Here is a 72089-nt window from a genome sequence, read left to right as displayed (position 1 = left end):
TTAAATTTGTTTAGTTTTACATGTTTTCGCCAGTTTGGAGAGGATCCATGTTCTCCTTTCCCCTCTTCAGCTCCTTTTCATTCTGATCCATCCATACACATAATCAAAGGCATCAAGACTATTTCTTACCTCGCCCCAACTCCAATTCTGCAAAGATCTGACCTTAATCCCTGCACCCAAAATTGTTCTTTCCCGTTTCTCCAACCAAAACCCAAAAAATCTAAATCAAACTTTCCTATCTCTTTACTAGCCTAAAATCAGTATTAATTTTGAGTCATCTCAGCCCCTTTGAAAACCTTTTGCCGAGATAGACCCGGAGAGAGACCTCTCCTGTCCTCGTAGGGCTAGCTACGAGGTTGAGCGTGGTTTGATGTGGCCTCGAGTTTTGCCTTCCTCAGCCTGAGGCAGATTTGAGCGCTAACAGTCACATCATGACCCAATGAAAAAAAATAGACTTCCAGCCTATAAAAAGACCATCTAAGCACTCTATGTGTTCATTTCACTTTCATTAAGCATCTCTCCATCATCAAATTTCATTCCAGCTACCAAAGCATCGAAATTTCTCATCCAATTCAGTGATTTCACCCCTTCATTGTGCTTCTGGCAGAACGTTGCACTTTTTAAGTGGGAGGAAAATCATCCATTACAAGGGTTTTCTACAGCATCTACAGAATATATCATATCATTAGAAAGTAAGTGGATTGTCATCACTCCTCCTTTGATCAATTTTCTCACAAAAAGTCAGTGAAATACCCTCTCCTAGGGTTTCGTTATGCTTTTGATTTCTTGGTCAGTTTCCTTCATTGCAGGGTTAAAACTCTGTCATTTTTTGCTCAAGAACTCTCCCCTACACTCCATCTACCTCCCCTTATCTTTTCCCATGGCTATTCCCCTCATCTATCTAATTTTCCCATAAACCCTAACATATGCTACACTTCTTGACAGTTTCCTAGGGTAGGACTATATGTTGAAGCTTTCTACCCCTTCCCCTCACTCATTCCAAAAAATTTCACTTCCCTACACTCCCTAACACCTATCCCTACCCCCCAAAATTTCCCCAAAAATTTACATCACCCCTAACCCCTTCATTCCCTTCCCTAAACAAAACAGTCCCAAATCCCTTGTTTTCCAAAATAAAACACTTTCCTTCCTCCTTGTCAGTTAGGGTTTTACAATTCTCACTGAAACCTCATGTTATCACAAAATCAGTACTAAGGGCTGCAACCAAGTAAGATTTTATGTAACTCTTTCAACCAGACTTTAGACTAGGAATTAGCCTTCCTAGTCAGAGAGGGCTCTCTCACAGACTTTTGATAGAAATCAATTACAACAACAGATGGCTAACTCTTCACACATTCATGAAAACAAAGCTGGTTGAACACATATCAAATTGGTCTTCATTGGGCTATGGAGTCTTACACATTTAATAAACAAAAGCACAGTCATTTCATGGAAGTCAAGGCTCTTTGCATTAGATGTTCAAACATATCTCACACAAACCACAGCTTGCCAAACATACAGGAAGTCAGAGCATTAGAAATGAATTCTGAGTGATTATGTTATAACAAGGCTGTAAAAGAACATATAAGAGAAAACACCACCATCATATTTGAACAAAATAATCCATTGAGAATCTTGAGAAGAAACAACCACTGTTTTACTATTACTGTAACAAGTCTTTACATTGGCCCAAATAACTCTGTTTTTGTATAAAATGTCCAACCTTTTTTACATCAGAGTCATTTCTATATATAGGAAAACCAAAATACCACTACTTGAGACTCCTCAACAAGCATGAAGGGAGCTCGAAATCCTATCATTAATTGCCTTATCCATATCTAAACAAACTAATTAATTACAAAGGTATTGCGCTGTGAAAACATAGAGTCCCATTCCCATTGAAACTCTAAGTCTATCTCCTCGTGTGCATTGATGCTTTCTTGAAATTTGACACCTGTATCACTTCAGTAATAGCCAAGACATGCTGGAGGAACATTCACTGAATGAGCAGCTTCGGATACTTGATATGTGGATGACTCATCAACTGATGAGGATCTGTGTCCTATGTTCACGGTCTCTGCCTCCCATTAGTCCTCATGCATTAAAAGACTATGCTCCAAGCCATTTAATTCTTCTAATAACCACGCATAATTCAATATGCCTTATGATCTGGACACTTTGTGAACTGAACAGGTGTACCACTCAAAATTTCGGTAACCCTACCAGAACCCTAATATTTCGGCTATAAAGTAACTTTAGGAAGACTTTAACCAAAGACAAAAATTTCACCTTTTCCTTACATACTCACACCTGTCACCTTTTGAATGCTTAGATAGCCTTGTATAATCTCCATGCTGGCCTCGAGTCATCCCTTTTAAGATTTGCTGACCTCAGCATCAATTTCATTTTTTTCACATAAACAGTCATCTACAGCAGTTTCGTAGCGCGCTACGAAACTGCTGTAGGTAATCAAAACAAAGCATATGACCTTTAAAGCACTGATGACTTAACTCCGTGATTTCTTCAGCTATTTTGTACAGGTGTAAGGGCTCCAAAAAGTTTCGAAATGATGACAGCCAAAATTTATCAAAACTTGAAAAGCAAATTTCCCCTTGGATTAATCAGCTAGTTTACCTAGCTTCTTCTTCAAAATGCTAATTTCTTCCTTCAAAACCTTGTTTTCTGCTCTTAAGCTTGTATTCATCTGTTTCATGATTTTTGCCTGCTTCAGAGCTGGCACCGTCCACACATATGCATCAGACACTGAGTCAGTTTGGCTCATTAGACTTGTTCTGCCTTTTATCACAGCCCTTTTATAATTTGCATATCTCACTGCCCTTTCCTTAGAAACATTTTTAATCTGAGGCACTTCTTCGTGTGTTGTTCCTGCTTGTTGCTTGATAGCAATGACATTTCCACTTTGGCTGATGATGACCCTACTACCCTTGTCTTTGCTTCTGGCTGCATGAACTGTTCTGGTCAAAACCTCAAGTACATCTGTACTAGGCACTTCTAAAGGTGCCTTCTCTTTCTGCGCTTTCTCCATTTCTTTCATTTGTCTTCTTGTAACTGGCCTACGTGGCTTGAAAGCATATTCTTTACTAGGCTCCTCAAATTTCAACCTTTTTGAAGCTCTTGGTTTTTTAGAACTTTCGGGTGAAGATTGAGTGAGGTCAATATGCATTGGCTGCACTGGGTGATCTTGCTCAAACTCTATTGGTTCAATCTGTATTGGCTGATCTTGCTCAAGTTCAATAGCTTCAAGTAAGTCATTTAAACTGCCTTTTGAAATAGGGCTTTCTTCCACAGTAATTGACTTACCTTTCTCCTTGTTTAGTTGACCTCTGGTTTTCACCCTTGAAATCTTTTCAACTTCACTTGATTTAGCTTCATCCTTCTTTTTCTGGATCTTCTGCTTTGATGACTGAGGTGTCTCCTTAGATGATGACTTAGGAGTTTTCTTTGCTGATAATTTAGATGTCTCCTTAGATGATGGCTTAGGAGTTTCCTTCGCTGATGATTTAGGTGTCTCTTTTGCTGCCACAGACTTCTCTGATTTCCTTAACTTGGTTTTAGGCTTCTTTTGGTCAGTCACCTCTTTTCTAAGCTCAGCCAGAGTGGGTTCTTCACTCCTTTCTTCCCTTTCCCTCACAGGCAATGGAGTGAGGCCTGTTTTGCTTGGGAAGCCGGCCATAAACACAAATGAATCCCAATCTCTGCCAATCTTTTGTAAAGCATCCAACACCAGCAACTTTACTAAACCATGATGAAACAGGGATGTTTCACAACCATCTTTCTTTAACTGGATTTTATCACACATTTTACTAATGCTTCTGAACAAATAGAAAGGTATGTCTATTGAAACCTTACCTGTGAAATGCAACAAAAGTTTGAAGTGGTAGGATTAAACTTTATTGTACCTTCCCTCGCATGTCAGGTATTTCTGGATGCATGTGAGGAGCATAGCATAATGTTCTTTTATGTAACTCCTTGGCACCGCTTTGGTGAGGTCCTCATTTACATAAGGTTCCTTCAAAAACTCTTTACAGGGACTCATGTCGAACTTAAAGTTTTTGAACCATTCTTGACCACCCCTCGGAATTTCAGTGACAGTGGAAATAGCTTCAGGAGACACAGGAAACTCTAACATTGACACCTTTGAATTCAGTCCAGTAAAATTCAATGCGAAAGCCTTCGTTACCTCTGCATGTCCTCCCTTCAATTTCTCGCAGAACCTCCAGCAACCAGCATTTCGAAAGGCTCTTGCTACACCTTCATCCCCGAGAGTAACATCTAACCCCTCCGGCTCTGTCCTCAAACACTTACCGGATCGATGTTCCCTCTTTTCCATCTTGCTTCGGATATTTTCGCACAGGAAACTAATGGCAGCTACAGCGCGAAAACAATCTCGACTTTGGAGTGCAGGCTCGCTTGCAATAATCTCTTTAAATAAGAACTTGGGCTTCTCATACAGCAAACATGTTTACACATTATGAAAACACATTATGACATAACCATACCTCGTTAAAATCCCTTAAGCTGACATTCATATGCATGACTCTGGACCTTATGGCGGAATGATGATTTATCATGACCTGGAGAGGACATCAACTGACAAACATGAACGGACCTATGACTCACCCCTCCCAGATTTGACATTGCAAGAGAAAATGCTACAAAAACCCCGAAACCCCGATTTCGTAGCGCGGACAGTTCAAATTTAACAAAACGCGCTACGAAATGGCTGATAAACAGTACGCTGCGAAAAGACGGAAACATCATTGCGCAGCTAAATTGACCAAACAAACATGCGCTGCGAAACTACGCAAAGTACTAATGACATGACATGCCTTAACTAACAATGATGGAGGGTATCTAACGATTTTTTTCTTACATGAACTTACATCAATACCTTTTGAAATTCAAATTTCAAAGTGACACACACATATAAACCTATTCACAAAACTGAAAACCTTTATATGAAACTTGTGGACAACATTACATACATGAACTATGGTTCTAAGTGATAACACCTCACACATTGACAAGAAAAAGTACAATAGGTATGAGCCCACTAAAGTCCAAGAAATCATGGCCTCACCTTTCATCAAGAAATATTTCCAAGATGTGGGTTGCCTAGGTTTCTGTGAGAAGATCCAAGAAATAGGTTCTCATGCCAAGTTGACAAGCCTCTTTTCCACCAACCTCAGGAGGGATAAGGCCAACATAGCAGGGGTTGAATTCACCTTTTCAGCAGATTTTATAGCCTCAGCCACAGGAATCCCTAACCATGGCGAAATCTAGTTTAAGGGGATGGATTTGGAGATTGAGAATTACAAGGTTTTCTTAAAGTCACACTACAAAAATGCTCCAACACACATCTTTCCTTTCAAACAGTTGCTTGACAGGTATGCTCCATTGATGAAGATGATCATGAAGTACTTTACCTGTGAGGGTAGGTTTTCAAGGCTATACCAGTATCACATAAGACTACTCATGCATTTCACCACCATCAACCCTATTAACCTACCTCATTACCTATATAGAAGCCTAATCAAGATGACAGAGAAGGTACAAAGAAAAGGGAAATATCACCAAGAAAACCTATTTCATCATGGCTTGGTCAAAATTATTGTTTTGCATCAGTTTTCATAGGTCAACTTATCTTGGGAGGCATTCATGCAGTTAACTTCTCTTTTGCCTGCTACTAGTCAACCTAGCAGTCAAAGTTCACCATTGGAAGATCACCAAGACCTCAAGAAGTTGGCTCTACAAGAAAACTAGTGACAAGGACACCTAGGGAAGAGGTGAAAAAAACATATAGCAAAGGTAAGAGGCTTGTGTTTTCTCCTGACAGTGTAGAAAGAGTTCAACCTCCTATTGTTGGACAAGAAGCATCAGGACATCATCATGATGCACCTTTGCATGAAGAAGAATAGGTACATTTTGATACTCACATGGAAGACCTAGAAGGGCATGATAAAGACAAGTTGCCTGAACAAATCATCTAAGAGAAAGAGGTAGAAATCATAGATCTTAAGTATGACTTGGCCTAAGCAAACTTCATGATTACATTCTCACAGTAGGAGAACATAAAACTTAAGGTAAATTTGTTTTTGCTTTCTAAACCTAGGGTTGATTTGGTGGAAGATGATGATAAAGGTAAGAGTGTGATAGATGTTGAGAAGCTTGAAGATAATGAGCCTCAGATCAAGCCAAGGAGGCCAAAGACTAGAGTAATGAAAAGAAAGAAAGCACTAGGGAGTGAGCCATCTCTTCCACTAGGTCAGCAAGACATTAAAGACACCATTGTAGCTGAGATTGAGAAAGACATAGAGTTGTGGCTTGGTAGGGTTGATGAGAACCTGGAGAAGCTCTTGAGGAAGAAAAACAAAGCCACAAATCGTCAGAGACAGATGGCCATGCACTACTACACCATGAACTAGATCAACAAGATTAGGGTTAGAAATTTAAAGAAAAAAACTAAAGAAAACCCTAATCAAGCTAAGGAAGAGGGACGACCTTGATTTGCATGTTGATGCATAGTTGATTGTCTAATATATCACTCACAAGCTTAAAGGAGCAAGATAGATGCAATTTTGAGGAAATTTGGGAAATTTTTGAGGTTTTGTGCATTTTTGTAATTTTTAGCAATTTCATATTGCCAAAAGCGCAATGAGCTCATGCTGTGCTTATTCCCAGGGGCATTAAATGATGAATGAATTATATGGTTGGAGATATATTCACTTTTACATGTTAGATATACCACTGTTTTGCCATGTCAGCTTTCAGATTGAGAAAAGAATTCAAAAAACATGCCAAGAAAACATGTTTATGCCTCATTTTTGACCCCCTCGCTATGCTTCTAGAGAAGTCTTGGGAAAATCAACTTTTGGAAGCCTTCGAGAAGTATTTTGCAGGCTTCAAGGTTCATTAACCTAGAAGACATCCTAAGATATCTCTAGCATCTTTCAAATCAACAATTGGATTAGGGAAAGTCCCTCAAAAGGCCTTCACAAGCAGCATGATGCGCTTCTGTATCTCACGCTACGCTTCTGAGAAATTTCGTTGCGCTTTTGCCAGGAAGTCAAATTTCGATGTTTAATGGGTCAAAATAATTTTCACTTGAGGACTCTTGTCTTCTTAGATTTTTTTATGATGTAATTGAATGTCATAGTGATATTTAATATCATTTTCATGTAAACTTTGTGGTCATAAATTCTTGTAAAGTCAAAGTAAATCAGTTAAGTTTAAACATGGAGTTAGTTTCTAACCTCCCTAGTTCTAGGTTTGGTTAGAGAGATTGATGTAAACAGTTCCCCTATCATGATGGATTCGACCCATGAGAGGGGGAAATGTAGTTTTTGTTCTATATGTAGCTTGATCTAAGTGATAGAGAGGGTTGGATGTTTGAGAATCATAGCTTGGAGCTAGTGTACACTCTTATTCAGTAATATAACTGGCAATTACAGCTATTATCTTGGGATTCTTGTGGTATGCTTTATTGACAATGTTTTTCTCTTTTTATCATCAAATTGAATATATGTTTTTCCTTACTACCATACCTATGCTTTCTTGTGATCATCTTATAGGTGTTTAAGAAGAATTCATAAGTTATATGCTCTATTTTGATGAGATTTTCATGCTAGTGTTCTATTTCTTCTAATGAGTGAATTCATGGTTACATGCTCATTCTGATCCTCTACCTTTTCATCCCTACACCATAATGACAACCTACTTATGTCACTGAGCATGCCTACCTTGCCCCATTATATCTCTGCAATTGATCATTTGAAACCCTAGGCTAGTTCCTAGATCTATGAGCTTCATCCAGCAAACCCTAAAATCAAACCCTAGTGTTACACAGTAATTTGTCACCATTGGTCACCGTCCCTGTTACCCCTTTCCCGTACTTTGGAGGACTCATTCCGGGACCTGTGAGCAGTGACATAACTTAAAAACACTTGCATTATGTTCCCCTAAGTATGGACTTCATGTGCCCTGAAGACACCTCCTGCAAAATATCCCTGAAAAGTGCCCTTTTTCCATTAGCGCGGGTCCACAATGTACTACCCGTGCCAATGAACGAGATCCTCAAAAGAAGGTGCGACCATTGGCGCTCTGTCTTAGAATAACACCCACGCCAACCAAGTTTGGAAAAGATTTTTAACAAACGCGCGCCCAGATGTTTTTTCCCTTCAAGTCATGAAGTCTTTTGAGGATAAAGCTCATCTTCTAGATGTCGAGAGTCATCATCTATCCCTTACATCTATCCACAGCGGCTTTTTGGAGATAATGCCAATCCATAATGGGTGTCTTGATGCATTGTATCTTCCTCCCCTTCTCCATCTATAAAAGTTTGTCCTCATGCATTTGACAAGCTAGTTTTTGAGTAGTGGTGATAGTGCTAGTAGTGATAATGCTTGTCTTGAGTGATAGTAAGAGTCTTGGAGCATAGGGAGGTTATGCTGCCAGAAGTCTGAGAGAGAAAGGTCTATTGCAAGACATATATAGCTGCTCGCCTAGCCAGAGGAGAGATTCAACGTCAGAACTTTGGTTGTATTTTTCTCTGTTGATTATTCATTAATAAACGACTATCATTATGGTTCCGATCTTATTGTTCATGTTTGATCTATATCTTTTCTGACTGATATATAGTTGTATTTAGTGGATTTTATGCTTGTATTCATTTCGTTCTTTGCATGTGCAGGTATCCATTCGCGGAGATCGTGAGGATCGTGACCTGCCGGAGCAAGGGAACGGGAGTATCAACTCTTCTACGACACTAGCGTTGGACTCCAGGTTGGTTCTCATAATCCACTTTCAATTTGCAACTAGGAACTTGCATGGTAGCGTTAATTTATTGTTGCTAGACCCATTTTGGGCTAGTGGGATCGCCTCTGTCCGCAGAGGGGATTTACCTCTCCAACACCTAGTGAGCTTAATATCTAGCCTAACATTTGATTTCCTCTCCAGTCACTTCATTGGTTGTGAGATTCTTGAGAGATCCCTCTCTGATTTGGTAGGGCTAGCTACCAGATCCAAAGTTGGTTTGAGGTTACCTTCATCGGCCTCCTTTCTTAGCCTTGGGACACTGAGGAGTGCTAACATTTTTGGCGACCATACTGGGGAATGAAGTGTCAAATCTTCCCCAGATTTTTTCTCACGAGTTCATCGAGATCTAGGCCTGTGGGTGACAAGTTCTAGCTTTTAAGAAGGTTGATTCAGTAATTGAGCCAAAGTGCAGATTGAGGAAAAAATTGGCTCCTAAAATATATACAAGGTCAAATCCTGATCCCAACCCTCCAGCAATAGTTGACAATCCTGAAAATCTCTTGAGAAAGATGAAGTCTCAGCTTCCAAAATTTGAAACAAGTACATCTCCATTGTTAAGAACTACATCTTTACCTACACAATTGGTTTCTCTTGAAGACTTGTATTTTGATATTTACTTTGACTATCATTATTCAAGTCCAAGCTTGAGTCCTCCCTTTCAGAGACACTTTTTGACCCTGTTAATTTTGAGTCATATGTGCAATCTTCTGAGGCTTCATCTGCTAAGCTTGATAGTAATATTTGGTCAGAATTTCATAAACTCCATAATTTAGTTTATCAGCTCATAATAACATCTGAAAAAGCTTATACCCTATATCAACAAGAGGCTTTCCCCATTGTTTCATCACACCCCCTTACACAGCTACCCCCTCATCTTCCACCACCAAACCATCATCTCCTCTAAAACCATCTTCTTCTAAAACAACTCCTCCATCAATACCCCTTGTTGTAACTATCATACTACATTCTGCAACCTTTATGGTGAGATTTTGTCCTTTGGTTTTGCCTGGGCAACTTGTTGCATTGCCTCAAAATTATGGTCAAAGATTTCCTTTGTTTGACAGCACAACCAAGATCACAACAACGAAACATATTGATAAGATAGTTGATTTCATTGACTTCAAAGAAATGCGCCTCATAGCTCAAAGTTTTTTAGGTGAAGTGAAAAAATGGTTTCATGCTTTGAGATATGCTTCAATAGCCAATCCCCAACAGTTGATAGACCTATTCTTGGCAAGATGGGAAGAGAAAAAGAGCCCCCTCCAAATTCTAGGTGAATACAATTCTTTGAAAAGAGATCCAAATGAATCTGTGCAAGACTTTACTGTCAGATTCAATAAGGTCTACAATGTTATCCCAGACAACATCAAACCTCCTCCTGACTTGGCATTGATTCACTATCCTGATGCTTTGACCCTGACATGGGCTATCAGCTGAGAGAGAGGAATCCTACAACTCTTGAAGAAATGCAGAGGAATGTCATGAGTGTTGAAGCAAACTTGTTGATTAAGAAATCTAAGATGAAAATAGAAAAGAAGGTCACAATCAAAGAGGAGCCCTCTACTTCATCGGATGGTAAGCTTGACACTTTAATCAAAACCATGGAGAAAATGATGGATAAGATGACAATATCAGAAAATCAAGTCAGGAATCCTAATTACCGAGTTCAACAACAGCAACCTCAATTTAGAATCAAACAAAGAGAGTAGAGGGGTCAATATCAGCAAGCACAGCAGCAAATTCGCACTCCACTCCAACAAAATTATGCATAGGGACTTGATGAAGAAGAAGAGCTTCCAGGAGAGAATCATTTTTTTGAACAGGATCAACAACCTATTTTCCTCACAAAAGAGGATGAGTTTTCCGAGGAACCATATGTACCTGATGACCAGAGATTTGTTCTTTCAAATGATGATGTGTTGGCAGTCCAAACAGAATATTATCAAAGGGGTTACCAAAATGCTCTTAGCCAAGTGCAAAGGCAATATAATTTGAGGAATAGAAGTGTGTAGCTTACTTCAAATCCAAAGAAGCCAACTTCTCAAAAATATACTCATACCAAAGAATCAACCTCTACAAATCAGAACAAAGAAAAGGAGCCTATTGCCACTAGTCAGGGAAAGAACAATGAAGAAACACAAACTGGAGGATAGAGAAAGGAGATTCCCGCTAAAGAATAGCCAAAAAAGAAGGATATGACTTCCAAAGAGGTAGAAAAACATCCTAACTCATTTAGTCTTGAGAATGATATTTCTAAACTGAAAGTTTCCATTCCTTTGACCGAATTAGTTAAGAATGATCAGTATAAATTCCATATAGCCAAAATGTTAAAGGTCGATCAAATGTCAGACATGGTGAATGTTAGTGATGACCACCTTGAAATTTTGTTTGGCCCTATCGTAGATGGAAATTTAGAAGATAGTGAAGTCCCACCATTTTACCTCAGTCTTAGGATCCATGATTTCATCCTTCACAATGCCATGTTAGATTCCAAAGCTTCTCACAATCTCATGCCCAAAGCCATCATGGACAAGTTAGGACTGGATATTACCCAATCATATCATGACCTTTACTCCTTTGACTCGGGAAGAGTTAAGTGTCTTGGTCTCATTAAAGACTTGGTAGTATCTTTAGACTAGATTCTGGCAAAGAATGTTCTGATGGATGTGGTTGTTGCTGACATTCCTCCAAGGTATGGAATGCTACTCTCCTGGTCATGGGGAGAAAAACTCAAAGGCACTTTGCAGCTTGATTTATCTGATGCTACTATATTAGTGTTCATTCAACTTAGGAAATTATACCGGGAAACCAAGATGAAATATATGATTACTAGAAAAGAGAAGTCGAACAATCACCCTATACATGTTGTACATACTGATTTAGAATCTTTTATTTTGTACAATGATAATAGTTTTGTTGATTTAGAAAGTTAGATTGAGGAAGTTTTGGAAATTTCAGAAGTTTCAGGTATTTTTTTAGCAGTTCCACTTGCAGAAAATCAAGAACATGGATTAAATGGTTTGCAGCCTAATACATCAGTTGAAAGGACAATTAATTCAGTGAAGGAGACAGAGTATGTTGAGACAACAGATCATCTTCAAACAGAAAATAAAAATCAGTCTTCCAAATTTCAACTTCCTGATGAGGAAGATGCTCTTTGGACCATGGATTTTGATGGAGCCATGGGAAAGGAAGGAGCTAGAATTGGAATTTGGATTCTTACTCCAATGAATCATTTAGGTAAAATTCCTCGTAATGTCAGAGTATGTTCATACAAACTAGCTTTTGATTGTTCTAATAATGAAGCAGAATATGAGGCCTTGATTACCGGTCTTAAGATTCTTAAGAAGCTAGGTGCAAAAATGATTTCAGTTTATGGTGACTCCAAATTGGTAATCAAACAAGTAAAGGGGGAATACCAAGCCAAAAATCCTAGGATGCGAGCATATCGCAATGTTGTGTTAGATATCCTCAAAACTTTTCCTAAGTATACATTGTCTCTGATTCCAAGAAACTAGAATTTCATGGTTGATTCTCTTGCCACCATTGCAAGCATGTTTAAAATCCCAATACATTCCAATAAGAAATTTGAAATTAATGTTAAACATCATCCTGTTGTCCCTGATAATCTCCAGTATTGGCAAGTGTTTCAAGATGATAAGAAAATCAATAATTTTCTACAAATGGAGGAAGAATTCGCCACCTCTTACATTGATGATGTATTTTATGAAGATGATCAAGAGATCCAAGCTACAGAATTGGAAATATTACAGCGGAAGGAAAATTCCATTCCAAGAGTTCTTATACCCTTAGAATAGCTCTTCGACCGTGATGATGTAGCACAGAAGCCGACAATGGTCCCTACTGAAACAGGAGTTGAAGACATCAATATTGGCACAGTTGAGAAGCCAAAGATGGTGAAGTTTTCAAAATCCTTAACCCCAGAAATGAAATGTAAATATGTAGCACTTTTGGCTGAGTTTTTTGATGTGTTTGCATGGGAGTATTCAGATTTGAAGGTTTATGATAAAAATATAATTCAACATACTATTCCTATCAAGCCCAATAAAAATCCTTTTCGCCAAAATCTTAGAAGGATCAATCTAAAGTTGTTGCCATCTATAGAGAAAGAGGTAAACATATTGTATAAAGATGGTATCATTGTTCCTCTTTTCTTTTCTGAGTGGATGTCAAATCTGGTTCCAGTCAGGAAAAAGACAGGTGAAATTTGTTTATGCATAGATTTCTGAAATCTAAACAAAGTGTCCTTGAAATACAATTACCCTCTCCCAAAGATGGATCACATTCTGCAAAGGGTAGTGGGTTCTTATAGAATGTCTTTACTTAATGGCTATTCGGGGTATAATCAAATCTTGGTCCATCCTCATGACCAAGCGAAGATAGCACTCACTACACCTTGGGGTACTTTCATATATGCCAAGATGCCTTTTGGGCTAAAAAATGTAGGTGCTACATTTCAACGAGCAATGGATATCACTTTTTTTGGATTGCAGGTTTCTGTGGAGAGGTTTTTGAGAGATTGTATTCGGATAATCCACAGTATTCATCATTCTCTTTTTGTCGACGTTTCGAGCCTAGAGCAAGACTCATCATCAGGACTTTGATTGTTTTTTCGAGATTTCGTATCTCTTTCCAAGTATCCCCTCCGTACAGGGTAACGATTTTGGATTGCAGGTTTCTGTGGAGAGGTATTTGAGAGATTGTATTCGGATAATCCACAGTATTCATCATTTTCTTCCTTGTTTTTTCGAGATTTCGTATCTCTTTCCAAGTATCCCCTCCGTACAGGGTAACGATTTTGGATTGCAGGTTTCTGTGGAGAGGTATTTGAGAGATTGTATTCGGATAATCCACAGTATTCATCATTCTCTTTTTGTCGACGTTTCGAGCCTAGAGCAAGACTCATCATCAGGACTTTGATTGTTTTTTCGAGATTTTGTATCTCTTTCCAAGTATCCCCTCCGTACAGGGTAACGATTTGCAGGTTTCTGTGGAGAGGTTTTTGAGAGATTGTATTCGGATAATCCACAGTATTCATCATTCTCTTTTTGTCGACGTTTCGAGCCTAGAGCAAGACTCATCATCAGGACTTTGATTGTTTTTTCGAGATTTCGTATCTCTTTCCAAGTATCCCCTCCGTACAGGGTAACGATTTGCAGGTTTCTGTGGAGAGGTTTTTGAGAGATTGTATTCGGATAATCCACAGTATTCATCATTCTCTTTTTGTCGACGTTTCGAGCCTAGAGCAAGACTCATCATCAGGACTTTGATTGTTTTTTCGAGATTTCGTATCTCTTTCCAAGTATCCCCTCCGTACAGTGTAACGATTTGCAGGTTTCTGTGGAGAGGTTTTTGAGAGATTGTATTCGGATAATCCACAGTATTCATCATTCTCTTTTTGTCGACGTTTCGAGCCTAGAGCAAGACTCATCATCAGGACTTTGATTGTTTTTTCGAGATTTCGTTTCTCTTTCCAAGTATCCCCTCCGTACAGGGTAACGATTTGCAGGTTTCTGTGGAGAGGTTTTTGAGAGATTGTATTCGGATAATCCACAGTATTCATCATTCTCTTTTTGTCGACGTTTCGAGCCTAGAGCATTCACTTTCGCTAATGAAAAAGATGTGTTTTTGGTTATTTGCCTTGATGATATCATAGTTTTCTCCCAAATGGATGAAGAGATTTTTCATCATTTAAGGATAGTCTTCCAAAGGTGCAGTAAATTCAACATATCGCTTAATCCAAATAAGAGTTTGGTTTCCATGGAAGAGGGAAAACTACTTAGTCATATCATATCAAAAGATGGCATCCACATAGATCCCACAAGAATCGAGGCAATCCAACAATTGGATTACCCAGGAAACAAGAATGAAATTTAATCTTTTAACGATAAGATCAACTTCTTCAGAAGGTTTATTCCTAACCTTGTTAAGCATCTAAGAGAAATAACTAACATGCTGAAAAGAGATAGCAAGATAAACTGGATTGAGGATGCAAGGAAATATTTCAACCAAGTCAAAACTGCATTATCTTGTGCTCCTATCTTAATCAACCCTAATTACACAATGGATTTTATCATTTTTTCATTTGCTTCTGAGCACACATTGGTTGTTATCCTAATGCAGAAAAAAGACCAAAAAACAGAGCAACGAATTACATTTTTCAGCAGAACCATAAGGGGTGTGGCATTGAGGTATAATATCATTGAGAAATAGGCTTTGGCCCTAGTAAAGGATTTGAACGATTTCCAGGTGTACATTCTCCATTTGCATATTGTTGCCTATGTTCTGAATGTTGCAGTCAAGGATGTTTTGAAGTAGAATGATCCTAAAGGTAGGCGAGGTAAATGGATTGCTGCAATGTTGGAGTATGACCTCAAAATTAAACCTACAAAGATGGTCAAAGGGAAAGGTTTAGCGAAGCTTATGGCAAAGTCCAATTTACATGTTTTGGAAATTAGTCTCATTGCTGCAATGTTTGAAGAAGAAGTGGTTGATTCATCTACTCAGGTATCACATATTTTTACCTCATCTCCTTGGTATTCAGATATTGTTTATGTGCTTCAGCATTTGAATTCTCCACTGGGTGTGTCGAAAAGCAAGGCTAGATCATTGAGGTTAAAAGCTCTAAAATATTGTATTTTGGACAATGTTTTATTCTGGAAGGATCTGGGGGGGGTTTTGTTGAATTTTCTAGTTGAAAGTGAAGCAAAAGAAGTAATGAATGAATTTCACAAGGGTGATTGTGGCGGTCACCTTTATTGGAAGACTACAACAAACAAGATCTTGAGAGTTGGGTATTATTGGCCAAGTTTATTTTTTGATGTTTACAAAACTGTAATGAGTTGTCATGAGTGTCAAATCTTTCAGGGAAAGAGAAAGTTGTTACTGCTACCCTTGCAGCCCATTTATGTCCAAGCACCTTTTCAGCAGTGGGGTCTTGATTTCATTGGCGAGATTCACCCTTCATCTTTAGCTCAGCACAAGTGGATTTTAACAACAACTGACTATTTCATGAAGTGGATCGAGGCCATCCCCACTAGACAAGCTACGGATGCGGTAATAATTCAATTTCTTGAGTCTAATATTTTGTCCCAATTTGGTTGTCCACAGAAAATTATCATTGATAATGCAACAACCTTTAAGTCGAAGAAGATGATTGATTTTTGTTACAAGTGTCACATCAAACTCAGGTATTCAATGGAATATTACCCACAAGGTAATGGGCTGGCCGAATCATCAAATAAATCATTGGTAAATATCATAAAGAAGTTACTGGAAGAAAACAAGAAGAATTGGCACAAAATTTTGATTAATGCTCTATGGGCAGACAGAGTGAGCACTAAGAAGTCCATAGGCATGTAACATTTTCAGCTGGTATATGGAGTGGACATCATTTTTCTGACTTCTCTTATTGTCTCGGTGATGAAGATTTTGTAGGAAGTTGACAGTGAACCTAATGATATTCAGCAGAGAATCAATCAGATGATTCATTTGCAGTAGTCTAGAGAGGAAGTACTTCAAAATACTTCAAAGCTTTAGGAAAATATCACGAATATCTATCACAGAAAAACCAAAGTAGATGATTTCAGTTTGGGAGATGTTGTTCTCTGATGGGATGCTCGGAATGAGGAGAAAGGTAAAGCATGGAAAGTTTGACAACTTATGGAAAGGACCATACAAAATTTCAGCTTTCAAAGGGAAGAATATCTATTTGTTAGAAGAACTTGATGGACAAGAACTAACAGGAGGACCAGTCAATGGTTGATTCCTCGAGCATTACCTCACTTGATTTCTTCATAAATTTCTCATTTCCATTACAGTACATAACCATTTATTTTGCTGCCAAAGTGTGAAGGGAGTTGTCATGAAATTTTAAAGCTTGAGGAGAAGGCCATAAGTCTTTTCTGATCATATGATGTTTTGAAAGTTGAGTCAGTTTCAGTTTGTCCTATATTTTGTCAGTTAATCATTTCAGTGTCGAATTTTTAGTCTGTTTTACTTTTTTTTTACTCCATTTCCCAATGGATGAGGCTACCTGGTCTACAGTGTTCTTGACACCTCCTAAAGGAGCTGCCATCCCTAGTTGAAGCCAATGTTAGTGTTTGTCAGTCACCAGTGATCAAATGTACTCTTTCAAAGTTGTTGATAGGGTCCTAGGTCAAATTTTTGTAGTTTCAAATGAGTTTTCAAATAAAATTTTGATCATTGGTTAGTATGTCTAGGTATATTACTGCTCCCATCATTTCATGGTCACAAAATGCCATCTTATTCATGCCATCACTCCTTGTGATAGGTGAACCTTCCTCATCCCATACGTCTAGCCTCCTTTTCCAAAGAGGTTGGAAATGAAATTAAAACAACCTGAGTTTGATCTTGTATATGAACTAAGAAATGTGTGCATTAAGATCTTGTTGCTGTAAGCAATTAAGGATATCCCAATTTATGCCAAAACAGTGAGGGAGCTATGTATCAAGTAACCAAGAAGACAAAAGAGAGAACTCTCTACAATTCAAGTAGGTGGAAAGCTTTCAAGTTTAATGTCTACCAGATTTGTTACTGAAAAATATTCAGACCCGGGAATCCCTGTGGTTACCACCTTTATCAAAGGATATCCCATAAAGAACAGTTTAATTGATTTAGGTGCAACCATTAATGTGATGACTATGGAGACTTTATCTCATATAGGATCCTTTGACTTATTACCTACTCCCACCATGTTAGAACTAACAGACAGGTCTAAGGTAAAGCCAGAGGGGGTATTGGAAGACATTATCATCTCATTAGATTCTTGGAAGTACCCTGCAGAATTTTATGTTCTTCAACCCAAAACCAACTTGGGAGGGCATCCTTTGATCTTGGGGAGGTCACGGTTACCCACGACAGATGCCGACATAGGGTGTAGGTCTGGAAATATGACCATCACTCATGGAGCTGAAACAAATAACATTAATTTGTATCCCCCTGCTCAACCCCTCTTGAGATAAAAAAATACACATTGGTTGAAGAAGAGGAGCATGATTCAAAATGCACCTAACCAGTTTTGACAATAGCCCAAGCCATCAGCCTTAAAGAAAATTCAGAAGAAAATTTGCTAAATTGTTGTATTTCTAATCCTGATTTTCTGCACCAATTAGAAGGGAAGTCTAGTCATAATTTGGATATCATTGTTGATCTGCAGGATTTTCATGAACATAGTACAACAACCAAATTACTTTCAGCCCTCTTATCTACATTTCCTGCATATTCCTTGACTGAATGGGGGATTAAGGTAGTTGAATTTTTTCCTGAAAAATCTTTAAACATTAATTCTGCCTTAACCCCTGAACAAGAAAAATAGTTAATTCAAGCATTGAAAAAATTTTCAGACACATTTGCTTGGGAATATAGAGATATGAGAGGCATTCACCTAGACACATGCATTCGTCGTATCTATATGGAAGAAAATGTTAGGCCTGTGAGACAACCACAAAGGAGGATGAACCCTGCTTTAAGGGAAATTGTGAAAGATGAATTACAGAAATTGTTAAATGTAGGGTTCATTTATCCTATCTCAGATAGCCAGTGGGTATCTCCACTGGTTATTGTCCCCAAAAGAATGTTAAATGGCAAGTGTGTGTAGATTATAGGGAACTGAACAAATCTACATTAAAAGATCACTTTCCCTTGCCTTTTATAGATCAAGTGTTGGACACTTTAGCAGGGAAAAATCATTTTTCCTTCGTAGATGGGTTCAACGGATACAATCAGATTATGATAGCTCCAGAGGACCAGGAGAAGACAACATTCACATGTCCCTGGGGTACCTATGCATATAGGGTATTACCATTTTGCCTATGCAATGCACCAACCACATTCCAGCGGGTGGTCCTTGGTATTTTCTCTAACCTTTTGCATGATTGCGTAGAGGTCTATATGGATGATTTTACAGTAATGGGTGATACTTTTGAAGAGGCTTTACATAATCTTGAGAAAGTTTTGCAGAGATGTAGAGAAACTAATCTTTCATTAAGTAATGAAAAATGTTTTATGATTATGACTGAAGGTATTGTTTTGGGTCATCATGTTTCTGCTACAGGAATTAAAGTTGATCCGACAAAGATTGAAGTTATTGTAAAGCTGCCCCCACCAACTAGTCAAAAGGGAGTTTGAAGTTTCCTTGGACATGCAGGCTACTATAGAAGGTTTTTTGAAAATTTTACAAAGGTAGCCTCTCCATTGTTAAAATTATTGACTAAAGAATTTGAATTTCATTGGAATAATGAGTGTCAAGCTGCATTGGCTACACTCAAGGAAAAGCTTTCTTCAAAACTTGTCTTGAGAGGCCCAAATTGGAAATTACCCTTTCATATTTCCACTGATGCCTCTGATTCAACCATAGGAGCAGTATTGGGTCAAAAGGAGGATCTTGTAACCCATGTTATTTATTATGTTAGTAAAAATTTAACTCCTACAGAACTGAATTACACAGTAACTGAAAAAGAATTCCTTGTTGTAATTTATGTTATTAATAAGTTTAGACATTACATCATGAGCTATGAAGTTTTTATACACACTGATCATTCTGCCATTCGATATCTCATGAACAAACCAGTCACTAATGGCAGGATTACTAGGTGGCTTTTGTTGCTGCAGGAATTTGACATCACAGTATTGGATAGACCAGGAAAAGAAAATCAGGTAGTTGATTTCTTATCTAGGCTCAACCATGCAGGTGAGGACGTTCCTGTTAATGATAGCTTTCTTGATGAAAATTTGTTTGCTATTTCTATCAAAACACCTTGGTTTGCAGACATGGCCAACTACCTTGCTATAGGAAAGTTGCCCCCTTACTTTTCATCTAATCATAAAAAGAGAATTATTAAGAAAAGTGTTGATTACTCTTGGATTAGGGGAGATCTCTTTTTCACTGGACCTGATTTGATTATTCGCAGGTGTGTCAGGGAAGATGAGATCTATGACATCTTGAGAGCCTGTCACGATGAACCTTGTGGAGGACACTTTGTAGACAAGCGGGCATCCTATAAGATCCTCCACTCAGGTTACTATTGGCCAAGTCTTTTTAAAGATGCAAAACAGTATGTCCTGAAGTGTGATAGCTGCCAGACAATGGGGTGGCTTGTACAATCAGATGAGATGCCTTTGTAGCCACAGGTTCTCATAGAACCTTTTGAGAGGTCAGCTCTTGATTTTGTAGGTCCCATCAATCCTATGTCTAAAGGTAAGATATATATTTTAGTTTGTACTGATTATGTTACTAAGTGGGTGGAGGCAAGAGCACTACCTAGAGAAACGGAAAAAGCAGTGGTAGATTTTCTTTTCTCTGATATTTTTGTAAGATTTGGGGTGCCTAGGGAGATAGTTACTGATCAAGGTACTCAATTTGTGTCAAAGCTTATGCAAGGAATTGTGCAGAAATATCAGATTACTAATCGAAAGTCCACCCCTTATCATCCATAGGCCAATGGGTAGGTGGAATCAACAAATAAGGTGTTTGAGACAATCCTTCCCAAGACAGTGCAATTACATAAGAAGGATTGGTCTGACCGACTTCCTGAAGCATTGTGGGTTTACAGGATCACATGGAGAAATACCACTAGCTTCTCTCCATATGAATTGGTGTATGGAAAGAAATTTTTATTTTCCATTGAATTTCAGATCAAAACTTTCAAAATGGCAGCAGATTTTGGTATAGACCTTGATGAAGCTCAGCTATAGAGAATCTTGCAGCTCAATGAGTTGGATGAGATTAGGCAAGATGCTTTTCAGTATATTGACTTGATCCAAAAACAACGGGCTAAATGGCACAACAGATATATTAAAAATAAGCAATTAAAAGAGGGAGACTAGGCTTTGTTATACGATTCAAAATTTAAGAACTTTAAAGGGAAATTCAACACACAGTGGCTAGGCCCCTATGAAATTGAGAAAGTTTTTTATAGTGGATTTGTTCGAGTTAAAACCATTGATGATGGGAATGTTACCTTCTTGGTGAATGGGCACAGACTCAAGCTATATCAAAAACCCCAATCTAAGGAGGAATTTGTGGAAGAAATTGTGAAGAAAAAAGAGTTGGAAATGGTGGGAGAAGGAGTCATTCCTTCCACTATCTCTTCCTGATTTCTTGTTGATACAAAGAGATCACTTTGTTCCTCCTTGTGCTCAATAAACCATGAGAGGAATGTCTATTGGGTACAGTTTTATTCCTTTTTCTAGGCCCAATGGACTAGTTACAGAAAAGGAGCCCCCTTGGAGTCTTCTTTTCCAAGTATTTCAAACTCTCTAAAATTGAAATTTGGTGAGCATGGACTGCCCTAGGCTCGTTAAAACTACAGGTCAGTAGATCCTCTGGGATCCTCTCAATAAATTTTTTTTTTTAGTTAATTTTTGGATTGCTCGTGTTGGACTGATGTGGGATTTCTTAAGGCCCTCCTTCCAACAATCTTGGCCCATCGACATCAGCAAATTATCTGGGTGTAAGATCAGAGTCTTATGATGCCTTGAAGCTTGTATGCCCTAATGACAAGCTATCTCGCCAACAACAATGGGGAATCACTATGTCTCCTTGACTGTTGGATCCTACAGGGGGTTTGACAACAGCTCATAAATTCACACCCGATAGGATGCATCAGGGTACCTTGGTCCTCACTCTCATTAATGGTGATGGGCCTCGCATTGGTTAACAGTTGACCTTAATGGCTGGTAATCCAATGAGATCATTGCACATTCGACATCAACACGTTCACTCATGTGCAATGAACTGTACATAAACAAGGGAGAAATGGTTTTTTTCCTGTAGAAGAATTTCTTGCAGAATGTTTAGCAATCACGGTTCCATTTCCTACAGCAACATCCTGGGTTTCCTAAAGAACAAAAGTCATAGACAATACATTAGTTTAAATTATTTGATAAAGTACTCACATTTTTATTATTCGTCGAGGTCATGAATTGTGAGATTATATATCCGATTTAATTTTTAAGTGGGTTGTCATTTCAAAAATCAAGAAAACGTCATCCAAGGACTGGATCGGTTGGAAGGTAAGCTTGGTAATGTACAACTAGTGACAGGACACTTGCGGTAAGAGGTAATTGATGCTTTAAAAAAATAAATAAATAAAATAAATAAATAAATAAATTGTATGATTTAATCTATGGTAACCCTTGCAGCAAAATGCGGTCGTAAATATTTGCATCATAAATTAAGCTCCATGCTCGATCATCATGACTCTGACATGACCGGTGGTTGTACTCTCGATATCCTTCCACAGGTCGGATCATGATGATAATCATGATCATGGCCTGTTTCTCAAAAACTTCGTGTTCTCCGATATTTCCAATTTAACCCTCCCTTGTCAACCAATCCTACAAATCTTAGCACAATGCTTATGTAAGTTGCGTTCATCCTGTCGCTCTCGTCCTTCATTATGTCAAAACTACGTGCCCTTGTTCAATTTGAGTCGCAAGGCCTTGTACTGTTGGAAGCTGACCCTCGCAATAAAGCAAGACTAGAGAAAGCAAGGTGGTTACCATTGTTTCAAAAATTTAGCGGCCACAATTCAAACGTTACGAAGTCCTTCACCGTGAATTTGAATGGTGAAAAAACACAAGTCGGGAACATCCAATACAGATTAACAGAGGTTTTGGTGGTTCGGGCATGCAGGATTCCACAAGAGTGGGAATGTTGGTTTAAGAATCAACGTTTCAATAAGGGTATGTGCACGTCCTTTCTCCGGAAGGAGCATTCAAACCCTGACTGGAGCAAAGGGATTTACAGGAATTCATGAGAAGTAAGTATTGACACCTGTTATTTTTCCTACAAAAGTATATAACATGCGAAGGTCACTTTGGGCTCGTGTTTTTATTTCACATTCGGCTTCTCGCACATTTTCAAGATAAGCCTTTGAATTTGCCATATTATTTGAAGATGTCCCTGATGAAAATGTCGACAACTAATAAGGAAAGGGAAGCCCATTTAGAGGAAAACCTCTATCACCATGGGCTGGTAAAAATCATCATAATGGATATTTTGAAGCGTAAGAAGAAGACGTGGAAGAATTTTCTGGCCGAGAATTATTTCGCGGAGGACGAAGACTCTAACCCTTCAGAGCCCAAGGAGGAAATGCTAGTAGAAAAACCAAGGAAGAAGCCACGGACCCATGGGTCACAGACAAAGGAGGACGAAAAAGATGAAGAAGTGGTGGTGACTGGGGAGACTACAGGTAAAAATCCTAAGTTGAAGGGCACTTCCACCCCCGCTAAGAGATTCACAAGGAGCCAGGCTATCAAGCTGGCCATAAAGGACACTACAGAAGGGGGGTTACAGCTTGAGAAATATGATAAAAATAAAGAAAAGCTTCATGGCACGCCTAAAGGAAAAGAGAAGGTAGAGTCAGCTGAATTCATTGGTGGAGAAGTAATGTCCTTCCAGGATCCCCTGTTGCATGAAAATGGAAATGAAATAGCAGAACAATAGCAGGAGGACCTTAGTATGCCCCAATCTTTCCAAGGGAATCATGAAGGGGGAGTAACTCCACAAAAAAAGCAGACTCTACAAGAATTGGAGGAGATTGTCACTTACCTCATTGTTTCAGAACAAGCTTTGAGGAAGGAGAACAAGGCACTGAAAGAAAACAGCCTACACATGCAGAAAGAACATGAGGAATGACATCAAAAGGCAACCCGAATCATGAAGAAGAAGCAAGCTTAGATTGATCATCTGAAGAAGAAAAATGAGTTATACAGGGGTCAGATTCAAGCAGAATCCAGTGGGAACCAATTGGATCAGTTGGTTGCAGTAGCTGCAGCCCAGGACAAGGACTGATTTCCTTTTTTTGGAGGGTGCAACATTTTTGCTTGCATAAGGGACATGCAAGAAGCTAGGTGTGGGGGAGATGTTGAGACCCAGTTTTGCCTAATTTTGACAGCTTTCCTAGACTTTACCTCTCCCATTTTGAACTCTCCTTGACCCCTAATTGTGCTTATTTCGGTTATATCATCTAGGTTTTGGCCAAAAGGGTGTTATATGCTTGAGGTATGCAAATTAACATAAAAAGTGTCATTTTACCTTAATCTTAAGTATTCCTTAAGCTATTTGTTTCCTTATTGAATTATCATGCCAACTAATATAGAAACCTTATGTAGATTTGCTTTGGTTCGAAACAGTCCTGCAATTTCCTATAGACTACTCGTGCAGTCACATTTCCTGCAGACGCGGATTTCCTGCAACCGCCCAAATTTCCTGCAACAAAATCGGCGGTTAGCTATGTTCCACTCACTTCCAAATCAAATGAGAACATGGGTTTTGTGGGGAATTTGTCATACATGGATGTTATCCTATTGGTTGTTTCAAATCCACCATCAAAACTACCCAGATTTGCAGACCTCTTCTCGTTGGCCGCATGAGGAGAAACAAGTTTTGTCTAATCCATGCTTCTAATCATGGATTAGACTCGGCAAGAGCTAATTTTGATAGTCTGTACCAGTATTGATAGCTAATATCTCAGTTTAGTAGTTTTCCTCATTCGAGCCAAATATGGGCTTTCAAACTTGTATAAATTCAATTATGTTTCATATTGTGAGGGGTTTGGTTGGGTTTGTTGATAACACATATCAAATTGCACTCGACTATGATATCTTCATATTAATATAATAATTTATGTTCTGTCTATTCTACTGAGCAAGCCCTTTTAATCTTGAAGGGGTTGTGAGTGAGGGAGGGCACCCTTTGCTCGCAACTCCCTTAATTGTAGTGTGTGTGCGTTTTAATTTCCTTTATGCAGTAATAATTTGTTTACACAGCTAATGTACTGTTTTTGACATTTCAGTAGCAATGTTCTATTGATTATGAGAAAAGTTTTTCGGCGTAAATCATATGATAGTACATTTGTCGATGTGTTTTGAACCAACAAGTGTGGTTCATTGTCATGATAAGTTGAAGAACCAAATCATGGCTGCATATTAAATAGGGAGAGCAGATCATCCAACGGCTAGGCTTGATTGAAAAAAAGGCTATATTGAAAAAACGGCTATATTAGGTCATACTTGATAAACGGCTAAGATTGACCACGAACGGCTAGATTTGACTATTCAAGTTGTTTAATTATATAATATTATTATGCTAAAACAAATATTATTTTAATATCTATCATATGTTATTTAAGTGAAAAGTTAACCATATTTGAGTTAACAATAATATTAGGGAATATTTATAATAAAATTGCTTGAAATAATATATCAGGTACAATAATTGTTAGTAATCGAAAGGATTTAATAATAACTAATAATAATTAATATTATATTATTATAATAATTTTATAGTATTAATGTTATTATTAATGTCTTTTGTATCTAATTAATATAAATTTAATAGTAAGGCTAGGGATATTAGTAAATGTAAGGACTTTAACATTAACTAAAATAATATTCATTATTGTTATATTATATATACTATATCATTTAGATTAGTCATGAAAGGGGAATAACTATTTATCATATAATTAAAAGTAATATTAGTTATGATAATAGTATTATTCTTATTATTAATGGTTAGGTTATCAATTTATTAGTAATCTAATAGGAACCTATATTAATAGTTCTAGGGAAATTAGGATTTATTGTATTGTTATTATTAATATAATAGTGTTATAATAATAGTATTTAATTAAGGGGTGGGTAACTAATTATAAATTTATTAGTAAAGTTGTCTACTTAGAACATAAATTTGCTATTTAAATATCTTATACTATATAATCTAACCCACTAAGAAAGGTATGAAAAGGATTAAAAGAATTCAAGGAAGATTACCAAAGAGGATCAAAGAACTATGGCTAAAGAAAGTAGGTTACAGGATAACAAGGGGAAAAAATCCTAATAATAAATCTAGAATAAGCTACTAAAAGAGGGAGGGGAGGAAGGGGGAGAAACGATTAGGAAGCGATGGTCGGGACCCAGCAACTACTGATCTTCCAGTTGTCATCTCTATTGAGATTGCTTGGCCATCTTTCAATCTCAATGGCTTCCCTAAATTTTCGGTGATGGAACTGTGAAACTCTAGAAATAACATTGGCATCCTCAATACAAACATGATGTTTGGTTTTCTCCGCATGCTCTGCTAGTGCGGAAGACTTAGTTCTCCTATGTTTAAGGTCAGCTGCGTGCTCACTAATTCTTTGATTAATGGAGCGTCCAATCTCACCAATATAGGGGGTCCCACAGGAACAAGGAATAATATAGACACCCTTCATGTCCTTAGGGTCGATAGTATCCTTCACTAATCGGAGGGACTTACGAATGGTGTTAAGGGGTCTAAAGGTCGAGGGAACATTATGCTTCTTAAGAATCCTCGCAATCTTATCAGTGGTCCCTTGAAAAAAATGTATATGGACCCCTGAGACTCGTTCTTTAGGATCTTTTTTAACTACTGAATTTTTGTAAGCTTTGAGGAAAGCATTCTGACCCAGGTATCTGCTATAACCGTTCTCAAAAAAGACATTAAGGAGATGGTATTTCTCTTTCTCAAAGCTCTTTTCATCAGAGATTCTCAAGGCACGAGTAGCAGGGTGTTGGGAACGCCCAACTTTTGAGCGGGGAAATGATGGGAACTGGCATGAAGATATTGCTTTGTATGTGTTTTCTTCCAAAACACTTGGTGGGAGAGGGAACCATCAATATTCTTTGAAATAAGAATATCAAGGAAAGGGAGGCAACCATCAACTTCTCGTTCCACGGTGAACTTAATGGCGGCGAACTTAATGGCGGTAGATTGACTATTGAGATGATAGAAGAAGAGATCTAACTCTTCTTAGCCATGAGACCAGATGACATTAGTGTCATCTACAAATATTTTCCAAAGTTTAGGTAGGAGGCGGGCCGAGGTCAGAGCCTTGGATTCAAAATCTTCCATAAAAAGATTAGCAACAACAAGGGATAGGGGTGAGCCCATGGCAACACCACAGGTTTGCTCAAAGAACTCACCCTCAAAACTGAAAAAGGTGGAAGTGAGACAAATCTCAACTAACCGAGCTGTATCGGGATCCGTTAGGTGGTTGATCACCTCCATGGCCTCATTTATAGGGATGCAAGTGTAAAGGGAGACTACATCAAAACTAACAAGAATGTCCCTAGGGTCAAGCTTTATGTCCTTGAGCTCTTCAACAAAGGAAGCAGAGTCTTTGACGAAGGACTCTGTATAGCCAACTAAGGGTTTAAGCTTTAAGGCAAGGAATTTAGCTAGAAGGTAGGTAGGACCACCATAATGTTCCCTCGACCTTTAGACCCCTTAACACCATTCGTAAGTCCCTCCGATCAGTGAAGGATCCTATCGACCCTAAGGACATGAAGGGTGTCTATATTATTCCTTGTTCTTGTGGGACCCCCTATATTGGTGATATTCGACGCTCCATTAATCAAAGAATTAGTGAGCACGCAGCTGACCTTAAACATAGGAGAACTAAGTCTTCCACACTAGCAGAGCATGCAGAGAAAACCAAACATCATGTTTGTATTGAGGAGGCCAATGTTATTGCTAGAGTTTCGTAGTTCCATCACCGAAAATTTAGGGAAGCTATTGAGATTGAAAGACGGCCAAGCAATCTCAATAGAGATGACGGCTAGAAGATCAATAGTTGTTGGGTCCTGGCCATCACTTCCTAGTCGTTTCCTCCCCTTCCTCCCCTTCCTCCCCTCCCTCTTTTAGTAGCTTGTTCTAGATTTCTTATTAGGATTTTTCCCCTTGTTATCATGTAACCTGCTTTCTTTAGCCATAGTTCTTTGATCCTCTTTGGTAATCTTCCTTGAATTCTTTTAATCCTTTTCATACCTTTCTTAGTGGGTTAGATTATATAGTATAAGATATTTAAATAGCAAATTTATGTTCTAAGTAGACGGCTTTACTAATAAATTTATAATTAGTTACCCAACCCTATTATTATAACACTATTATATTAATAATAACAATACAATAAATCCTAATTTCCCTAGAACTATTAATATAGGTTCCTATTATATTACTAATAAATTGATAACCTAATCATTAATAATAAGAATAATACTATTATCATAACTAATATTACTATTAATTATATTGTAAATAGTTATTCCCCTTTTCATGACTAATCTGAATGATATAGTATTATAATATAACAATAATGAATATTATTTTAGTTAATGTTAAGTCCTTACATTTACTAATATCCCTAGCCTTACTATTAAATTTATATTAATTAGATACATAAGACATTAATAATAACATTAATACTATAAAATTATTAGAATAATAATATAATATTAATTAGTATTAGTTATTATTAAATCCTTTCGATTACTAACAATTATTGTACCCAATATATTCTTTCACGCAATTTTATTATAAATATTCCCTAATATTATTGTTAACTCAAATATGGTTAACTTTTCACTGAAATAACGTATGATAGATATTAAAATAATATTTGTTTTAGCATAATAATATTATATAATTAAACAACTTGAATAGTCAAATCTAGTCGTTTGCGGTCAATCTTAGCTGTTTATCAAGTATGACTTAATATAGCTGTAATTCGATATAGTCGTTTTTAAGTCAAGCCTAGCCATTGGATGATCTGCTCTCCCTATTTAATAAGCAGCCATGATTTGGTTCTTCAACTTGTCCTGATGATGAACCACACTCGTTGGTTCAAAACGCGTCGACAAATGTACTATCATGTGATTTACGCTGAAAAACTTTTCTCATAATCTTGATATGGATCACAGAAGCCTCAATTCAACAATGTTCTCTTGATTGAATGATTAAGTTTTTTGTTAATGTGTTGATTTCATTTAATAAAATATTTGATTTACATTGTTAAATTGATTTCTTTATTGTTGTAAGTTTGATTTCTTATCTTTTCTAATCAACATCAGTAATACTAAGAGTTGTAGAGGGATGTTTAAATCCACTCCATAGCCTTTTGCTGCCAAATGGTGATGCAGAAAAGAGACATTAGTTATGTGTATGATTGACTGGTTTGATTAGTAAGCACTCGAGGTATTAAGCCTGCATATATTTTGCACAGCATCTCACAAGCTTACCTACCCTGGGTTGATGATTTATGTTGACAAATTATAAGTCTATAATTTGACTCAACATTCATCCAACCATTTTCACCTAAGTCTTCTCCACCTTCTACCAAGGCATACCATCCCATAGTCCAAATATTTGTTTTGCAACCACCTTAGGCAAATCCAACCTCCATGAAGTGTTAGGCTTAGCCTTGGGCAATGTGCACCTTCCCTACACCTCCTCTCATTGTCATACATCTCTCCAACACCTCATTCCACTATTCTTTCCCTCCTAAAGTTTCCAACTAACTTCCTATAGAAAACCAAGACATCTTATAACAAACTAGGGCATCTTGTAGCAGCTACATGATCTCCTATAGCAGCTTGATTGACCCTGTTTTGACCAGAAATGCTAGTATGAGAGTAGGTTAGGCCCTCATCTTGGATTCCATGCCTATCATTTCCACCTGAGATCAGCTCTCCCATACCTCCCCCCTGCAAGATCAAACAAAATAAGCATAGCATTTACATTTCTGAATTTAGAAATTAAAACTCTTTTTCTGCAAATACAAAATGAAATAGTTAGTGCATGCATATATAAATCATAGAATGATAGAACAACTTTCCATGTCCTAATAGTTCAAATAGCTAGATGATCAATTGCACAGTTAACCTTGTTATTTTCTGTAAGTAATTTGTGTTATTTCCTAGCTAGATTATTTATGGCATTACCATTCAACAACTTTCATTTCCTAAATAGGCAAGCATTTACTTTCCTGCATTAGAACTAGTTTTACATTCACTATCAGTGGTCAGACTACTTCTAGAAAATAGAAGACTAGCATGGAACCGTAGTAGTCTAGTGCCCCAGTTGAGAAGTGACATGAGTAGAATATTGCATTTGCTGCGTATATAGCACTGTCACCTCCAAGTTTGTACGAAACCCCATGTTGATAAAGTAAAGTTGGTAGTCTTAGGAGTTGCAGCATCCTTGCTACAATACTGAGGCTCATCAGTCCTTATGCAAGAGAGACAAGTGGTATCTTACGAATCAAGGAAACTAAATGAGCAGAAGCAAATTGTGACACATGATCTTGAGTTGGCAGCAATCATCCATGCTTTGAAGATGTGGAGGCATTATCTTCTTAGCAGGAGGTTTGTACTTATGAGTGATCATAGTGGATTGAGATACTTGTTTGACCAACTAAATCTGAATTTCAAAAAATCTAGATGGTTGGCCACGATCAATGAATTCGACTTTGAGATCAAGTACATTAAGGGAAAAGAAAACAGGGTTGTATATGCTTTTAGCATAAGAGTACAGATAAATCATATAGCAGGTATGAGTTGTTATGGAACATATCTACGAGATTGGATCTTATGGGCAGGACAACAGCTTGACAGGTATAGGGAGCTTATGCATAGGTTACAGCAAGGTACAAGTGGTCAAGATGTGGATTATCGCCTTACAACAGATGATTTAATTAGACTTAGGGACAGGATCTATGTGTCAAACAACAGTGAACTCAAGAAGCTTATCTTGATGAAATTTCATGCTAAGTCATATTCAAGTCACCCATGAAACCATAAGACATTGACAAAGGTGAAGAAGTTCTACTACTGGCCAAATTTGAACAAAGAAGTGATAGATTTTGTGGCTAGATGTTTGGATTGTCAATAGGTAAAGGTAGAATGTAAGCACCCAGGTGGATTACTACAGCCGATTCTTATTCCAGTGTGGAAATGGGAGGTCATTTCCATGAATTTCATTACAGGTTTGTCAAGGACATCTAGACAACATGATTCCATCATGGTTGTGGTGGACATGTTGACAAAGGTATCACACTTCATTCCAGTGAAGTCTACTTATTCAACGAGTGATGTAGCACTGGTCTTCATCAAAGATATAGTGAGGTTGCATGGTGTTCCGAAGAAGATTGTGTCAGACAAGGAAGCTAAGTTCACTTCCATGTTTTGGAAGGAGTTGTTTGCAAGTTTAGGGACAGAGTTGGCCTTCAACACAACTTATCATCCACAGACAGATGGACAGACAGAGAGGGTCAACAGGATCTTATAGGACATGTTGAGGATGTATGTGATGCATTAGCAAAGGAGAGGGAGGAGTACCTTCCATTGGTTGAGTTTTCCTACAACAATGGGTGTCAAGAGTCATTGAGGATGAGTAGTTTTGAGGCACTTTATGGGAGGAGTTGTGACTCCCATCAGTTGGAGTGATCCAATGAACAGGGTGTTGATGGGACTGGACATGTTGGCAGAAATGGAACAGAAAATGTAGGCTATCAAGAAGAATCTAAAATCAACATAGGATAGGCAGAAAAGTTATGTAGATTAGCATAGATTGTTTAAGGAGTTTCAGGTTAGGGAACATGTGTACATGCGCATCAAGCCCAATAAGAGCTCATTGAGGATCGGGTCATGTGCGACGTTAGCACCTCGATATTTTTGGCCTTTCGAGATCCTTGAGAGGATTGGACCAGTGGCATGTAGAATTTCACTACCTCCGATAGTGAAATACCATGATGTTTCCATGTTGCATTGCCTAAAAGATATGTAAAGGATGTTGATCATGTTATTAATTCGTTTGTATTGCAGGTGGAGCTAGAAGGAGAATTCCAACTGGAATGTTGGTGTATTTTGCAAAGAAAGATGCTCATGCTCCGGAACTGAGCAATCAAGAAAGTTAAAGTGCAGTGGAAGCACTTTAGGCCCGATGAAGCTATATGGGAGATGTTTGATCAGATGTAGGCTATGTATCCTTCCTTGTTTTTTGGTTTAGGCAAAGCAGTTTTGGTATATGTACATATGTATATGGATGTAAATATCACCATGAGTTGTGTTATAAAGCTCCAATAAGTGGTATTGTTGTCATGTTGTGATGTTTGTCATGTTGGTTTTCTTTTCAACAAGTTGATCATTGTAAATGTTGCATCGAGCTAAGTTATAAAGCTCCATGGGCAATATGTTTTGTTTTTCAACGATCTTGTTGGTTGTAGGTGTCATTAAACACTGAGGATGGTGTTACCCTAAGGGGGAGGGGTTTGTAATAGTCCCAGGTTAAAAATCCATGTAATAAAGTTAATATAGGCGAAATCAGACCAAGGTCATGGGACACTTATTCCAAGCTGAATGTTGGGCAAAACATCCTAGTGTGGGTGTTCATTTGGTATTTTATGGCTAAGGAAATTAGCAAAGGCAATGACAAAGGCTTTGAAAAGACAAAGAGGCATTAATTGACATTTTATTTATGAAAATAAAGGAAATTATGAAAAAGAAAGGTGAAAGGCCACAAGTTGCATGTGAGGAGGAAAATGAAGAAATAGAGGCCTCAATATTAAAAAGTCTTGTGAGGATTAGTTCATAATCTTTGGTCAGTTCAGTTTTGGAGCTGTCTCTATACTCTCTCTCTCATACTCTTGGACACTTAGAGCATTCTTAGAGCACTCTAGCATTGGAGAAAGAAAAGCTAAGGAAGGACAAACAAAACAAAGGGAAGCAAAGATCAAGCAAGGAAGAGCGGGATCAAGCGGCTATAGCGATATTACTTGCAAGTATCAAGTTACATGTATGATTTCCTTACTATTTTTGGCATGCATGGTACATGCATGTGTGTATTTGGTTCCCTTGTTGTCATTGGCATGGGTTTTTCCATGTGTGGTAATGGTTTTCAACCTTGACTTGCCATTTCCGGATAGCCATGGTGTGATGGGGTTTCTCTTACTTGGTTGAGTTGGATTGCCATATGGGTTCAAAATGAAGTGGGGTGTTCTCGGGGAGAAACAATAGGCCTAGGAATCCCTCGACCGGTGAAGATGGGATTGCGATAAAGCCTAATTGTGTATGCCCTCATTAGGCCTAGGAATCCTCGACCAGTGAATGGTAGGATATACGGTGAAGATGGGATTGTGGTAAAGCCTAATTGTGTATGCCCTCATTAGGCCTAGGAATCCTCAACCAGTGAATGGTGGGATATACGATGAATCCTAGAGGGTGGAGCCTTGTTGGGTGTAAGAATCCTCGACCGGTGCATGGCAGGATATACGGTAAAGCCTAGAGGTGGAGACAGACAAAAATCTCACAGTTTAGGTGGAGAAATCCAAAGGCATCCATGCTTGTATAGGCATAGTGATCCTTGTACTGGTATATGGTGGGATTGCGGTAAAACCTGGTGGTGTATGTTTCTTTTTTGGGCCTCAAAATCCCTTAGCGGGATTGCGGTAAATCCTGGTTGTATGAATGAGGGCTTGGGCCTAGGAATCCCTTGGTGGATTGTGGTAAAGCCTGAGGAAGCCATGGTTGTTTTGTTGTAAGTCTCACATTCATGCTTGGAATATGGCACGGGGACGATTGGCTGAAAGAAAGATTTGGTTCAGCCCAATATATGGTCGGGTGGTATGTGGAAGTTCCTGAATTGGTTTCATTTTGCAAATGTTAATAAGACCACTTTTCCTCTTGTGTTTTATGTGTAAATGTGTTTGTTATTATGTGGTTATCACGGTTGTTCTATCATTGTTATTATGTCGGTTATATGTCTGTTATAAGCATGGTTTTATGATAGATCTTAGCCATGGCTCTCATCATGATTTTATTAGTAAATTAATGAATAATGAATGTATGACCTAATAGATGATAATGCAGCTATTATGAGAGGGAATTAGACCTTTTTGACAATTCTCAAAGAAGTATGAAGTCCCTATGCTCAGATGTGTTTATATGACCTATAGATTACATGTTTATGATGTGTTTGACATAACGTTTATCATGGCTAGGCGTTGTTAGGTCAGGTACTTATTCAAGTTTTACATTAGAGGCCTTGTCATCATGTTATTTATTATTTCTAGAAATTTTATCAAGTTTTGGGAAGAGGCCTAAGTCCTAGCCCTGAAAAAAGTGTCTCTGAATCCGGGGTCCCTGGCACAAAATTGCCTGAAAAAGGCCATAATCGCATGGAGGACTTGTTGTGGGACTGACTAGAGGGTCTCATTCGCATGGAGGGCTTGTCATGGGAGCAACTAGGGGTCTAGTTCAGTCAATAAGCAAGTTCTCATTGGGGTTGGTTGGCTCCTGAAGGTCTTGTAGCCTCTGAGTAAGGTCACTTTGGTTTTGGTTTGTCGATTCCACTTCGTTAACCGTAATTGGGGAGTTGAATGATATCATAGTAACTCTTTGTCACATGTTTACCCCGATGGACTGGTTAGCTTGGGTAAATGCGGGAGGAGGGTGTTACACTGGAAACCTTCATGTGGCTGATGGATGACATCTTGCAGCCCTTCACCAACTCATTCATGGTAGTATATCTAAACGACATCCTGATCTTCAACCGAAGTTGGGAAGAGCACATAAACCATATTCAACAGGTCCTCCAAACCCTACAACAACACAAATTGTGTGCTAATTTGGAGAAATGCACTTTTGGTATGACTCGTGTTCAATATATGGTGGACTTCATTGATGAGCGGGGTGTGCATGTGGACCCATCCAAGATACAAGTTATTCAAGATTGGCTAGCCCTAAACACTCTAATAGAGCTCCGCAATTGTCTTGGTCTCGTGTTGGGATTCTCTCATATCACTTGACCTTTGAGTCAAGTCACCAAGGGCGGAGCGAAAGAAAAATTCTTTTGGTTTGAATCCCAACAAAAGGAGTTTCTAAGTTGAAGCATCGTCTCTGCTCTGCACCAATACTCACATTATCAAACCTACATCAACCATTTGAAATTGAGACATGTGCCTTTCACTACGATATTGGTGCAGTTCTTACCTAGTAGGGGCATCTGATGGCATATCATAGTGAGACACTTTCAGATACAGTCTAAAAGTATGCCACATATGACAAAGAGATGTATTTCGTTGTGTAGGTTTGATGACAATGGAAGCATTACATTTTGGGGAAGGAAACAGTCATCCACATGGACCATTGACCCCTGCAGTTCATATAGACATATGAAAAGTTGCAGAATGACCGCCATCAGAAATGGTCCACATATCTACAACAATTCCATTTGAACATTAAACATAAGAAGGGAAGCACCAGTAATGTTGTAGATTGCCTCAGCCGACCATCGGTTATGGCATTGACCACTGTGCTCGACTCTTGTGGACACGAGACTTCAGGATGGCCACATCTTTAGAAGAGTGATCCAGAATTCGGCACCACATACCAAATGCTCCTGGAAGGTAAGCAAGTTCCAAACTTTCACCTCCAAGACATACTCTTATGCCACCTTGGACACCTTTTTGTTCCTTCAAACGAGCATTCCAAGATGATTTGGTAGGCATACTACAGTTGGGTCGATATACATTTGGGGGTAGAAAAGGTAGTTGCAATGTTGCAGAAGTATTTTTATTGGTCGAACCTTCTACATGATGTTTGGAATTACATTAGATCATGTATTTTTTCCGCCATTTTCAAACCTACAATCAATAAGAAATTCATGTATACTCCTATGCCTACTCCTAGTTGGCCCTGGAATCCATCTCTATGGAATAAACGTTGGGCCTTCCTTCTACCAAGCATGACAATGACTGTGAATCTATGGTCGTCAATAGGTTCTCTAAGATGGCCATTCTGATGTTCTGTAAGAAGAGCGTCACAACAAAATCCACTTCCAAACTCTTCTTTGAACAAGTATGGGTACACTTTGGGATCTCACAATCCATTATCGCAGATCGGTACAATAGGTTCCTACGTACATTATGTTCAAGCCTCTGGTCGTTGTTGGATACCATGCTCACTAAGTCCATGACCTTCCACCTCCAAACTAATGGCCAGACAGAGGTCGTCAACAAAATTATCGTGCACATCCTACACATGTACAATGCGAAGCATCCATGCACATTGGATGAAAGCCTCTCCTATGTCCATCACAACTACAACAGAGCTCTCCACAACTCAACTGGCCACATCCCCTTTCAGGTGGGATTGAGATTCCAACCACTATGTCCCATTGATGTTTCCATACCACTTGAAACTACTAAGGGAAAATCAACTCATTTCCAGTCTGAAGCTGGCAGAGCTAACAACTTCATTGAGCACATTTAGCACATCCTCCAGCAAGTCCATGACATATTAGACAGAGCAAATGCTAAGTACAAACAACGTCATGATCAACATTGGGTGCCACACAAGTTTCAGGTGGGCAACAAAGTTTGGTTACATTTGCAGAAGGAGCACCTCGTTGGGGCCCACCGTCAGCTTCGCCTGCTCTAATATGGGCCTTACACCATCACTAAAGTTGTAGGAGACAATTCTTTCGAGCTCATTATTCCATCGTTCCTCACCCTGCACCTAATATTCAATTTGGACTGGTTGTGGTCATACTTTCCCCCATTACTGGACACATCTGACGTTACTGAGAAGTTGACAAAAATAGAGCTCAACCCAAGTTTTATTGAATAGACCACATCTGATAGGATCATGGACACACATATCAAGCACCAACAGAAGATCCAGGTATATCAAGTTGTCAAAGCAGGCCAAATCCTTCACTAGGTCAAGTGGCTCACTAAGGGCCAGGTTTAACGGAAATTTTCTCACCTCATGGAGGCTTTGCATGCAATGGGGACCATTGCTTCCTCAGGAGGGAGGATTGATCCAGGTGGATATTGGTGGTCGGGGCCCATTCCACCTGGACCTCCAGTCGGTTTCATCAATTTCCTTTACTATAACACAATTTACTATTTTTAACATCTTTTTCGAGTCATGAACTTCTGGAGTTGTTTTGACCCCCTAAACAACATTTTTTTGAGGTTTGCAACATGAGTTTTCCACAAATCTTGTAGTACTCGAAGATACCTTTCTAACGAGGTATCATATGTGCCAAATGAAGATCATATCACCAAGTTATGACCTCGGGAAGTTGGCTGCCCAACTAACCCCAATAGGGCCCACAAACTCTTAGCGTTCCATCTCCTAGGGTTAGGGTTTTGGTTGTTTAGGGTTTCCCTTTATTGTTCAATAATAAAAAGGCCCTTGAGCCTCATTGTAACACAGTTCAAAGGCATGTAGCCACCACATCTCTTCCTAGAGATAAGTTACCATCGCTCGAGCTAGTTTACTTCCATTTTGTATGTAAGCAACTTTTAGCTCTGTGTTTATGTTTATATCTATATTTTGTTTCATTCTTGCATAAGTTTGGATCACTTGCACCATAGATAGCCAAGAAAGAATGGCAACGAGGAAGAGGAAAAGACATGGAGACCCTTCTCCACATCAGAGTAGGAAGAAGGTCAGGAAAGTCTAGAGGATGAAGAACTTTTGCAGCCATTGCAACAAAAATGGACATCAATAAGCCACATGTTTGGAACTCCATCGAAAGGTACATCCAAAGGAGGACAAGAAGCTTGGGAAAGCACCTATAAAGGAACCACTGGACGAAGCAACACATGAAGCAGGTCAACTACAAAAACAACTTGAAATGAAGAGAATGTTTGCCTTGATGACTAAAATGATGAATAACCTACTTGAGAAATCACCATCATTGTAAATCACATGTTGCTTTTTAAAAAACCCCATGGATGGGCAAACATTTGTAAAAGTGGTGAAGAGTTTTCCATCACTTATGAATGCAACATGATGATATTTTTGGCCTTTTAGTTGATAGGCTGGGAAATGATTTCTGATGTAAACTTGACCATGAGTGTGTTATAATCTCTTGGCAATTATGGGGTTTGCTTGGGTCATGATTTTTCTTGTAATTGAACATGTATTAGCAGCTACAAGTTTGCATGTGACACATATGTCGACTTCATCATTCTGAGTTTCGAAGTACAAAGGTGAAGCAAAGGGAAGGTGGCTAGTCAAAGGTTGTCGTTATGCAGATCGAGATTGCAGTCATGTTTATGCTTTTTGAGGACCAAAAGCTCCTTAGCGGGGAGGAATGATCTAGGTGGTTCTATAGAGGCTCAAAAATCGAAGTCTTTGGATTTCATAAAAAAATAGGACTAGAATGAAGAGCTCATCATCCTGATTCCAACAATGCAAATGAAAGTCAAATATGACTTCGTATGTGCAAGTTATTAGCAGTCAAAGGGAGCAATACTTTTGTCGCCAACTAAATTTGGAGGTTCACTAAATCTTGTGGAATTCGCTAAAATTGGCATCAGCTAACTGAGCAACAATTTGGCAATTAGTGCCAAACGTAAATGACCAAATTTTCGCCTACTTAATTTTGTTGCTGACCTTAGAAAAATTTGGTGGGATAGTTTTATAAAAAATAATAAATAAATAAATAAAAAGGGGTGGGCCCAGCGGACCCTCCCACACCCACTGATCAGTTGGCCGACCCACCCAATGAGCAACCCTATAACCAATAAAAGGCGACAATTAAAACACCCACACAACATTTTCAAATGAAACAGGTTGGTCATGGGTTGGAACCTAGGCCACCCCAACCAATTACCCTTGTTTAATTAACATGCCAACCCACGTGGCTTTGGAAATTTTGTCGACATTTTTATATAAAAACATCATTCAATTGAGAGACTAAATGGAGCCACAAGCACGAAAGTAGAAGAACCTAGAGTTAGAAACAACGCAACAATATTTTTGAGGAGATCATATTCCAAGTGAATATTCCACATAATATTCCTTATGAGGAATCTTGGAGGAATCTCAAAGGAATCTTTTAGATTACTTGGGCCAAATTTTAACAGTGTTAAAAATATGCCATATTTATACTCATCTGAATCGAAATTTCGCCAAGATTTTGATGGTGTAGAAAGTTTTCTGATTTGAGTAGCCGATTTTCAAAAGGCAAAGCGTTGAGCAGTGGAACCTTGACACAAGAATCTGTAAGGAATCTTTTAGATTCCCTAGAGGCCTAGATTTGAAAATTTCAAATAGGGTCAACTTTATACTCAAATTTCATGATTTTTCACAAGGAACATGATGATGTAACCCATTTCTTCATTTGAGCAGCCTATTTTCATGCCATCGTCAGAATGGGAGGTATATTGATACATTTGGACACTTTGCTTGTTTTTTTGCCAAAAAGTAGTCATGCTTACAGTCATTAGTCTCAAAATTTCGAGATGAATGTAATGATGATGAGTATGCCTTGAATTTGATCAAAAGATTCAAGAGATCCATCTTATGCCACTTATGCAAGAATTCATGTTATGCCACTTATGTGTGAGATCATTCCTTTGTCATGCCGAAGGAGAGTGTCTTGTGAGTGAGATTTCTTTGTAGGAGAACGTCTCTTAGAAGATACATGCTACTATAGATAAGGGGTTTCATCATTGTATTGACAAAGATTACATTATGTAATCATATTCTTGTAGAGACTAATGAATCGGCCTCCCCACTCTTAACCTAGGGCCCAAAGACGTAGTCCATACTGGACAAACTTCATTATAAAGTTTTGTTGTGTGTATTGTCTTATGATCTTCTTTATGTTTCCTCTTCTGTAAGTGTTTTAAAAATGTAATTTTTCATACTCTTTTCCATGCAATTTTGAATATATCATAGAAGAAAAGATCTTGGATAATGTCGGTAACTTAGACAACTCAAATCATATGCACTCCCGACCCAATCTGAATTTGTATATCCCTGCATCTTCACTTCACCCCCTGAGACATGTCTCAAACCATATCTAGTGTACCACACAAGTACCTCAACCATGCTTTGCTGCAACGTAATGTATCTACCTCAACTCGACTATATATTGACTGAATGTGTTCACTACAAAGCAAATATCAGGCATGGTGTTAACCAAGTACATCAAGTATCCAATCAGTTATCTATATATTATGGGATCCACCAAATCAAAATATGAAGTGGAATCACTCAAGTTCTTCAGATTGGAAACCATAAGTGTAGTCATTGACTTGTAGTCTGGTTAGGTGCTCAAAAAAATAACTCAAAATTTAAAGTTATCAGATCGGTGTGGAACCTGAACGAATGCTTAGTGCTCGTCATCCTGAATCTGGTGCAACTCGTTTTGCACAAAACGGACAGTGTATGCTCTCATAATCATGTTATGTTCACTTTCCCAAACAGACAATTTTTTGCAAAAAATTGACAGCCAAATCAATATTCCGTAACGTTGACGTGGCTCTGACTGTACAGGTCTATGTGGTAGTTTGACTTGTCAACGGGCTCAGTGAATCATGTTGTGCCAAGTGGCACATTCTCATTGGTGCAATTTGGTGTATTTTTTTATTGGTTGGATTGGTGGCCAACCACTGGCTAACACGTGGCCCAGTTAGAGGTCACCGCATGGCAGCCAGGGGCCACCAAAATTTTGGGTTGAGGTCTGGGCAGCAGCAACGGGGGTTGAACTTGCGACCACCAAGGAACGAGCAAAGACAACCACCAACACACCATCGCATTAGAACTTAACCATTATAGTTCGCGGGTTTTATTTAAATATGACATATGCGCCATTTCGGGGGAGGGGCCAGCCCACGAGGGCCGACCCTTGGACACGCCACCAACATGTGGCCACCAAAAGAGGGGGAGCGGGGGCCTGACCGGTGGGGGCAGTTCGTTGGCCTTAGACCCGGGCACGTGGCCCCCATATGGCCACAATTTTCGAAATTAATGCGTTGGAGGTTAATTAAGCGTCCGACAATTTCACCCGAAAATCGGCAAAAATGTCGCTTTGTTAGTGTGTTTTGGGGCAAATTTGTAGAATGTACCGAATTTTGGGGAATTTGTGGTGCGACTAGCAAAAAACTTGGAAAGGCCATAACTTCTTCAGCTTTTGAAAAAATCAAGAACAAAAAGAGGCTACATAGGCATATTTGGGCATTCTGGAGCCATTGGAATAAGTTTATGAGCTTTTTGAGCATTGTAAACTGATGTATTCACACTTTTGAGCATAATAGAGAGGGCCAAGCCATTGGAAGCTGGACCAAGGAGACGTAGCCCAGGAGGGGTGAGCTCCTTCATCATGTGCTCCTATAATATTGTTTATGTGATATTTATGTATGTTATATGTTGTTGTTCAGTCATTTGTTTATGTTAATTTGCACATAAAATTTACATAAAATCACTCAGAAACTCATGTTTAAACTTGCAATCAACCTCATGAATCCTTAAGCACATTTAACATAATCTGAAAATGAATTTAGTACAACAAACTAATTTTCCCAATTAGATCAAGTTTGGTATCAGCGCTATTGGTTTTCTTTGTGCAAGAAAGATTTAACTGTCTACAAATGAATGTCATGCTTACAAGGTTAAAGCTCAAGAGAGGAGAAGGGAAGTTGGTTGAAAGCCCTGAAGTTGGGTCAAGGTTGCCACAATCTCCACCACCAGTTCTTCCTCAAGTTGCAATTGAGACTTTAGTGACGTGAAGAAGAGCCTACAAACATGACAGAGGATGAGAAGGTCTTTAGGAAGGCTTTCTACAGAGATGGTGAAGGTCCTCTATGAACAGAGGAATACCATACTGCAGGGTGAAAGCTCCAAGCCTCCCAAAGGAGAAGGTTCTTCAGGAGGAGTAAGTAATGTAAATGGAGGTAAACCTCCACCCTCTCCACCATATTATTCATCTTCATCTTCACAAGAATCTTCACCCTCTTCCACTAATACAACCCTTACTCATACTCATCAACATACCTCAAAAGGAACTAGTAAATGACCCCTGTTAAAACTTGATGTTAAATTTGAACTGCCCATGTATAATGGTGAAGTGAATGCAAAGAAGCTTGATAATTGGTTTCATCAGTTGGAGGTCTATTGCAGAATTCAAAACCTTCAAGATGATGACATAAAGATTTAATTAACTTCCTTGAGGTTGGAGGGTGCAACACTAGTATGGTGGGAATCGAAGACATAATAAGAGATAAAAAAACACGGCAAGATCTCAATTTCTTGGTCTGATTTCATTGCTACAATTAAAAGACAATTCTACCCTCTAACATATATGCAGAAAGCCATCATGAATTGGCAGAACTTTAGACAACTTAAAGGTCAAAATGTGCAAGATTACACCCAAGAATTTAGAAAAAGGTCTCTAATGTTAGGTGTATATTTTCAATCACGAGACACGTTGTTGAAGTACATAGGGGGTTTACATAGTTACCTTAGGCAGACTATCCTTATGTTTAATCCCAATAATCTAGATGAGGTGTGTGTGCAAGCCACTCATCTTGAGGGAGGGGAAAATACCCCAGAAGAGGGTAGTAAAAATCCATTCAAGGGCAAAGGAGAAGAAAGGAGATAAATTAACATGCAAGCATTGTTCCAAAGAGGGTCACGATGAAGCTCATTGTTGGAAGCTTCATCACGAGATGAAACCAAAGAAATTCAACAACAAGGGAAAACAAAAGACAAATGCAACCACTCAATAGGTTTTGGGATCTGATTCGGGTGATGAAACTAAAATTACAACCATGTGTATGAAAGGAAAAGAATCCATTGCTAGTACTAATACTTCAAATTTACACAATGAAACTCTAAATGAAAAGAAGAGGATAAAACTTTTTCACATAAGGGTAATCTCAAAACATAGCAAAATTGATACTCTTTTTTATAGTGGCTCTCAAGCCAATATTATCTCTGGAAACATTGTCAAAAGTTTAAACTCGGAAACCATTCCACGTCATAAGCCATATCCATTAGGATGGGTGTGTGACAATGCACAATTGCAAGTAACTAGAAAGTGTAAATTGAAATTTGCCATTACTGTAAATTTCATAGACGAAGTGGAGCTTGATGTTGTGCCATTAGATATATGTGGTATAGTTTTGGGCAACCGATATCTCTATGACAGAAAATTTATCTTGCATAGAAATGAAAACAAATACCATTTGGTCAAACATGGAGTCGAATACATTGTGAGAGCCCATAGCAAGAAAATAAATCTTTCACTTGTTAATGCGGGGTAGATGAAAAGACTAGTGAATTATAATAAGAATTTTGTGCTTCTAATGATCAAACCCGAGAATGATGTTGATAATGAAGCTTTTCAAGGTTGTGATTCAAGATTGAAAGTTGAATTGGTTGATGTTGTTAACCAATATGATGAGATGTTTCAGGAATCCCACATGAGATACAGTTGTAGCAAGATAGTCTTCTTCCTAACATTGGCATGTACAGGATGTCAGTGATGGAAAGTGCAGAAATTAAAAAACAAATTCAAGAGTTGTTGGATAAAGGGATCATCAGGCCAAGTTCCTCGCCATGTGGGTCACCTATTGTTTTGGTGCCAAAGAAGGATGGAACATGGTGCATGTGTGTGGACTTCCGTGCATTGAAAAAGATTAAGGTAAAGAACCGTTACCCACTGCTTAGAATAGATGATTTACTTGATTAATTGAAAAATGCAAAGTATTTTACTAGGTTGGACTTAAGGAGTGGCTACCATCAAATTAGAATTGTTGAAGGAGACATTTGGAAGACAACATTCAAAACAAAACAAGGTTTGTTTGAATGGCTAGTTATGCCTTTTGGTTTATGTAATGCTCCTGCTACCTTCATGCGTTTGATGAATGATGTGTTGAGGCCATTTCTTGATGAGTTTGTTATAGTCTACTTAGATGACATCTTAATTTTCAAAGTACTTGATGTCTTAAAGAAAGAACAATTGTATTTAAAGATGTCAAAGTGTGAGTTTGGAAAAACCTCTTTAGTTTACTTGGGTCACATTGTTGGAGGAGGTGAGTTGAAAATATATTCCTCCAAGGTTGATGTCATTTTGAATTTGCCAAGGCCCAAGACAGTTACGGAGATAAGAATTTGTTTGGGAGCAACCCAATATTGGAGGAAATTCATTGCTAACTTTTCTTCTATAACAACTCCTTTGTCTGCATGGACTAGTGTGAAAAAGGTTTTCCAGTGGGGAGGCAAACATGAAAAGTCCTTTAATGCATTGAAGGAAAAGATCAATTCAGCTCCAGTACTTGCACTTCCAGACTTGAGACAGTCATTTGTGATCCAGATTAATGCTAGTGACTATGCCATGTGTGCAGTCCTCATGGAACATGGTAAGCCTATATGTTTTCATTCAGAAACTTTCAATGGTGCAATGATTAATTATCCTACATATGACAAGGAATTGTATGCATTGGTGCAAAGTGTGAAAAAGTGGAAACACTACTTGATGGGTAAGGAAACAATCATTCACACTGATCATCAACCATTGCAATACTTGCAATCTCAATCTAAGTTGCAGCAATCAAGGCACTTCCAATGGATGGGTTTTCTTCAACAATTCCACTTGGTAATAAGGTATAAGAAAGGTATCTACAATAAAGTTGTTGATATGCTTTCTAGGCCTATTATTAGTGTAGCTACTTTACTCAAGCATAATTTTGTTTTGCATGAAATTTATATTGAGAAATATGCATTAGACAATGACTTTCAGGATGTTTATGCAAGCTTGAGTCAAGGTAACCAAGTAGAGGAATTGGATTATCATTTGCATGATAACTTGTTGTACCATCTTGGTAAGCTTTGTATTCCACAGGGAGAAAGAGTCAACATCATAAGAGAGGCACATACTTCTCTTATTGCTGGTCATTTCGGTGTAAGTAAGACGGTGGCACATTTACGTGGGCATTGTTATTGGCCTCATATGCTTGAAAGTGTGTCACGTTTTATTAAAGGATGCTCATTATGTGTAGTCAGTAAGCCTAACAAAAGGAAGTTAGGATTGCACACACCATTTCTGGTTCCTTCACGACTGTGGGAGAGTGTTTCTATGGATTGTGTAGAAGGTCTTCCATTGATAAAAAGAGGTCATGATTATTTGTATGTAATTGTGGATAGGTTCAACAAAATGTGTATTTTGATGCCATGTAAAAAGCAAATTACATCTGAACAAATTGCTCAGTTATTCTTTCAGAATGTATGGGTGCCTTTTGGATTGCCCACATCCATTGTTAGTGACCGAGATTCTCACTTTGTTGTGAATTTTTGGTCAAGCTTGTGGGGGTTCACGGACACCAAATTGAAAAAGAGTACAACATTTCATTCGCAAACATATGGTCAAATAGAGGTGGTGAACAAGACATTGATACATCTTCTTCGTGGGTATTGGAGCAAGCATCCTAAGTTATGGGATGAACATTTACACTACATTCAACATGCTTACAACCATGCCAAGCACTCTTCAACTCAAACATTGCCATTTGAGACATGTTTGGGGTAATTGCCTAAGTCTCCTTTGGATTTCAGTTTTTGGAAAGGATGTTGCTGTTGATGGTCATAGTGACATAGACAAAGCAAGAAGGTTCATTGAACAAATCCAATTGGTACACCAAAGAGTTCAAGAACAACTAGAAAAGAGCCAAGGCAAGTACAAAGCAAGGCACGACAAGCATCATGTAGATTACAAGTTCCAAGTCAATGATGAAGTTTGGTTTCACATTAGCAAAGAGAGGCTCTAAGGAGAGGGTAAAAAGCTAAAACCAATTAGATATGGCCCATTCATAATTTTGGAAAAGATTGGTAAGAATGCCTTCAAGTTGGATTTGCCTTCATATATGCAAATTTTTGTTGTTGTTAATGTTGAGAAATTAAGGTTGCATGAGGCTCCTTTGATTGAATATCAATGAGAAAATGTCCAAATTCCTTCCATTGAGGATTTTTCTCCATAATACCTTTATGAACTACAACAAGACACCATTCTTGACAGAAGAACAAGGTCTTCACAACGAGGGAATGTGGATTACCTTTGAGTGGGGCTCAAAGGAACAAATACTTCAAAATCCAAATGGATCAAGATTTGAAAGGTGAGGGAACTGTATCCTCACCTGTTGGACAACTAGAAGTGATCTTTTGGGGTCCAAAAGGCTTCCAGTGGGGAGGAATGATTAGGTGCTAAAAAAAAGTAGCTCAAAATTCAAAGTTGTCATATCAATGTGGAACCTGAACGACCGTGTAGTGCTCGTCATCCTGAATCCGGCGCAACTCTTTTCGCACGAAATAGAAACCGTATGCTCTAAGAATAATGTTTTGTTCACTTTCCCAAACATGTGAGTTTTTGCAAAAAATTGATAGCCCAGTCAGCAATCTGTAGTACTGACGTGGCACTGAATGTACACATCTATGTGGCAGTTTGACTGGTCAACAGGCTCAGTGAATCATGTTGTGCCAAGTGGCATATTCTCATTGGTGCAATTTGGCGTGTTTTTTATTGGTTGGATTGATGGCCAACCATGGGCTGACATGTGGCCCAGCTAGAGGCCGCCATGTGGCAGCTCAAGGGCCACCAAAATTTTAGGTCGAGGTCCGAGCAATAGCAGCAGGGGTCAAACCCGCGACCACCAAGGAATGAGCAAATCCAACCACCAACACGCCATCGCATTAGAACTTAACCATTATAGTTTGCCGGTTTTATTTGAATATGACATGCGCACCATTTCAAGGGAGGGGCCAGCCCATTGGGGCCATTTTTCGGCGAAATTGTCGCTCCATTAGCGAATTTTGGGGCAAATTTGTAGGATGGTGCCGAATTTTGGGGAATTTGTAGTGTGATTAGCAGAAAACTTAGAAAGGCCATAACATCTTTAGGTTTTGACCAAATGAGGAGCAGAAAGAGGCTACGTAGACATTTTTGGGCATTCGGGAGCCATTGGAATAGGTATCAGAGTTTTCTGAGCATTTTAAACTAATGTATTCACACTTTTGAGCATAATAGAGAGGGTCAAGCCATTGGAAGCTGGACCAAGGAGACATAGCCCAGGAGGAGTGAACTCCTTCATCATGTGCTATTGTGATACTTTTTATGGTGATGTTTATGTCTATTATAAATTGTTGTTCAATCATTTGTTTATGTTAATTTGCACATAAAATTTACATAAAAGAACTCAAAAACTTATGTTTAAACTTGCAACTAACCTCATGAATCCTTAAGCACATTTAACATAATCTAAAAAGGAATTTAGTACAACAAACTAATTATCCCAATCAGATCATGGTCCATCATATTAATCTCCTCAAAATCTAGACAATGTTGATATCATCTGATCTCAGTTACGCCTCCAATCCCAAGAAATAGTGTATTAGGCCAAGATCCTTCATCTCAAACTCTGAGGAAAACTCCCTCTAACACTAAAGCAGGTCTTCTTGTAGTAGTCCTATATACTCCCTTGTCATGGAAGCAATTCCTTCTACCACTGTTGCTCCCTCTATAATGTAAGCAAGTCCTTCCATTGTATGACATGTTCTCTTCAAATAAGGCATATTGATCTTAGAGACCTTTTGTCTCTAAGCATATTAACAAACTCAACCCATGACATCATCTTGGAAGACTGGTCCTTCCATTCTTTCTAACTGTCTGCTTCCCTCAAAACTGGAAGCTCTTGTGGTCATCTGGCACGGTCTTGTATGTTTGTACAATTTCTCCCTCTCGAACATAGATCACTCTTATTGAGTCTGCGCTTAAGAACCTATCCATCTAAGACTGGAGAAAAAATATTCGTGTAGTCCACTCCCTCTCATTGGGAGAACGCTCTTGCCACAAACTTTGATTTGTTCATCCTGATGCTACCAATTTTTGTCATAATCATTGCATAAGCAACCTTCACAATGTACCTACAAACTTGATTCAGGAAGCCATGGAAGAAGCAATTATAACCTAGAAAAGCATGCAAAGGCAAGAGGTTGACCAAGGAATAATAATACTAATCAAGGGATAAAGGTATGAATACCTATCATTTTATATAGAAAAAAGTTTGTTTGATGGTTGTAGGGAATTGTCAACTCCCTCTCTATCCTCGCCTCCGTGCAGAAATCATTGAAGTCCATCTTCAATCTTTTCAAGCTTAGTTTCCTTTGTCTTATTCTAAGGTGTATGCTCCTCTTCGTCCTCAACATAAGTTGTTGATGCATTCTGCTTTCCTTTCCTTTCTTTTTTCTTGCATGAATTGTAAGGGCTAGAGTTTCTTCATCTTAGAGATTCATCAAGCTATCTAGCCACACCAAATCATTCCATGTGCTATCAAGGAGATTAACCAAATGTGCATCACACAAACTCTACTTGCATCAACACTCCAAGTATTACTCTAGGGTTTAATTCCACAAACCCTAGGACTTTCAACAATTATAAGGACTTCAATACAAATAAAAAACTCCTCGACTCCCTAATCATTACTGATCTGAAAATGGAGGAAAGATCTTATTAAAAAATGGTCGTCCTCTAACACTTTGCAAGTAAACAAAATGGGTCTTTAAAGGTAAAATAAGTTTCACAACCTCTTCAAGATGGTGAGTTAAATTTTCACATGAACTTGAAATAGAAACAAATTCACATGCAACTGAATATAATAAACATGAAGAGAAGAAAACAACATTTGATAACGAAGTTCACCCCTCCTAGGATACATCTCCGAGCCTACTCCAACAACTAAACCATATATTGATTTCAATAGCAAATGAGTACATAAAACTTGTTGACAATAGAGTGGCTTGTTTCTCCTACAAAGATTTCTCACTCAAAAAGATGACTCCATACAATAAGTCATGAAAATCTCAACTTAAAAAGGACTCTCACACGATATGTCCTTGTACTCCATCAGAAATCAAAAGCATAAACATGCAACTCCTTCACAATGAAGAGTTAAAAAGGGATCCTCTCTTTAATACATTGAGAAAAGACTTAAAAGAGTTTCTCTTTAGAAGTAACAACTACTACAAATGAAACTGAAAGGCTGGAAAAGCTCTAACTAGGCTCTCTCCATGCTAAAAAATGCCTCCATACTGCTTCAATTTGACTCTGCCTCTAGCACTAAAAGACTTGATTATGCAAAACAATCCATCATAAATTGCTCAAATCATAAAATTGAGGCTGCCATTGAGTCCAGGGCACTCAAAAACGCCCATCTAGCCTCTTCTTGAGCTCAAAAAGGTTAAAAATAAAGAAATATATGCTTCTCCAAGCTAATAAATTGGCAAAACCTGCTAACTGCACAACAATTTCACCCGTTTCACAGTCCACTGAGTGAAAATTTTTCCTAGGACCGACAAGATTCCCGCAACAAAAAATGAAATTTGTCGCCTTCTTAATTTTTCCAATTACCCTATGCGTCGGATCAAGGCCACATGGTGCCCATAAGGTTGGGGGCCGGGGATAGTTGCCCACTTAGCTTCTTTTCCATCAAGTTGTGGTCATGACATGGTAATGTGGTCGGGGGAAGGGGCCAATTGCATGCCCCCCACCAAATGTGGCTCCACTTGTGGTCTCATGGACAATAATAAGACAGTGGGTTGAGTTTATTCACCCATGCCCTCCGACATAGCTCTCGCTCCAATCATATGTGTGTCAATGGGACCTGGGGCTAGGGCCAAATGCCCAACCCTCTCCCTTTTGACATGCACTGTGGACACATGGTAATGGCATGACCAGGTATTAAGGCTCATCGCCTGGCCCCTCCTCCCAAATGGTGAAATCATATGTATTGAAATATAACACGTGACCATGGATAGTTAAGAACTAACACGATGGTCCACCGATAGAGCGCAAAGTTGTTATGTGGTAGGTCAAGGGGTCGAACCCCGCCGAGGCCTTTGGGCCCTAAAAAAAAGAAAATGACCAATCTCGAGGCACCATGTGTCACCCTCTCATTGGGCCACATGGTGGCCTCTGATTGGGCTACCTCGGACCATATGAACAAATAAAACTACGCCAAACGCACCCATATGAACATGCCCTGTGTCAAGACTTGATTGGTCCACTACCAACCATACCTTGATCATTCAATTGATGATGTCAGCTATATGAATTGCCCAGTCAGCAGCCCAATAAAACTTGTTGTTGACTTTTTAATTGTTAGTAAAAAACTTTAGAATGTCATAACTTCTTCCTTCAACATCGGATTGAGGCGATTCAAGCATGGTTGGAATCAGGATGATGAGCACTACGACTTGACATCGGTTTTAGGAGATTCAAAGCACTTTCAGTTTTTACTTTTTTATCTCCGAATCAATTTTGGCCATTAATCACCTAGTTGTTGGCCCTCCTTGTAGCCCTTTTTGTTCATTGTTGGTTAGCCTACTTTTGTAACCTCAAACCTATTCAACCTTGGCCTAACACAGGCCTACAAATTTACCCTTGACCTTCAACTACCTTCCTTTCCTCATCCCTTCTAGATGTAGCCATTTTATTTGCAACCATTTCATAGTTGTTGCACAACCAACTCAACCAGACTTCTTGGAAATCTCAAACAGGTTTCAGTAACCCCATTGATGCGCTAAATGGCCCTATGACCACCTTATTTGTCTCAACTTCGTGAGGCCCTAACTGTCCATTTTCATGCTCATAATATCTGAGGCCCTTCGACATCCTTTAAAAACTAAGGCAGCCTATGGTTTGACTTGTACACTTGCGTTTAGGTTACACTAGTCCTTAGTAGCCCAAAGTAGGTCTCGGTCTACTACTCTTGCATTATCTTGTTGTTTAGGAGACCCTGAACACACCTTCCAGACACCCTAGAAAGATAGATAGGCCTATGGCCCTATATTTTCACCCTTAAACATATTACAATTCCTTCAAACAAACTCAAATCACTTCTAACTTGACAAAATCCTACCTCAAATCCTCTATAACAGAAATAACCTTGACCAGACCTCCAAACCAGCCTTGCTTTACTATAGAAATTGACCTTCTTAGAAACCATATGTATACTCATGGCTTCCTCTAGGGATAATCTCACATGTTTGTAATAACCCCATTACATTTCCTGCCTATTTTAAGCATTATAAATTTAATTAAATAAAAAAAAGGTTGAGTTTGGGACACGAACTTCCAGAGTTGAGGAGGACATGCTGCTTGGAATAGATGGCGAGAAAAGGGGCAAGATATGCGGTGGAACTCAGATGATTGACCTACAAGATTTATTTATTTTCCAATGTGAGAAAAATGATGGAATTTGTATTAACAAAATCATTAGTACATAAACCAAATTGGGAGCATCTCCCTTGTGCATCCATTGAAATGATCAACATATAATTTATCCATGACCATGCCCCATCTAGCATGTATAGATAAACATGTATTTTTATGTTCCAGTGTCAACAAAATTAAAAACCAAATCATTCCCAGTAGCATATTTCTGAGATATATCCAGAAATTAACATATTAAAGCAAGATACAAAGATAATCCCAAAATAGTACAACAAATAGTAATAACAAAAACAAAGGATAACCATCATAATAACAACTTCAGGGTAGTGGAAGAAGACCAGCATCCAATGTAAATCCCCCATCACTATCTCAATGTGCATCCCATCCTGTTGTGCAGTAATACCAAGTTTAGACATTTTATCTGCAGTAGTGTTGTGTTCCCTACCAATGTGTTGGATGGTTATACTTTGGAAGGTCCTCATGAGATATTCGATGTTCTTGAGCCAGCCTTGTAAATGTGGATGTCGAATGTTTGCATTTCCCTGCACATGATTGATGATGGATTGTGAATCCCCATATATATGAATAGTTGGGATATTCAGGAAAGCCGCAAACCAGAGAAGGCCCAAAGTGCCATAGCTTCAACCTTCATGTTGGACCCTCTACTCGCCCCCAGTGTATTTTGTATTGGAAAACACCAAAACAAACCAGTGATGGCAAGGTCAATCGCCACAAATTCTAGAGACAAATGACAAATGGGATAATTTTAATTGGTTTAGGGAATTTGAGCCAAATTGGACACTGACCACCAACAAGTAGAATTCAGACAAGAAAATAAAATATTGGCAAAGGAAGAAGGGGACTAGGAAGGGGTCATATTGGCGCATGGTGGGAGGTGAAACATGCCAATCAAGTGACTTGGTGTCCTCAACTACACCTTCTCTTCACACAGAGGTGGATATTTTTATTGGGAAATGGTAGCGCCTTTGGGGACGAATCCTTAATCTTCCAATCTACTATACATTTCTCTAACCTCAATGTAACCTCGGGGAACCAAAGACTCTTCTATAGAAGTGACCTTTGTTATCTTCTAAGCATCAACCTCTTTTGAATGTGTCTTAAACCTAGTCGAATCTCATGTTGAAAGGCCTAAAAAATATCTGTCTCCATCACACTCATACCTTATATGCTTGTCATTTAAACTCTCGACATTATTTATATCAGTTATTCACCTTGCAGCGACCAACCACGATATACATCCTTTACTAGGTATTTTTATCTCGCCCTTATTATAAGAAGATTTCCTATGATTAGATTCCTCTCCACTGGATTCCTTTTGGAACCCCAAGGACTTGTGCTTGAAATTCATGGTCGTTGGTCGTTGGAGTAGTTTTTCTTGGAGAGCAGGTGGAAATAAATTTTAGATGTTAGACAGTAGATTCCAGAGACCAGTGTGTTGACACGACGAATTTTTGTGTGCCAACAAAGGGGAACCAACCCGATCGCAGACCCCGATTAGATCTGCTTTCGTTTGGAATGGCTAGTTCCAACGGGTTTTAAAGTATCCCATAAACTGTTATAGGTGTTGAAAGATTGCTCCCTGGAGGAAGACTTCCTTTAAATCAATAAAAGAAACAGCTAACCTATATGTATCAAGTCCTATCTACATTGATTCTACCTACTTATGCTAGTCCTAACTATTCTAGTCTATCTTACAGGAGCATAATAAAAGAGATTAAACATCATATATAGATTCCAAGTCCAAATGAATCAATTACTGAGTTCACCGCTGAACAACGTTGTATTTAAGCTTAATTGCAATCTAATTATTCATACAAGAATACACATTCTTGTTTCTACAAATAAAACTTGCAACTGATGGTTAATATAGCTTCGAATCGAAGACCGCTCATGAGTTAACCATGATAATGAATTATATTCAATTATCCAAGACTAGTCATAAGTTATCTGTTATCACTGTGCACAAAAACAAAACATATATATCCTCATGCCAGCGACAATACTCTCATTCTTAACATAAAAACTGAAACTGCGAAAGGCTTCTTCTTGATCAAAACAGTCTTCTTTATTAGCATAATAAAATCGACCCCTCTTCTGCGAAAAAAAATTCCTCTACCCATATCCAGAGGTAATACTTATGCAACAAGACAACTGACCCTCGGTCTTCCATGACTTTCCACCTTCCTATTCTTTTCAAGATACAAATTAAAATATACAAACGTAGAACGGTCAATGAAACAGCTGACACGTCGAGGCCACATTTGCTGGATCATTTTATTTGTTGGAGGAAATGAATGGATGCTGACAGAAAGAAGAATGATTGCAAGCCATCTCTTCACAGCTATATCGACTGAACGTAATTCCCTATTATTTCCTGAAGGCAAATAAAGACACTACGCTCATCATCGAACATCTAGCATGATTGAAGGTGTATCTGGAGGTAATAGCAGTTTGATGGACCTGCGCTGTCAAGAGTGCCTCCACTTAACATAGAGTGTGCCTCCATTATGCACTGTGGTGGTTCCATATCCCTTTCTTGCGGAGTATGTCTTTGCAATATCAACATCAGTGGTGCAGAGGTGTCATCTAGAGTCCCCAGAGCGACATAAGAACTCTTATACCAACATCTGTTCTGCTTCTTGTCTTCTTAGAATTTTAGGACATCCTACCCCATTCTATCCCAAAGCCACGACACATGGTAGCAAAAATCCAATTGGTAGAGGTATCATGTGGACTAGGCATGTTGTTTCTGTGATGATCATTCAAAGGCTGCGTTACTTTCTCGAATTTTATTACCACCTCACGATCCCTTTGCATCTTTCATTGCAGCCCTTCATGATGCTTATGCATCAGCTCGCCGACCTCGCTTTTCTTCTCTTGGTCCTCGCCTGCAGAAATAATTAACATTAGCTATGATTATGAGAGATATGATAAAAACGCCCAAAAACAAACCTTACCTTCATTAAAACTTTCATAAAGAGACAGAATTTGTAACTCGGAGCTCTATGAGTCCTTCGGGCTCTAAGTCTCAAGAGGGCGCAATGATCTTTATTTGGTCATGGCACAATGATGGCTCTAAACTTGTTAGGTGATGGGGAATTGATGATTAAAGCAAAATGGATAGCCATGCGATGAAATGGTTAAAGTATTTCGGCGCGGTGGGGATGCATCTCTTTCGAATTTTGTTTTCACTTATTCACATTCGGTACTGTGAACTGAGAGCCCTCAAGGAATTTCCCCGAAATCTAGAGTTCAAGCATCAGGGGAGGCATCAGGGGAAGCGATCACACGACGATCTCGGACTCCTACTATCTTAGGCGAGGTTTCAACGCTAGACACGATTCAACCTTCAGGAACCTTTAGGTTGATTCCACGAATTATAGTATCAAGCATTTCGTGACACTCTTCAGGCATGCACAGTCACAGTTTCCATTTTAATCTCAAAACGCATTGCAACCATAATTATTAAACCATTGAACCATTCAGCTTTGAAGACATAATTCCATCTGACAACTCTAGTTATCATTCGGAGAAACGAAAGATCAAACTTCTTAGGGGACCCATTCAAATTTGCCCCCAGAGTAGGTTTTAATAGGGTGGTGGTTGTGGCCACAACAAACTCTAAAAGTGTTGTTCCATGGAGGGAACAGAAAAGAAAAAAAAACACTTCAAAAAGGTGTTGTTCCCTGGAGGGAACAGTGAAAAACACTCCAAAAAGAATTGATAGGGTGGTGGTTGTGGCCACAACAAAATGGCAAACTGTTGGGCGAACCAATTATCTCTGTTACCAAATAAACTTTGATTCGTATAAAATCAAGGTGTTAAGAAAAACTCGAAATGCAAGCTATATAGACAGACAGGCATGGGTTCCACTTCAACATTAATCGCTTTAGGTGGGATAAAGACAAATAGCTTCTACTTACTGATATGGTTTTGACAGGCATTCTCCAATGGTCGTATTATGGGATTTATTGACCCTCCTTTACCTGTTTTTTGCTTTCAAAATCCTTTCGGGGCCATCACCGGTTTGTTAATACCTATTTAGGTGTGTACCTCAGCTCTTTATTGCACATCAAGCTTGATGAATATATGTAGATATGTCTATTTGCACTTTATGTAAAAACATTTAGTGCTATACTTTCGTATGATCGAATGGGGTGCAGTCATGGATCCTGCCATATTTTTAAACCGCTTAAGCAAGGTTGGGTTTGCTGTATCAACCGGTACTCTAAGTCCAGCAACAATGCCTACTCTAACCAGCTTCCCAAACAACCTGTCCTTCCAGATTGGCACAAGGACTCGACATTTCATTTTTTTTTAAACAAGTCCTTCCAGTTTCGGGCACAAGGACTAGAGCACAATTAAATTTTCCACAGGATATATGACAGTGAGCTTAGCCCATGAAAGGAGGTTTACTTGTAGATGACAGATATTGGAAATTTTAGTGTGGTGGGCGAAACCAATGGAGAATAACTGCAAACCTTATAGGCAAGTATAGGCTAGTTTTGGGTGGGATTTTAAAAATGCAGCGTTCCGCCATGCCAGTCCAACCATGGTTACACATTTTTCGTTTTATAAAGATGTCCCTACATGCTTCGAGTGTCCAGGTTATTAACAGAGACTACCTAGTTCCCAACAGATGCCAATGAGTGGCTTTGATTCGAATTTTACCGCTGATTTTCTAGTTCTCATAGGCTCATCAAAGGTACGCTTGATTTGCAAGGTAATAATGAATTTGGGATCTGTAGACTCACCAGCAGGTTAATGAGGGAAGCAAAAGGCTGAAGGTAACGAATGAGGGCGATCGAAAGAGAGTTATAAAAGGTGAAAACGAGACTGAAAGACCGAAATCAATTGACTGAAAAGGACTGAAATTCAAAACAGAAGGAAGATAAACTTTGCGCAAGGCAATAATGGATAGGATGAAAATATAACTAAGCTAACAGTAAAATAAAATGAATCTTAACCTACTCAGGAGGTAACCACCATGTGGTGGCTATTGGAAGTATCTCTTAAGATGTTGGCCATTAACAAGGAGTTTTTCGGTTTCTCCTTGTAAAGTTTTCAATCCGTAGGTTCCCTAACCAATTTTTTCCTCAACTTGGAACAGGCCCAGCCATAATTGTTGGAATTTTGTGTGCTTACCTTTTGGCTCATTCAACTTGTCCCATTTCAGGACAAGCTCACCGACTTGGTAATCTTTATCTCTTGCCAGATGGCGATCAAACCATCTCTTTACAATCATTTGGTGATTCCTGAACTTGTTTCTGGAATTATCTCTCAATTCTTCCAACCTCACCAGTTGGTTGATCCTTTTTGAAGTAAGGTTGAAGAGGTCCCTCTCGAGGCTTGGGAGAGCTGTAAAGAGGGAAGGACAATGTTGCGAGGCAAGATGGCTTCCTGTCATTAGACGAGGAAGTATGGGGAGTTTCCTAATGCTACTTTTGGGGTGAACCTATCGGCCCAAAGGGCATTTGTTAGAGTTTTGTGCCAATTCCTCTGGTTCTCGGCGACAGATTTATTTGAGGACTCTGCAACTACGTTTCCCTAGGGGTAATAATTTGTTGCATACTTAATGTGAATTGATTATCAAGAGCAAAATCAATCAATTTTAGCGATGAAAAGTAAGAAGCATTATCAAATATGAGAACGTCAAGGATGCCAAACCTGTTGATAATAAATTTCTCAATAAAAGATATTACCTCGTCTTCATTAACCTTCCGAAGTGAGATGGATTATGTCCATCTGGTGAAGTAATCGGTTGCCGTGAGTATATACTTATGTTGTTGTGAAGATTTCGGAGTGATCTCACCTATGACATCTAGGCCACATTACTGGAATGGGCGATAAATTATAACGGGCCTGAGGGGAACAGCTGGCTTTCTTTCTCACCCTGTGGCAATTTGACACAACTTGCACTTTCGAGCGTAGGCATGAGAGTCTCTGAACATTGTAAGCCAATAATACCTAGCTCTTAATATTTTGTGAGTAGTGGTCTCTCCACCATAGTGACCCCCTGTTGGGTTGTCGTGCATTTCTTTCAAGACATGATCAGCGTCATCCTTTTCCAAACACCTTAGCCAAACTCCATCATAATTTTTTCTGTATAATGTGTCATTGGCCAAGTGATACTGATTAGATTTTAATCTGAGCACTCTCCTTCGTGATGCATCCATGTGCTCAGAACATGATCCCCGTGTTAGATAGAATCATATGTCATAATACTACGACTTAGGGTCCAAAGGGACTTCCAACATTTCACGCTCACACATCAGCACTTCGTTAATCCACCTGGGCTCCTCCCTGAATTCTACTTGCGCGTCCTGTGTGCTCTGCGCTTTGGTTCTTCCAACATCCCTTCTTTATCTGCCAAAGCTTCTTCCGCAAGCTTACACAATCCCTACCCTCGAACTATCTTTGCCAGCTTAATCTCGAGGTCATATTCTTGAATAGCGGTTATCCAATTCCCTCTTCGTTCCCCCATTTCCTTTTACACGAAGAGGGTTCTTATAGCAGGGTGGGGAACGATTACTTTAGTCTTAGCCTTTAATAAATAAGGGCAGAAATGTTTAATGGCTTTAAAAACCACAAAATCTTGTTTCTCCACGTCAGGGTAGTTCAGTTCTGCTCCTTAAAGATTAGAGCTCATATAAGAAATAGGGTCTTCGTTGCCATTATCATTTTTTTGGGTGAGGATTGCGGCATATGACACATCAGAAGCGAAAGTGTATAGGAGGAATTCCTTGTAAAAATTGGGGCTAACCAACACAGGAGCTTCTGCGATGGCCTCCTTAATTCGTTGAAACGATCTCTTAGCTTCATTGCTCCACCTATACACGGCGTCTTTCTTCATCATCAGCTGAATGGGACGCACTATTTCCGTGAAGCCTGAAACAAATTTCCTGACGAAATTAATCTTCCTGAAAAAAGATTGCATTGCTCTTTTATTTGCAGGAGGTTGTATTCTCATGATGGTCTCTATTTTTTCAGGATCGATAATAATTCCTTCCTTGGAGAGGATATGACCCAGTAGCTTCCCTTATGTAACTGCAAAAACGCTCTTTTTGGGATTCAACGATATTTTGTACCTTCGGCATCTTTCAAAAATATGTTTCAGGTGATAAATATGATCCATTTTGCGATAAGAATATACAGTAATGTCGTCCATGTAAACCACTATTGATCTGTTAACCAATCCTCGTAAAGCTATGTACATAGCTGTCTAAAATGTCTTTGAAATGTGGCGCCTACATTAATAACTCCAAACGGAATTTTACGATATGTGTAGGTGCCCCATTTAGTGTTGAAGGTTGTCTTAAGTTGATCTCCATTCGACACCAACACTTGATTATATCCCGAAAACCCATCCAACAAGGACAACATTTCAGACCCAGAAACGCATTGAAGAATGTGTTCCATAGAAGGGACAGGATAGTTATCCTTCTACGATGCTCTGTTCAAGTTTCTGAAGTCGATACATAATCTGATGTCTCCATTTTTTTCTTACTAGCACGAGATTGGCTATCCAGCAGGTGTGCCTGACTGGAAAAATGATCTTAGCATCCGACATTTTGTTTAATTCTTTCTTTACCAACGGTTCCAGGCTTGGATGCATCTTACGAAGCATTTGTTGGTAGGGCTTAACATCCTTTTCCAAAGGAATTTGTTATGAAACCAGCTCACAAAAAGATAGAAAAGAGAGATCCACGCCTTAGAATTCAGCCTCTTCGAGGGGGCAACCTCCTTTACATTACATAAATGAACAATTCTTGGATGATACAAATGACAAAACCTCCTTTCTATATATAGGAGTCTAAGGAGTCACAATATAATCCAGCCGACCTAACAATAATAATATAAAGCCACAAAAATAACAATAGAGGGATTCTATGGGGCACAGAAATAACAATATGGGGGTAATAGGGGCACAACAATTTAAATAGGGGGTATAACTACAATAGTAATGGGGTAATCACTAGTATTATAGGGACCCAACATGCCCCTCTCCTTCAAAAAAGTGTTGTCCTCAACGCTTGAGCAGTTCTGGATACTTCTGCATAAAATTCTCATCCTCCCATGTGGAATCTTCAGCGGATAAGTTCTTCCACTTGATAAGATACTCTGAAATTGATCGATTTCGTAGCTGTCGAGTTCTTGTTTCTGTGATTGCTTCCGGTTCCAATATAATTTTTCCTTCCTCATCAAGTTCTGGCAATATTGTTTGAATTGGGAGCTTGTCACCTATAACCTTCTTTAAACATGAAACATGGAAAACTGGGTGCAATCGAGAAGCTGCAGGAAGCTCCAATTTGTATGCCATAGTACCAATCTTTTGCAACACCTTGTACGGACCATAATACTTTGGTGATAATTTATTATCCTTCTTAGCTTGCTTTAGGGACATTTGCTTATATGGTTGTAGCCGTAGGAATACCCAATCACCTACATCAAAACTTCTTTCACTGCGATGTTGATCTGCCTGTTGTTTCATTCTATTTTGTGCCAACACGAGGTTATCCTTTAAGAGTTGGAGGACTTGTTGTTGATGTTCGATGTGATGTTCCACTGCCTGAACCTTAGAATTTTCTCTTAAATATGATGTGATGGATGGTGGTTGATACCCATAAAGTGCCATAAATGGGGTCATTTTTGTTGTTGTATGGAAGGAAGTGTTATACCACCATTCAGCCAGAGGCAACCATTTGACCCATTGTGTCTGTTTATCAGATACAAAGCAACGAAGATATCCTTCCAAACATTTGTTTACTATCTCAGTTTGCCCATCAGATTGAGGATGATAAGATGAGCTATGAGCTAACTGAGTACCAAGACAAGAAAATAATTCTGTCCAAAAATTTCCAGTGAAAATGGGATCTCTGTCACTTACAATAATCTTTGGGTTTCCATGTAGCTTTTGAACTGTTTCCATAAATGCAGTAGAAACTGTACTGGCTTTAAATGGATGTGATAATGCACAAAAGTGTGCATACTTGGTAAGTCTGTCAACTACCACCATGATGACACTCTTTCCCTCAGACTTGGGTAAACCTGTGATAAAATCCATTGAAACCTCCTCCCAACGTTGGCTTGGAATGGATAAAGGTTGTAATAGACCTGGTGTCTTAATTGTTTCAACTTTATTTTGCTGGCAAACCAAACATTCTGCCACAAACTTTTGAATATCTGATTTAAGGCCATCCCAAAAAAATTCCTTCTTAACCCTGTGGTAAGTTTTTAAAAATCCTGAGTGCCCTCCTAAGGGAGAAGTGTGCAATTCCATAAGAATCTTTTGTTTTAGCTGGGAATTCTTACAGAGGTATAAGCGATCTTTGTACCATAACAAATCATTTTGCCAGCTAAATGTATCAGAAGTACTGGAATCTTGTTGTAGCTTTTGAATAAGTGCCCACACTTCTTCGTCATTCTTCCATTCCTCCCTTGCTTCGTTTATCCAATCTGGTTGGATAATAGAAATGGCACACAACAATGCTTCCACATCCTCATCCTTTCTTGAGAGTGCATCTGCCACCACATTTTGCTTCCCTTTTTTGTAGATGATTTCAAAGTCATAACCCAACATCTTTGTGACCCACTTTTGTTGCTCTTCAGAGGATAATCTTTGTTCTAAAAAGTATTTAAGGCTATCATGATCCGTTTTTACCTTGAAGTGTCTTCCCATTAGGTAGGGTCGCCATTTCTTAAGTGCATGGAGTATTGCCAACATTTCCTTCTCATAAATAGCTTTGCTTAAAAACTTTCCCTTGATTGGACGACTTTCAAAAGCAATGGGTCTTTCATCTTGCATTAGAACAGCACCAATTCCATTTCCTGAAGCATCACATTCCACAATAAAGGTTTTTGTGAAGTCCGGTGTAGCTAAGACCGGTGCTTGGCACATTGCCTCTTTAAGATGTTCAAAGGCCTTTGTTGCTTCCGAAGTCCATGAAAATGAATCTTTCTTCAATAATGTTGTTAGAGGTGCTGCTATTCTCCCATAATTCTTAACAAACTTGCGATAATACCCTGTCAACCCAAGAAATCCTCGCAGATGCTTTATGGATGTGGGGATTTTCCATTCCTTAATGGCTTTAATTTTGCTAGGGTCTACCTTAACTCCTTCATGAGATACAATATGACCCAAATATTCCACCTCCTGGACTCCAAAGAAACATTTGGATCTTTTTGCATATAATTGTTTCTCCTCCAATAGTTGTAGCACCCTGTCAACATGTTCAACATGATCCTTCCAAGACTTGCTGTAGATTAGTATATCATCAAAAAATACTAACACAAATTTTCTAAGGAATGGTTTGAAAATTGAATTCATCAAACCTTGAAATGTTGAAGGTGCATTGGTAAGGCCAAAAGGCATGACCAAAAATTCATAATGACCCTCATGAGTTCTAAATGCCGTTTTCGGAATGTCTTCAATCTTCATTCTGATTTGATGATATCCCGAACGAAGATCCAACTTGGTGAAGTAAATTGATCCATGCAATTCATCCAGTAATTCATCAATAACAGGAATGGGGAACTTATCTTTAATAGTGAGCTTGTTGAGCTCCCTATAATCTGGACACATGCGCCATGATCCATCCTTCTTGTGCACCAATACTACTGGAGCTGAGAAAGAACTTTGACTCGGTTGAATTATACCAGCCTCTAGCATTTCTGCAACCATACGTTCAATTTCACTTTTTTGGACATATGGATATCTGTACGGCCTGATGTTTGGAGGAACACTTCCTGGAATCAGATGAATAGCATGATCATGATCACGCATAGGTGGGAGACCTTTGGGAGTCTCAAATACCTTGGAATGATTGTCCAGGACTTTTTGGAGATCTGGAGAAATAGATGATTCCAATGTGGAAACATCTAGCGAACATAATTGTGCAATTACACCTCTTTGCTCCTTTTTTAGAAGCTTTGTCATGCCATTAGAGCTGATTATCTTTCCTGGTTTCCCTGCAATACCCCTTAATTCAACTTCCTTTCCTTCCACAGAAAATTTCATGAAAAGTTCTTGAAAATTAAAAGCTATTGTACCCAAGGATTGTAGCCATTGGACTCCTAGTACAACATCAGCACCTCCCATTGGAATGGAAAGCATTGGGCTAGTCAATACATATTCTCCCATGGATAGCTTGATATTATGGCACTTTCCAGAACAATTTATTGTTCCTCCATTTGCAATCATCACTTGACACTCTGGTGCTGGATATAGGAAGCAATTCAATTCTTTTGCTACCCTACAATGAATAAAATTGTGGGTGCTTCCTGAATCAATCAACACTATTACCTTTTTCTTCTTGATTTGTCCTTCTATCTTGATGGTTTGAGGAGTGGTAATTCCCGCCAATGCATTACAAGATATGGTCGGATTTATTTGTTCTTCATCTAGGCTTTGTTCCTGGAATATATCCTCTTCTTTTGACCTTTCTTGCTCCTTTTCTTCTTCCTCTTCACAATCTATGTAGAATAATTTCTTCTCAGCACACTTATGACCTTTTGTGTATTTGCTATCACAATTGTAACAAAGCCCTTTTGCTCTTTTTTCTTCCAATTGTTGTGGTGTCAACCTTGTAGGTTGTGGAAGACTATGGGCAACAACACTTCCGTCTTTATAGTTGTGAATGGTATGCTTCCTAGTTGCCATAATTTTGCTTTCCATTTTTCTTGCTAACCTGAATGCCTTCTCTAATGAATCAGGTTCCCAAAGGCGCACATCATGTTGGATATTATCCTTTAAAGACCCTATGAACACATCAATCCTATGCTCCTCTGGAATATCTTTTACCCTTATGTTCAATTTTTGGAACTCCTCAATGTGCTCCATTATTGAACCCTTTTGTTTGAGACTTATCAATTGGCTAAAAAAAATGTTGCTTTTTGTATCCTCATAATGTGCTATCAATTCTTCCGTAAAAATTGCCCAAGTGATAAATTGTTTACGAGAACAAAGCCATTGATACCATACAAACTGATTTGGTTCCAAATATAAAGTTGCCATACGTACCTTTTGTGTGTTTTGCACATTATTGAGATCGAAGAATTGCTCCATCTGTAATATCCATGTGGCGGGATCCTTGCCATCAAACTTCCTCATATCGATTTTTGGAACATGGTGAGTCTTCGATCCAACATTAGAGTCTATGGAATCATGATTAACATTTCTTTTGTTCTCATCATGAGTTTCCTTTACTACCTTTTCACCATTAGTGACCCTTTCTTGTAGCAACTTCTTCAATTCTTCCATGTCTGTCTTCAAATCTATCTTCAAATTTGCCATCGAATCCTCCATCTTAGCTTCCATGCCCTTTATCTTAGATTCCACGCCATTTACCTTAGCTTCTGTTAGCTTTTGTGAGCGTGACATTTGTTGCACTTGTTCTTGTAATTTTGATATATCATGTAGCATTTCTTCCTCTTCTTCATGAGTCATGCTAGAGCTTTCAGGTTCCTTACTAGGTGTTTGCATTTTCTTTCCTGGGGCATCAATTACCGATAATAATGCTTTACTATGCCCTTTGAATTCCGTTAAACCAAGCTTACACAAAAATTAAAAAAAAAAACTACACACCTTTTTTCACTTTATAGAAGCCTGATATTGAATCTGATGTATCTCTGTAATTTCGGATCATCCAATTCTGAAATTGCTACCTGTAGTAGCCTTCTGCGTCCTCTTTCCAATGCCACAAGTCTGAGCCAAATTGGATTCTCCAAGGAAGATTTATGTGAAATCTCCCACAGTGACTTGCTTTTAGACTGGTTCAGTAGAGTGAACTTGTACGACGTGCCACGAGTCCCTGTTTCAACCTTTGAATCTAAAACACACATACAAGAAACTACAGTCCATCCTCTTTCTGTACCTTCTTACAAAATTTCAATCCGATCCCCAGAGAGAAAGTTATGACGATTTTCCCCAGGTCACCTGTTTTGAATGTAATTCAGGAGTCTGCAAAAAGACCAACTTCCTCAGATCATATCTCCGCAAATATCACGCGAAACGCTCTGAAATTTGGACCCAAGGTTCAGCACGATTTCTTCTCAAATGGGTTTTTTTTGCGACTTCTGAAACGTCACAGAAAAAAAAAATTATAGCAAAAATGCCACAATGACCTGTTTGGAGCAGCGAAACCCTAGAATCCAAAGCTCTGATACCAAATGTTATGAAACCAGCTCACAAAAAGATAGAAAAGAGAGATCCACGCCTTAGAATTCAGCCTCTTCGAGGGGGCAACCTCCTTTACATTACATAAATGAACAATTCTTGGATGATACAAATGACAAAACCTCTTTTCTATATATAGGAGTCTAAGGAGTCACAATATAATCCAGCCGACCTAACAATAATAATATAAAGCCACAAAAATAACAATAGAGGGATTCTATGGGGCACAGAAATAACAATATGGGGGTAATAGGGGCACAACAATATAAATAGGGGGTATAACTACAATAGTAATGGGGTAATCACTAATATTATAGGGACCCAACAGAATTACATGTTGCATGATGCCGATATCGAAGGTTTTTAAGTTGCCATATGTCCATGCAAAGACGTCCTTGTACTCTTTAAACAGCTTAACAAACGCAACCTTTTCTTGTGGAGAGCATCCTAAGCCCAAATTAACATTTTTTGGGTCTTTTTCGGTTCCAAGGTTGACCGACTCATACTTCATGGATGAGCTATGCGTTTTGCAGTTAGTCGGCTTTTTAAATTTATCATGTAGATCATAAAAGTGCTCCATCTTGACAACTGACTTGGGAATTATATTGGACTGATATTTTTCCTCATCTTCACTCTCATTCATAAGCCTGTCATGCTCTTTTTCATCAATGAGTGCATTTTTGAATGTCTTTTCGCAATGCAGGAACTCAAGGATTTTCTCGTCACCTTCGAATACCTGCCAATTTAAGATGTTAGCAAGTACAGATGGTCTGAAAATCAATTCAACATAATATTTATTCTTGTTTAATCTAAGGTCAAGCAAAAGTTTTGAATCCATACCAGCCATCAGATCGACATCTTGGTTTTGCCCTCGAGGTATGTATGTGATTTTAAAATAATCAAAACTGTCAACTAAGATCCATACCTCATGTTGGTATCTTACCAGGTGTGGCGAATTGCAATGTATCCTTTTCCTTACCTGGTCGAAAATTATATGTGAGTTACCAAAAACTTTAAGATTTTTCACGTTCATGTCAATGGCTTTCTTAAGGCCCTGCAGCAAGCCTTTGTACTCTGCCGTGTTGTTGGTGCACACGAACTCCAACTGGTTGGCCATCAAATGTCGGTTCCCTTGTGGGTCAATGAGAATGCTCCCAACACCTGCGCCCTCTATGCAGTTAGAGCCATCAAAGTAGAGTGTCCAAAATATAGAATCTAATGTTACATCAATTAAACTACTTTCTATGAAATTAGTCCTATCATCTACTATAATACAGGATAGTTCATCAGTTGGACTACAGGGGAGAGCTTCCAACTGTGTGTTCGTTGCAATTTCTTCAACTGTCTCTGCATGGAATTCTCCAAAATAGGTTTCCATGGCACAAATATCGAAACTATAATTCCTAAGGATAGAGTTGGTAAACATTACAAGTTCATTGGGGTCGTTTAATTCTGTCACTACATACTTCATATATCTCTCTCAATCAACTCTCAGCATATCACCTTTTTCTTTCTAAGGCAACAAGAGATGGGACCAATCAGTTGAGAAATATCCATTTAAATTTGCTGACCCGTCCTTACTAAGAAGCATTCCATATGCCTCGGGTATGTCGACTACCACTATGTCAATGACTTGAGTGTACTGTGGTTTGGTAGCCATCCGAATCAGCACATCTTTCAATTCTCCGATTACTTTTACATTCGTTTTGTCCAGTTGCATAATTCAAGTTCCAGTTTTCTCGGGCATTGCATGAATTCTTTTAGCAACAATGTAAAGCATAATAGTGGATGAGGCATCGGAATCTACTAGGCAATTATGTATGCTCATGTTGAAGATTTCAAATATGATAAGTAAAGATGGGGTCATGGATTTTGATTTCCTTCCTATCATGGTTGCATTGACATCTTGGTACGTTCAATCCATTTTTGACAGAGTGGCTTCGATGGCTGATGGCATTTGGGATGTACTGGAGGTACTAACGGGTTTGGACACTGAAGTTTTGATTTGACTACTTGGATTGGTGGGAGATTTGCAATTTCGTTCATTCATAGCTTTCAAAAGCAAATCTCTCTGCTGCGTTAACTTTAACAAATTGAAGTACGTGATATTAGCTCGAGATTTCTTAAGATCATCCACAATGTTGTAATCAATGTTATAAATGGGGTAGGGCAAAGTAAACATACCAGTCTTGCCATTCTTAGGTGGGAATTTACCATTTTGAGTTGCCTTCATTGCATTTGGTGATGTATTATCCCTCTCTAGATAGCTCACGACTGGAGTACTCTTGGAATTACCACTAGGTTTGTTCTTCTCAACAGGAGCCTTGGGAGCGATGTCTTCGAAGGGTGAGCATCTTTCTTTGTCTGGTCTATAGGCTTCATCACATCCGCAAGTGGCCCTTTACTTTGTGTGTGGATTTCATTAGTGTGAATTTCTTCTATACTATCTTCTTCATCATCGTTCCTGTTTGCATAGAAGTCCCGCATTGACTTGAGATGCCTTGTCCTTGGGCTCTTCTACTTCGTAATCTTCCTCATCTTCTTGTTCTTGCTCCAGATCTGCTATAAGTTCTTCTTTGGTAAGAAGCGATCTGATGAGAGCTAGGTCTTTCATATTTAAAATCCCTTCATTAGGTGGAGCAGGCAACGCAGGTTGACCATGACCACCTTCTGTCTTCTTATGATAGAAAGGTTTGAAGGATTTCTTGTTGTTATTATTTCCTCCATTCCCATTTGTACTCTCTCCAAAATTCCTTTTCATATCGATGACTGTGTTCGTCAATTTCTTAATGATCCTATGCAAACCTTCCACATCTATGGTGTCCTTTTCTTTGATCTCAGCCGCTTTGTTATCACTCCCATTATTCTTCTTTGATGATTGAGAGGATTTCTTTTCTTCGGTTGTATGATGACATGCTTTGAGACTGATCATTTCATTCTCAACTTTTACTGCTTCATCAATGGCACCCTGTAAGGTTTGTGCAATACTCCTTTTGAACCACATCACAGTAGGGACATGGAGAGTAGTGATGTAGAATTCCATGAGTATTGTTGGAGAGGTAAATCCCCTCTACGAATAGAGGCGATCCCTACTAGCCCAGAATGGGACTAGCAACAATCAATCAATGCTACTGTGCAAGTTCCTAATTGCAATTAAAAGAGAGGCAATGAACACCTACTTGGATTCCAACGCTGTCGTTTGATGAAGAAATGCCGCTCTCGCTCCGGTCACAATCTTCCACGATCTTCGTGAATAGATACCTGCACACACGAAGAGAAAGACAAACACAAGCGTGAAATCTAATAAAATCAATTATACATCAGTCAGAAAGGATGTAATTCACATTAACCATTGCAAAGACAAACGAGAATGGAACCACAACAGTAGTCATCTATTATTAAATCAATAACAGAGAAAGGTACAACCAAAGTTCTGACGCTGAGTCTTTCTCTAGAGGGTCCAGCCAGCAAGTCTCTTAAGCATTCACCCTTGGAGGTAGATTCTCCCAACACAAAAGCTCTCTCTCACACAAGCAACACTCACAACCTTCCTTAAGCTTTCTCTAGCAAAACCACACTTGTCACACCCACTACCTACTAGCAGCAGCAATCCAAGCACTATGAATTCCACACTATCCAAACTAGCTGCTCATGGTAATGGTGGAGGTTTAAATAGAGAAGGAGTCTCCATGAATGGTGGGAGGACAAGCTTATCTTCAAGGAAGGTGGTTCCAAATGACGAACAGACATGCCATAGAAGGGAGGGCGATCCTCACAAGGCCAACAACCAAGTCTGGAACCATCTGGAAGGCTGGCTGTTGGAAAAAATTCGCCCAAACTGGATCAGCGCGGGTGTAACACTGAACTGACGCGCTGACAGCGCATCACAGTAACAGAGAAGGTTGTGTCAGCACGGCTTAATACTTTTATAGGATGCGCTGGCGCATAAAATTCGACCAGCGCGGGAAACCCGTGTGCTTCCGCGCTGGCAGCGCATCGGTTAGACTATCAGCCGCCTGTCAGCGCGGTTATTTTAATAACAGACGCGCTGATGCAATAAACTTTGGCAAAGTGGGTCATTTGGCCAGTTTAGAGAGCAAGAGCATGGTGCATTTGATTTCATGACACAGTAGGGAGACTGACAAGGAGACAGTGACAATTTACTGTGTAACAGATGCCCCCTAAAGCATGAAGCCCGAGAGAGTGAGAGGGGTGAAATGCTTTACAAAACTGCTGAACTGGAACACCACCAGGAAGGACCTGCATGAATGTACAACTGATATCTCGATCACATGTAGTCTAGGCATCGGCGCAGCCATCCAAAAGACATACGAAGAAGGTCTGTGGTATGGACGCAGCCACCCAGTTGAAGAGACCATAAATATGAGAGGGTATGGTCGCAGCCATCCCAAAGACTCAGGTATGGGCGCAGCCATCCATCAATGAGTCATGTAATAACAATCCACAAAATCGCAGCCCGGTTCACAACAGACAAAAACCAAGGTCTTGCGCTCCATCCCAACCCAAACAAAGTACAAGTTCAAACATGTGAATACAGGAGCTGGGGTCGAACATGCATGAACATCGTCTGATTACCAGTCAATGATGAAAACTGTTAACAGACGCGAGAGGTACCACCAATAATGACAATGGTCCTTAAGGTACTTATAGGTACAATCCGCGGCGTGTGAATCAATGAGCTGGTGTCGAACACCCGCGGAATCATCCAATCGGAGGCCAATGATGAAAACCTCACGTTGAACACGAAGAACCTGCCATTGAGGCATGCATGCTCTAAGGCACCTGAAGGGAATCCCTAGGACACTTTCCTGGATAATGAGCTGAAGTCGACAAGAAATAACCTTGACCGAAGGTGGGCCATGATGTTTCCCACATCATCGACACGAGACAGAGAAGGATAAAATATTTTGTGTGAGACATCAGAGGGAGGTGGTAATCTTGCAGAGGTCAACTTCTCTTGAACATATCGGCGGCACAACAGCGGATTTGGCAGTATCTGACATCAAAGGAGCAGAGGTCATGGTGGCAATGGCAATGAGCAGATGAGAGGTCAAATAGGATAACCCAAACCCACGGAGGCTAGTGTAAAACAAAATGAGAAATCCCCACCCAGACACAAATGCAGACGAGTGCCATGTTCAAGAGCGACATACTGCCGACACGACCATTATTACAGTTGCATTTTCCCCACCATTTCTGGCAGGTACCCCGGTTATTTTTGGATGACAAGCTTGACGGGGATAGCATATGCTTGGAGAGGCGTCATTTTGATGATGTCCGATGTCATTGAGTTTTAACGAGCCTGACAAAGGAGGGGCCCGGCGTCTCTTCCTATTTAGAGAGTCTGAAAAGACAGCGGAAAAGAAAACTCCAGGGGGGTCCTTTTTCGTAAAGTTGTGTCTCTCGAGCCCGAAAAAGTATAAAACAATGCTCGAAAGAACCGCCCGACCATTACGATCGAGGATTACTTTTCGTGAATAGTAGCTTCGACCTGAAAAAGTAAAAAAGCGGTCGGAAGCACGTCGTTTTAGAGCCAATAACGAGCGCAAAACAACAAACACCTGGCAATCTTTTTAAGTTAAACGGTTGGAAAAGAGCTTAAAACGACCGCCTCTCGTTCCTTTTAACGAGCCGAAAGGAAGCTCGGCCATCTTTTCTTGATTCATGTCGGAAAAGAGCTTAAAGACGACATTTTTTGGGACCAAGTGTACGAAGAATCGTTACGACCACGCTGGTTACTAGAACCTGCACAAGAACACCACCCGCATAAACCTGTTCGATATGTATAAAAACATAGTAAAACATGCATAAAGGCGTAATACAACGACATTAGTGCTAAATCCATGGTAAAAATACGACAAAAACCCACATTGATAAGAAATTATAGCGAATTATGAATTTTTTACCATAAATAGGGGGGTAAAAGTCATTTTTTACCATTGTTACCATTTTGAGTTGTGAAGAACATTGAGGAGCTGCAAGGTTGACGGAGCGATTTCCAGCCCGTACGGACACCATTCATCCGGCAGCTTGTTCCAGGTAGGTTCTCCTCCCCCTGCGCTTTAATTTAAGTCTTTTTGGGAGCAATTCCACGGTGGGAAGTGGCCCTTTGGGCAAATTTTTTGAGCGTTGGTGCGCTCTCGGTCAGCGCGGATTTCCCGCTCGGGTCCGCGCTGATCGATTTACATTTACACATACCACCTCATGGGTCAGCGCGGAAAACACGTGTGCTTCCACGCTGACCCAAGGAAAAAACAACGGTGCGCCATTATCAGCGCGACTGTTTTAAAAACAGTCGCGCTGGCGCCGTAAAGATTTGTTTTTAAGAAAATGAACGTACAAATCTCAACGGTTAGCATCCTAATATTTTTTCATGGTCTTGCAGGGCAAAATGTCTTTTGTTTGGCAAGAGAGAGCTCATGATGATGAGGATATAGCCGCTTATGCAATTGCTGAATGCCGAAATGCAATGCGGGCATGCGGGTTCTTGAAATTCTTCCTTACTCCGCGCCTGAGGGTGCAACCTGACTTGCTTGAGCTCTTAATCAGAGCTTGGAACCTAGTGGATGGAAAATTCACGATCCGTGGCCAGGACATTGAGTTTGATTCCACGGATATTTACTTTTTGACTGGATTGTCACGCCGGGGCCAGATGCCCATCCTAGAGGGGCAAAGACCCAGCGGTGAGACTCTTGACCAACTGATGGCTTGGGTGTGCCCACGGGCTGTGAAAACACGGAGCGGGAAAGTTGGTATTCCGACAGTGGAGGACATGCCTCTTCGCACCATACTCTTTCTGGTGACACGGGCAGCGGGCTCTTTGGCCAATCATGAGGCCTCAAAGACCCAACTACTACTAGCTCTGGAGTGCTTACAGCCCACCATTTTCAACTGGGCAGCAGCTGTGACGACTAGCATGAAGAGGCAACTGAGCAACTGCCGACGCGGAGAGTCGAAGCAGTTTGCATATGGGTCGCTTCTACTTCCGCTCATGCTGGAGCGGGTGCCGGCCCTACAGCTACAGACCATGGCCGTGGATCCACCTAGAGGCCCCCGGGAGACGAGGGCCAGCCGATGGGCCCGCGTCATGCCACGTGGAGGTGGAGGCCGCCCAGTGGCTTGGGGAGTGTATTTCCGAGAGTGGCTGGATCGGCAGGTTATTATCGTAGAGGACTGGCCATATGCCGGTATGGACTTCCGCAACGATCCTGACATGCCACTGCCCGCGGGAGAGCATTGGGACGATGGAGGTATGACACTTAATCTCTTTTTAATATTTGTTGATGTTTTTGATTTTTCATGTACATGTCTTGATAAATGTCACGGTGTGCAGATGTGGGACCCATGAGACCCATTGGCCTAGCCCCAACGGCACGGAGAAAGGGGCAAGGAGCAGGAGCCCTGGCCGTAGTTCCTCCAGGAGTTGACACGACGGAGACTGTAGCTCGCAACCTTGAAGGTTTGATGGAGGGGGTGCTAGATTACCAGGGGGTCGAGGAGGTCCCTATAGCTCATCAGATCCACACAGTGGGGGTGGAACCCAGGATGCACCGCCTTTTGAGGCGGGTGGCACGGGCAGTTGTATGCTATAGAGAGCATAACCCAGCACAGTAGTCACCTAGGTTTTACTTCCACTGATGTTTTGAGAGACATATGTCTCGGATGTACCGAGGACACCGGCTTTATTTTTTGGACATATACACTTATTTTTGAGCGCCTTAGTGCGCCACACGATATATATATATATATATATATATATATATATATATATATATATATATATATATATATATATATATATATATATATATATATATGCTGCTTTTGGATGGATCGTTTCACATGTGATGATGTTTTTTAATATGCTATGCAAATGTCTAATACAAATGTGATCTAATGTATCAGTTGCACAACACACGACCCATGTATTTTAATTTTTATGCAAGCTTAAAAACACATATGCAGGCACACATGCAAACTATGCTTGGAAAAGAAATTATCTACACATGCTTATTCTATGGTCTTATTATGTTTTCTATCTCTTCTTGTATGATGTTTATCTATTACGCAAATGTCTATCCAACACATGGTTTGCTAATGCATCGGTTAACGTATTTAATCGTCTCGGAATGTGTTGATATGTGATATAATCGAAATTCCTTTCTAACA

This window comes from Pinus tabuliformis, chromosome 5_2, assembly GCF_031772625.1.
Source record: "Pinus tabuliformis cultivar Carrire ecotype Pingquan chromosome 5_2, CPIR1, whole genome shotgun sequence".
NCBI classification, from domain to species: Eukaryota; Viridiplantae; Streptophyta; class Pinopsida; order Pinales; family Pinaceae; genus Pinus; species Pinus tabuliformis.
Note: the sequence above shows the minus strand (reverse complement) of the source record.